General features: G+C 41.3%; 6 protein-coding genes across 7 annotated transcripts; 2 read left to right on the top strand and 4 right to left on the bottom strand.

Annotated features, from left to right (window-relative positions):
• Window positions 1–11,235: 11,235 nt before the first annotated feature.
• Window positions 11,236–12,540, bottom strand: LOC139339264 (gastrotropin-like). Its single transcript, XM_070974797.1, has 4 exons — window positions 12,427–12,540; window positions 12,123–12,298; window positions 11,901–11,990; window positions 11,236–11,286 (listed from the first exon to the last, which is right to left on the bottom strand). Exons 1-4 carry the CDS (start codon window positions 12,491–12,493, stop codon window positions 11,236–11,238), a joined length of 384 nt encoding a protein of 127 aa, XP_070830898.1. The 5' UTR covers window positions 12,494–12,540.
• Window positions 12,541–25,712: 13,172 nt separating this feature from the next.
• elovl8a (ELOVL fatty acid elongase 8a) lies at window positions 25,713–32,498 on the bottom strand. Its single transcript, XM_070973869.1, has 8 exons — window positions 32,423–32,498; window positions 29,982–30,048; window positions 29,674–29,861; window positions 28,744–28,824; window positions 28,414–28,470; window positions 28,116–28,230; window positions 27,906–28,033; window positions 25,713–25,897 (listed from the first exon to the last, which is right to left on the bottom strand). The coding sequence occupies exons 1-8, from the start codon at window positions 32,426–32,428 to the stop codon at window positions 25,727–25,729; spliced, it is 813 nt and encodes a 270-aa protein (XP_070829970.1). The 5' UTR covers window positions 32,429–32,498; the 3' UTR covers window positions 25,713–25,726.
• Window positions 32,499–33,453: 955 nt separating this feature from the next.
• Window positions 33,454–38,276, bottom strand: selenop2 (selenoprotein P2). The gene is made up of 5 exons (XM_070974461.1): window positions 38,163–38,276; window positions 36,986–37,236; window positions 35,869–36,081; window positions 35,366–35,474; window positions 33,454–34,641 (listed from the first exon to the last, which is right to left on the bottom strand). The coding sequence occupies exons 2-5, from the start codon at window positions 37,210–37,212 to the stop codon at window positions 34,240–34,242; spliced, it is 951 nt and encodes a 316-aa protein (XP_070830562.1). The 5' UTR covers window positions 37,213–37,236; window positions 38,163–38,276; the 3' UTR covers window positions 33,454–34,239.
• Window positions 38,277–40,286: 2,010 nt separating this feature from the next.
• LOC139339116 (THAP domain-containing protein 2) lies at window positions 40,287–44,072 on the bottom strand. 2 transcript variants are annotated; one of them, XM_070974589.1, is made up of 5 exons: window positions 43,943–44,072; window positions 43,678–43,834; window positions 43,229–43,388; window positions 41,707–41,864; window positions 40,287–41,498 (listed from the first exon to the last, which is right to left on the bottom strand). In XM_070974589.1, the coding sequence occupies exons 2-5, from the start codon at window positions 43,825–43,827 to the stop codon at window positions 41,115–41,117; spliced, it is 852 nt and encodes a 283-aa protein (XP_070830690.1). In that variant the 5' UTR covers window positions 43,828–43,834; window positions 43,943–44,072; the 3' UTR covers window positions 40,287–41,114. The 2 variants fall into 2 exon arrangements, with proteins under 2 accessions (XP_070830690.1, XP_070830689.1); XM_070974588.1 differs by having other exon boundaries at window positions 43,678–44,072.
• Window positions 44,073–44,331: 259 nt separating this feature from the next.
• On the top strand, window positions 44,332–49,608 carry toe1 (target of EGR1, exonuclease). The gene is made up of 8 exons (XM_070974335.1): window positions 44,332–44,748; window positions 44,966–45,006; window positions 45,197–45,293; window positions 45,525–45,683; window positions 46,127–46,240; window positions 46,865–47,013; window positions 47,498–47,660; window positions 47,957–49,608. Exons 1-8 carry the CDS (start codon window positions 44,635–44,637, stop codon window positions 48,695–48,697), a joined length of 1,578 nt encoding a protein of 525 aa, XP_070830436.1. The 5' UTR covers window positions 44,332–44,634; the 3' UTR covers window positions 48,698–49,608.
• Window positions 49,609–53,537: 3,929 nt separating this feature from the next.
• tmem53 (transmembrane protein 53) lies at window positions 53,538–55,755 on the top strand. The gene is made up of 3 exons (XM_070974292.1): window positions 53,538–53,747; window positions 53,924–54,027; window positions 54,195–55,755. The coding sequence occupies exons 1-3, from the start codon at window positions 53,693–53,695 to the stop codon at window positions 54,894–54,896; spliced, it is 861 nt and encodes a 286-aa protein (XP_070830393.1). The 5' UTR covers window positions 53,538–53,692; the 3' UTR covers window positions 54,897–55,755.
• Window positions 55,756–70,968: the final 15,213 nt, after the last annotated feature.

The following is a 70,968-nucleotide window of genomic DNA, read 5'->3' as shown; positions in this document are numbered from 1 at the left end:
GTTTGTGGTCTGATCATCTCAGAGACATGGCAGAGATCTGAAGAAGAAGAAGAAGAAGAAGAAGAAGAAGAAACGTACTTTTATTATCACATCACACAGGTTAGTTGCACACTACACGCCATGCTTCCAGTGAAATTATTTTCTTCACGTTTAACCCATCCTTGGTCCGTCCTTCCTCTGCGGCAGACCAGGAGCGGTGAGCTGCCTGCCGACAGCAGTGCTCGGTGACCCAACTCTCTTCGTCACCATTGGTCAGGTGGTGATCTTCTTGCATGTTTTTAGTGGGGGCATATTTTATGGAGGATACCCCAGGTGAACACGGGGAGAACATGCAAACTCCACACAGAAAGGCCCCTTTCTTCAAGCAGCAGGCACCGAAGGCAAGGTGGAGGACACGCCCCCTGTGCATAGAGCGGGAATCGAACCAGGACCTTCTAGCTGTGAGGCGACAGTGTTGCCACTGTTCCACCGTGTACTGACCTATGTTCACAATAATGTGGCTAAACTTGAAAATTATCAAGAAAAATCTTTTTCCACGTTGGCCCTGCATCTATACCAGCCAGACCTTTTCAAAAATTCTCTGTGATGTGTCTAGATGTGTTGAGGTGTTTATCAGAATAAAGGAGCCTTTCAAAAACAGACAGAAAACTTTATTAACTTGTAGAAGACTGCACGAACATTACTGACTCGCGTCTGCTTTCCTGTAATGTTATCAAATCAGTACTGGGTTGTACAAGAAAATAATGATTAAGGGTGTCAATTCACTAACCAAAGAATTAGTTTTAGCTTAAAGGCATCAATATGTTCCAACCAAAGTCCTTGTAGAACATTTTTGGGTTTGGGCTTTTCACCCTGTCTTCAAGTGTGGCCGTTTGGAACAGCTACAAACACTTCTTCTTTGGCGTGGTTGTCCAACATGTTGTAGAGAGCAGTTTGCTTTTGAGTCTTTACCTTGAAATAGCAAAATAGCCCTTCCAGCCTTTTAGGCTGGAACCCCTGAAAGTTCTACAGGAAAGCTCAAGGAGGCATCTGTGTGTTGCTCATTAACAGATGTGGGGCCAAACCAACCAGTTAGCCTCCATCCTTAATTTCTTTTCTGCTGTAAAACAAAACAATAAAGTTTCAGAACGTCCAATAAAGCATAAACTCACCTTTTTGTCACTTGTGGAAGTATTTTAATAAAAAGCATCCTTATTATTTCCCCTTCTGATTGTTGGTGGAAAAAATAACCACTACAAGTACGATTGTTACCAACTAGCAAGTATTAGTGGGTATTTTCAGCTTTAAGATTTATCTTCAATTGTGTGATTAATGAGCTGAATGACATGCAGCGCTTCCATGTTTGCTTTGCTCAAGTACAATCCATTTTGCAAACTGTGTACAAATGGGTAAGTTGCAAAAATATGTTTAAAAAATCGACATAATTATTCCTAAATGCAACAATGGAAGCATAGTAAGAGGAAAACAGGGGTCCTTTGTCACAGACCAGAACTATAGGCTGAAAATTCATGCAATTAATACTAAATTGAGCTTTGTGCAAACACAGCTCCTTGGTTTTCTTCTGTATCCAGTTGGACTGACCACCTTTCACCAAGACAGGAGAACTTAAAGCAAATTGCCAGTGTTACCATGGTTATTACAGGTAATTCCAGGTTATTAATGCCTAATGTGCCAATCACATCGTGGTATGTCACCCCTTCATTATCCTACCGGAGAATTTTCTCTCCCTTGCTGTTTCTAGTTTTCATTATTGTCTAAATCCCTCACTCATCCGCACTGAATCACCATCCCTTTTGTCTCTTTGTATGGTTGCGTTCTTCACTGTCATTTGCTGTTGTGATTGAAATTGGAGCTCGGGGAAGAAAGAGGTACTTCAATGCCAGCAAATAGAAAATCAAGTTTTCTTTTTTTAAGAAATTGGAAAAAACAAACAAACAAGCAGTTGTGGGTCCATTTCATAAAGTCTATTCAAGTTGACGAGTTGCACTCAGATACAGAGGAAACTGCTGCCAGTACAGGATGTGATTTCTGCAAGCCAGTGTCAAAACACACGGTGAAATGAACAGAAACTCTGTGTACAAATTGCATGTTGTTACAAGGTGAAAGTTGTCGCTATTTTGCCTGTATTGGATCCAGATGCAGTCAACTATTTTGGGAGAGTTACGTAATTTTCAGACACAAAAGCAAGAATGAAGTCAGACCAGCCAGTTTTATACCAAATATCCCTTTTCTCTAATATTATGCAAGCTAATGCTACCAAAGGCTTTTGGGCTCTATCACATACACAATTTGATAATCAGCAATGGTAGGAAAATTGTCCAATGCCCAGTAACTTGTTAAATGTAGTGCGGACAGTGAGCCTTTAGTATTGAAGAGAAATGTCTGTGCTCAGTGTCTGTGTGAAGCACCTAATATCACCGGAGAGACAGCCTTCTCCAAAAATAGATATTGCTTTTTGTTAAAGCAGCTTAAAGAGACCTATGTTTATATTCAGTGCCAAAACAGGAAGTGGTGTGATGCTGGTACAGAGTAGTGACAAGTCTTAAACAGGAAGCTGAGGTGGATGGCTATGCATACAGCTCTCACCAAGACCACAAGCTTTCTGTTGACTGAACGGAGGTACAACAAAATGCCATTCAGCGAGCTCAACGGATAAGAAGGTCAGTACAGAGAGCTCTGCTGTTGTTACTTTGTAATTTGTAATACAGTATGCAACATGCATGTATTATATTCATGACAATAAAAATTACATATGCATTCAACTGTTGTTATTTACATAGCTATGTCCTTGTTGCCATTGGTTATATTTATCATTATTAATTTCACTTCAACACTTCCTTTTCTTTCTTCTCTTTTCATGCAGAGATGCAGCTGCTGTCACCATGTTCTGTCTGCACGTGAAGCTTAATTCTGTTTTTAGTGTTACATATCTGTACTTGCCAATTCTGCTGTGTAACTGTTTATATTTTTCCAAAAACTTTATGATATGTGACAGTATATAATCAGATCATTGCATTCCTAAGACGTACTGTCTTTGTCTCTCAAACTGTAAATAAACCATGCATGAAATGAAGTGTAGCTGCTCTGGCACCTCCCTAACAGTGTTGGCAGGTTTGAGAATAGTTATGGAATATAAAACAGTTGTACCAATATAAAACAGGTAACAGACAGAATAAGATTTTACAGGAATTCAAATGAGGCTTTTGCATAACATGGAATCACTTTATTTCTCATGTTCATAGCATGTCCACTCTACAACATGCTGTCATTTGAACCTGAACACGCCCATGCTGCAGCTCTGTTTTGATAGGATGTCCATCCTCAGCCCTGACCTTTACCTGACAGGAGAGCCTGTAACAGAACATGCAGATGCCGTGACACATGAAGCTGATCATGGATTGCATTCCTATACTTTCATGCCCATGCAGTCTCTTACAGTTTAGTCTTTAAGGGTTTTGATATCCCCAAGAATAAGGTCCACAGGTCATCACATAAGGTTAAGGTCCTATGGTCCACATAAGGACATCAGTACTTGGGCTGCTGAAGAGGACTGTTCAGTAACCACAACCAGACCAGATCAAGGACATGGGTGCTGGCAATGCCTACATGACAGGCTCTCCAGCATTTTATGTGGCAGTCTGCATCATTGATGGCACAACATATAGATTAGCTGCAATCTTAATAGGAAGCTATTCACATCCAATTAGCCTCAGTGTGTGTCCAGTGGTTTCCCTGGGTCTGTCCATGATTCCCATCTGCTGAAAAACAGTCCTGTCTCTGCCCAGCAGTTCTACCCACCGGAGGGAAAATACATTCTAGGTGATGGTGGTGACCCCTGTTTGACTGCACGCATCTGTTTGGTGACGCCCCATTGTGCACCTGTCCTGAACGCTGTGCAGGCCAGGTACAACAACAAGCTGTCGAGGGCCAGGTACATCAAAAGCTACGTTTCCATCAAACACTTTTGGTATAGTACCCTTAAAACCCATACCTTACCTGTAAGCTACATGTATCTAAACTCTAGATCTGTTTTGCATTTCCACCACAGGCAGTGCTCTGCAGGCAGGGGGCTAATCCCTGTCTCTTTCTCAGCATTTGGGAAACAACAGGTAAGACTGGCATGGTCATGAGAAGCTGTAGCATTTATTAATTGACACACTGTAGCCCATCCTGTACATTTCCTGACAGGCTGACAACTTACTGTTAACCTTTTCCTCAACTCCACTCGCAGTCAGCGTCGCTTTTCATTTTCACATACATATTATGTACTGAGCTTTGCTAACATGAACACAATGGAGGACATCAAAGTTTCATGTTCTGTCTCCTAGCATCAGAAGGGGATGTCCAGACAAAGAGTTGAGAGATACACCTGGAGTTGAAAAGATGGCCAGACAAGGAAAAAGTATGAGTGCCTGAAAGACTATTTCAAGTCCAGCATGGACCAAGTTACCCGTGTTATCACTTATTCAACAATCAGTACATAGTATACAGTATTTTGACTGATTGAGCTATAATGTAGCATGTAATAAAAAGATAGTGAGTTGATTAGACAACTACTGAAGCAACATAACTGCTGTTAAATAAAACAACAAAAACAGACTTTACTTTTTAACTACAGCATCCAGAAATGCCAATATCCTTCATCCTGCCTTTCTTCTTGACCTAAATTCTTCCTCTCTCCTCCTGGCCTCCTTATACCATTGCTCCTCTTTTGCCTGCTTTTCAGCTTCTCTCCTTTTCCTTCTTTTCTTCATCTGTTCTAGATGGTCCTCCTCCCCCCTTCTCTTTCTTCATGGTGTCTAGCCATGCTGAATGAATGCAGTAGGAACAGTAAGAGTTGAGACTACAACAATCTCCAGGCTTGAAGAGATAAGCACTGGTGGGGTGGTAGATGGCTTTTTCTATATTGTGGTAGAAGTCTGTGAAGAGTCTCAGTCATCCAGGTCACGGTTAGCCAAGGAGGGTTGAATCAAGGGCAACTGGTCTTGGTTGTAAAAAATTGAAAACATTTTGCTTCTCATCCAACAGAATTCTTCACGTTTAAGTGGCTGGTGGCACGTCCCAGGTATTTAACCTTTGTGAAGTTGTTATCACGCTGAGTCTTTTGAGTTGTTGAGTAGTTGAGTCCCTCTTCTGCTGAGCCATGCGTTTGTTCAATGGTTGTTCAGTTTCAGAGATATAGAAGTCTGTGCATTCCTCACTACATTGGACTGCATACACAAGACTACTCCTCTTGTGTTTGGTTGTGCAGTCTTTTAGGTGGAACACTTATGGGGTCCTGGATTTTAAAAACAACGGAATGAGGTGTTTCTTGAAAATCCTCCTGAGTTTACCAGATACTCCATATATATAGGGAATGACAATGTTGTTGTGTTTCTTTCCTCTTTTCCTTACCACCTGCAGTGTTGGTGTTCTTCCTGGATCTTGTGGCTCTTTTCACCAGTTAGGGTATCCACAAGCTTTAAGTGTATCCCTCTGATGTCTGTGCTCCTTCTCTTGGGCCTGAGCACTCGTTGGCACACTCTCAGCTCTGTGTTGCCAAGTTCTGACAACTCCTAACTTATGCTTCAGTGGGTGGTGAGAGTCAAAGAGTAAGTATTGGTTTCTGTGTGAGGGTTTTCTGCATGCTCCAGTGTGGAGGCTCCTGCCCTCTTCAGCATGTACAACACAGTCCAAAAAATTGCTGTGCACTTGTTACTGTCCACTGAGTTGATGTGCTCTGTGAAGGCTTCCATGTGGATGCTGTCCACAATGGGAGGCACTGGTGAGCCCATGGCACAGGCTGCTTGCACTTTGCCCATCAGCCCATTATCCACTGCAAACTTCCTGGAGGGACAGGGAACCCAACAATTAGCTGACACACCCAACAATGACAAATGTTCCTCAAGTATCACTCATTCAAAACTTTTAGCAGCTGTGGAAATGTCTTGCTTCTCAATGTTTCACCTTATTAAGATGCCAGTATGTTCATCAGGCCCAAGCATTACAAATAATAATAGTCCCCAGGAAGTGTGCGAGAGATAATTTCAGTAAATTATACAGCTAGCTAGATACGGAGGTAAAGCTAAGATAGCTAGAATGCTTTCTAAGCTAGACTGATGTCATTTTCCTTCAAATATAGGTTGATTTTTACACTTAACATTTATCACTCTATCAATTTAGCTTCGTGCAGCAATAGTGCATTAACGTATTAATTATACACAAATCAATTATCTGTCAGTGAGCAGTCATCTGCGTGCTTTCTCTCAGGGTTCATACAGCTTCATGAGTAAAAATCACGCACTTTTCAATCACTTTCAAAGTACCTAAAACAAAAACTTCTAGACTCCAGAAACTTTTATCATCACATATAAATTGTTTATTATTATAAATGCAATCACGAAAAATAAAGTTTTCATATTTCCTTTACACCCACAGCAATCAATGTGTATTGTCACTTTATGTCACCAGCTGTTCATATTTACTTGAATTCTACGTTTTCATCATCATCATCATCATCATCATCATCATCATCATCATCATCAGAGAACTTATCTAGCTGAATGACAAGTGAACATGAGAGGAGACAACACACAAATATGACAATGGGATTGTTTGATTTCAAATATTCTAAATACTTTTGCTTTACATGAGTGATTGTGTAGACGAAACACCAGATTATGTTGAAAATCAAGCATTTTTCAGTCAGTATATTCAAATTCAGCCTTGACCTTGAAAACATCAACAGATAAAATGAAGCATTTTCCAAACTTTTAAGACTCTGTGTTGTATATGTTTTTCCACTGTGCAGTGGATCAGAATTGTTGACCTACAATAGAAGAACATAAATCAGAGGTGCCAGTTTAACCTTTGATTTATGCTCTTCTTCTGTGAAGAGAGTCATGGAAAGTTGTATAAAATCACAAATGGTAAATTAATTCCTACTGTTAGAAGAACTGCTCTTGGATACGTTTGATGAACAGCCTCAGTGTGAATGAGACTGTAGACCACTATATGGAACCAAGAGCCCGGTGATAGTAAGAGCGGATGTGTCAAGGTGGTGAGTGGCAGGCAGCAAGGGGATAACAAGGCTGGTAAGTGGCACAGGGCAGATAAGAAAAGTGGGAACAGGTGTGTCGTTGGGTGGAGCTGTCAGGTGACTGCAGGGCAGGAGGGAGTGGCTAGAAGAGGGAGTTGGAAAGAAAATGTGAAGGCAGATGTTATTAGCTGCGTTTCCATTACAGTTGTTCGCAAAATAAAAGCCATATTTCTGAAATTTCGACAAAGTTCAAGTGCTACTTGCAGGTGTTTCCATTGAACGGTGTTTTGCGAACTAACCGAAATTCTCGTAAATTCTCGGCCGTCCCGCGAGACTGGAAGATGGCCGAAAGTGTTATGCGTCTTGGTACACTGATCTCAGGAGCCGCTACGGCTGTTGCTGTACTTATTATGAACAGAAGTCGGAGGCAACGTATAACTGTTCAAAGGCGAAGCCCTTATGTGTGGCAGCGGCCACGAATAAGAGATTTCTGGGAGAAGATTGTAAATGAGGAATTCACAGACGAACTGTGGATACAACATTTTCGGATGACCCGGGCCACGTTCAACGACCTTTGCGATGTTCTTGAACCTCTTGTGGCACCAGATGCGACATGTAAATACGAAAAAAGTGTTTCCATTACACTTTTGCGATACACTTTTATATCGACACGTCTGAAAAACCACCTCATGAGAGCGTAAAAATGTTTTTGCGATATTTGAGAGGATTTTCGAAATATAGGTGTTTCCATTACCAGTATTTTATTGCGATATTTAGGTTTTGCGCATTTCCAGGGGTAATGGAAACACAGCTATTGACGTGGTTCTGCCATGGTAAAATTATAGTATTCCAAGATGGACAACCAGGTGAAAAATATCACTTCATTGCCAAAGGAGGAATATAAATTTAAAAAGTAATATACATATACACTAACTTAAAACACATTTCACTGGCTGCATTTGAAAGCAGTCCTGGGTTGAGCTGAGTTCATGGGAATGAAAGAGCCTTTCAAAAACATGGTTATTATTATCCAAGAAAAACTTTGCATGAATATGGCCAACTTCTGTCTGCCTTCCTGCAATGTCATGAAACCAGAACAGAAAAAGAACAGAACAGTGATTAAGGATGTTAATTCAGTGACCACAGATTCATTATTTGGCATTGATATATTCCAACTGAAGTTCTTGTAAATGATTAAACAATGTGCTAGCATTATTAATTAGATACATTTTGTTGATAAAATGTATGTAGTTTTACTTTACTAATAAGGAATACAGAGCTTTTACATATGATTAGCTGTTTTACACTGCTGTATTGTTATTTTTTCGTAAGTGAAGACTGAATATTTGTGCACACATGCTCATTTTCTTGTGTGCTGACAAAGCAGCAACACAACCTGAGGACAAAAGGAGGACACAACACCAACATCATTTTCCCATCATGTTGAGAATACAATGAATTTAACACAAGTCTGACAGTATTTTTTTAGACTTAGACAAGCATTATTGATTATGCAGGCAGCCTATTAAACTATTTTTTTGCAATTAACCAAGCAAAACATTAAGTCATCCATTATCTGCTTATCCAGCACATTTGACAAGAAGCTGTATTTTCCCTGATACATTGCCTGTCTATCACTGGGTTAACACATGCAGGCAGACAACCATTTACTTGTACAGTCGCACCTGTGGGCAATTTAGAATTTCCAGTTAACTTAACCTGCATGTCATGACTGTGGGAGGAAACTGAGCAGTGAGGAGGTTAGATGTGAGCTGACTGAGTGCTAAACTAAGCTTTTGTAAAGGTTTGTTTGCCAGTATTACTGAAGTGAAATTACCAACATACAAAAGTTGCCAAAATAGCTACACTACAGACACATACTGTGACTGAAAAAGCAGTTTCAGTTGAATGCAAACTCATATTGTAGATGGACTCCAACTGTGCTTGAAAGTACATTATCTCAAAAACAGAGAGAGAAACAACATGGAGACATTAACAAGCCATTTTCTCTCCACTTCTGGTTGCCTGGATGGAGACCAATCAGAAAGAGGCAGAATGGCCAATCAGAAACAGTAGCCTTGGAAATAGCCAATTAGGCCTGTTTGTCTGTCAGGACAAAGGAAGTGATATTGCAGAGTGATTGCACCAGCGCTGAGCTACACAAACATGCTCAAATGACACCTTGCTTGTTGCCTTCCAACCCTAATTTTCCAGGATTGCGAGATCTTGATTGCATCGGTGCCGGCAAGAGGGGACATCTCATTATTACACCAAAACAATCGCCACCTCAGAGGCAAAAAAACGAGATTTTGTTTTCATTAGGGAGCTATTGAGTCACCAGCTCTCAAGTCAAGGCCAGCACACATGCACAAACACACACACACATGCACTGCGGCTCTAGTCTGGCAATTTTATTCAAAAGATTTGTACCTTACTCCAGTCCACTTAATGAAGCTGTAAATTTAGAGACGTGAGAGCCTTTACAGTGCTCCTCTGAGAGCTGATACAATGATCCTGGGACTGAGCTGGTTAATTAACTGATTATTTGCTTGGCTGGAGGCCACAGAGAAATAGATGTGGAGAGAGACAAGAAGGGGAGGAAAAGAGAGGACATGCAGTGAGAGGACAGAAAAGAATGGGACTACAGAAGTTAAAAGGAAAAGAGACCACAGATGAGGAACAGCAGGCAGACGTGAAGTGTATAAGTGAGAAAGGGGAGAGGAAAAAAAAAAAAGAAACCAACTGTCAAAAAAGTAAAGAAAGATCAGGGATGAACACATCTCATATTCACAAGATAATATACCCACGTTTGAATTAATGGTATTAATGCAATATGTCTTCCACCCACCTCTGGCAGCACAATATGCTGCAGCAGAGCAGCAATCAAACTGAGGAAGATATCCTGCATGATGTTTGGTTTTACATTGTTTATATTCATTTGAATTGACTTTAGATAGATAGAAATAATAATAGAATAGGCCATTCTTGATCAGAATAAAACATCTACATGACAACACCCTCAAAGTTGTTAAGGAGAAGCAGTTTGTATTCTTAACATTCTTCCTGTCATGAAACCCACAGTAACTGAAGATCTTTGATGGACATTCAGCATAAACATGTATGTGAACGGGTGCTCAGACACAACCCCTAAAATCAGTCAGTATAAAGGCCATCAGTTAATAAAAAAGTTTAAACTTAATGTCTTTTACCCTTTTTTCATTGGGGTAAATGTGTGTAGCACAGCATCTTAACTTTGTTTTTTTATCTGTTGATTATCAACATGTATTAATCTGTTGTCTTCCATGCTTTTTAATGATGTGTTTCATGCACGTCCAACAGAATGGATCAGCAGCTACTTTAATCAATAGAAGAATAAACATAAAAAAAACATCAGCACCCGCAAGCATGACTTCCTCCCATCCTGGAACCTGACATATGGTATGACTATCCAGGATCAGGCTTGATTTAGACACATGCACCTGCAGCATCCACTATTCCAGCAGCTGATTTACGTGTTTTACTCTTTATTTTTTTGTGCTCTTTTTGTGCCATGCTGCCATTACTATGGCAATGAAGTCAAACTGAACACAGTTTTCCTTTCAGTGAAATAACAGATGGCTGGCTTGATAATGTACAGCAGTCACCCCTGCAGCAGGTGAGGTTAGTCTAAATGAATATGGAATTCATGCAGTCTCAAAATACTGATTGAATTGTGTCATCTTTAGATTCCATTCTTGAATTTCTCAATGGTCATTGCCATATCTAGTTTGTGATTAGAGACGCATACATTTTGGTGCTAATGAGGCCTATGGGAACCTTTGCAACCGTTGTTGCAGGACTCATAGGTTAAGTAGCTTGAGATAAGCATATTTCTGAGAGTTAAACACATTTCAATAGAAGTCTTATGCTGCTGGCTCTGCTGCCAAACCCTGCAAAGCTGGATCCGCTGACTCCCTTTAAGCTGTGGTATTAATCAAAAGCCATTGTCTGATTCTTGCATAAACTAATCTTATATTTCAGAAGAAGCAGTGGCTGACATTTTCTTATCCAAAGATCACACATTATCCTTAAAAGTATGGTGGGTACACACAAACACACACACACTAGAAAGAATAAATGGATACACGTTCATGTTAGTATCATTTTCTTTATTAGTTGAAGTTCTGTAGTTCTGAGGTCTCCATTGTAAGTGTGAGAGGTGGAAGGTCAGTCAGCACTCACAGCTTCTTGCTGGTCCTCTTCAGCACTACAGAGCCGGCTTTGGAGGTCTAGAGAAAGACAGACAAAATAATGAATTATTAAAGCAAGGACTTTGTTATTCCACTGCCTTGATGCTTCATTATCTCTACAGTGTAATGTAATCGGTGGCTATGATAGTTCCCAAAACAATTCCACTGGTAAATATGCATTCAGCTTGTGACTGATACCGATACAGTAAGACTCATTAAACATACTGAAATATCTTCTCAGCTTTTACTCCCAAAAGTCACTCATTCATGGTCAAAAGCCGTTTTTATCTGTTTTTAGTCTTAAAATCTAAAATTATACATACATAAATCCACATCAACATGTTTGACTTTTGAAAATTTCTCCAAAACAGGAGCAGGAATGGAAACACATGGAACTGTAGATAGGAAACATTTAGGGTATTATCTCACGCCGACACAGGTTTGAACGGGTAACTGTGAGTGGAGAATCGCCCGTTAAGATGCAATCATTTGCACCGCTCAGTGTTTGAGTGTTTTTCTTCTGAGTAAATGCCTATCCCTGCCTGCAGAAATATAACATTAATGACTCTAATAATCCTTGCGTGGTGTTCATTATAATAACTGCTGTCATCGTGCTAGGTTCCCACACTAAAAGCCTAAGTGAGTGTGTTCACCTCAATGAGCTTGCCTCCACTGATTTCAGTGACCTGGTGGTAGTTGGGGAAGGTCACGTTGAGCTTGCCTGCCTCCATGTGCACAGTGGCCTGAAAACACACAGGTTATCGTCAGTCAAGGAAACAGGGTACATTCATCCTTCCTTCCCTTCCTGCTGCTGTTTATTATCACCTTCATATTTCTGCCCCGCACAACTGGAAGCTTAAATTCTGGATTCCTACCTTGAATTTCTTTCCTCCGATGGTCTCCATGTCACACTCCTTGCCAACGGTGAACTTGTTGGTGACCCTGGCGTTTGTGGGGTAGACCTGGGTCCAGCTGAAGTCATTGCCATCCTGGGTGACCTCTGTAATCAACTTGTAATCACGACCCTTCTCAATGATGTCAGCAGGGATACCTATAGTGGGAAAAGAGTAGGAGTGTGAAGTTAGAATCGCACAAATTAGACCAGAGAATCAGAGGATGAAGCAGTAAAATGCATATGTTGTTTTGGCTGAGAAATGTTTTAGATTGAGTCTATCTCACCAACTATCTTGCAGAAGTCATCATATCCCTCCTGGCTTTCGGTTTCCCATCTTCCAGCGAAGGCCATGTTGGTGTTGTTGGTGGATGGAGGCGTAAGAGCAGAGATGCTGAGGCGAGCTGATGGAAAATCAGGGTACTGAGACTGAGACTGTTCCCTGCTTATATACTGTGCACCTCTCGCCACCGCTCCTTCATCTGCATATGATGACACAAGAGAGCGATTACAGCTGAAGATGATGACTACAATAGGCTACGAGGGAGAGGGCAATAACCTACCTAAATGGGCGTTTATGGACTTCCCAAGCAGTGAGTAAAATGCTGACTGCTGATCAGGGCACGCTGGTAGCTCACCTCCAGGTCAGTGAACTCTCCTGCAATGGCTTTATGGTCACACCCTCCACTTTTACTGCCCCAGAGCCTAAAATCAAATAAAAACCATTGTTTTAAAATGTATTTGAAGTTGTTTGTTATCTTACATTATGAATGGTCTTGATCTGTAAAAAGATCATCATAGACTCATTCAAGGTCTTTGCTCCGAGAATGGCACTGAAAAAACTGTAATGAGATCCGATATGAGTCATTTTAGTACTTTATAATCTTTATATTTATCTAAGGGAATACAAATAACCATGGTTTTATTATTACGAGTGGGGCGGCTGTACCAAGACTGCATTACAAAGCGGCAAAATAGTGTATGTTTCATTGTCATCAAATCCTATAAAAAAGACCAAAACCAAGAATGTTTCACACAACCTGTCTCTGGTCGTCTTTCCTAAACAGGTTCTTTCTGAAGACGTTAACCCTTAAAAACTGTTTGGGTCTATTTGCATGTGTGTATTTGGTACACTTGTAAGTAGTCAACATAAACTAGTGTTTGTGTTCATTGTTATAAAGGAACACGTCACCCAGTGCAACAGTGTGGCTTATTGAAGTGTATTTGTAATAGTTTTTGGACAACAATGGAGCTCTATGGCACAGAGGAATAGTATGATAGTATAAATATATGTCAGTTTTTGGATACACACACACACACACACAATACTTGCTGGGATTGATTCATTGTTGGTTTTGGGCTTTTCATTGGACAATTGTTGACCAAAAACTGATTGACAGAAAACCTGTGGCCAGGTCATGTCATTGCATTGAAGGTGTATTGATTGGTAAAATGGGCGAAATGTAATAAAACTGCCATTTGTAGTGTGCTCGGTGCAGTGTACTTGATGGGAATGTGGAGATGACAATGTACGCTCATGAATAAAGTTTTATTAAAATGGTTTGATAATAATTTCGTTTTGTGTTATTTGGTTTTCCATATTCAGCATTTACAGTCAAATCAGTGAGCAAACTGTGAGCAAAATGTGAAAAATGTTGAATATATGGAATGTTTGATTTCCAGCTGTCAGTGTGTCTGCTTTATTATGATAAAGCTAAAGTGTTTTATATAACTGACTTATAACTGATAGCACAAAATATATGAAGAAATATTATTCCCTGCAGATAATTGAGAGTGTTCTGACACCAGATCTGCTGCATCAAATTGAAGAAATACAGCAAACCAGTGACAAAAACTGGCGCTTCTTAAATCAACCTTTAAAAAAACACAGTACATGGCCACACTGGTAATAGAATTACAGTATAATGTTGCTTGTACATATTGGTGGCTCTAAAATTGTCCATTATTAAGGTGACTACATGACTGAAGCAGCTCAGGCTTTCAATTCTGATGAACTGTGAATAGGTAAAAGCTTTTGATGCTGCACTTAACTTCGATCTCGCACAATACAGCCATTTTCACAGACCACTGGCAGTGTTTCTAAAGCATGAAAAGTCAGCATGGCCTTGGAGCTCTTTATGGATACATAAAACATCATATTGGCCAACATCCTATAAAAGACACCCACTATCTCTGTCTCTCTTTTTACTGTCTTTCTCTTTCTCCCTCTCTCTCTCTCTCTCACACACACACATACACACGCACATACAAACACAAAGACACAGACACAAGCACAAGAGGTCAATGTGCAGAAGTGCACAGCATCTTTATATATTACACATCAGCTGGGTGGATGTGTTCTACACCATGACATGACATCAGGCTCAGGTTGACCTTTAATTCTTTTGCATTTGACCTTACGGAACACACCGATGCTGATTTATCTTCTTACTATTACTAAACAGTGTGTGAACATGCAGGTAATTAATGGAGCATAATGAACAGAAATGCCTCAGCTTTGGCATATTATTCACCTGTAATGAAAATTAATAAGATGATGACAATAACACACTCTTCTACGTATATATACATACACATTTACATGGATGAATGTCTCTCTCTCTCTCTACCTGTTTTACTGCTGGATACACCCACACCTTTATATCTTATTCATGCCACTGTTTGATGTCAAATAGTGCAGTAGCTTTTAAGTTTTGAAAAAAAAAAAAAAAAAAATGTTTGGCTTCACAACTACAGTATATAGAAGATATTGTTGAGATGTATCTTAAGTGCTCTGATTTAGAGGAAATTTGGCTTTCATCAGATACCCTGATCTCTTCCCTGTCTTTACGCATGTATCTGAATATTAATGCACTTATACTCAATTTATAGAACAGGCACTGCAGAAATACACCCTCATGACATATATTACACATTGTCCATTACTGCTTTTCCAAGAGTGCAGCTGACTTTTAATCAGCAGCGATTGCTGATCTGACAGTAAGATGACCACCGCTTCATCTCAACCATACTGTATCTGCCACATGCGTCGAGCAATGGTGCAATGGAGCAATGGAGTGTCATGTTTGGTCAGGGTTGAGAAATATATGGCAAGTAAGTACAAAGTTAAAGATGATCAGATTTAGCGAGTGGCTTTATTTTAGCGGTATCCACATGTTAACGTATGATGTAATTGTCTCTTGCAACCTGAATTTGATTTTATGCAGATTGTCCCTATCTGGAAAAACTAGCAGTCACTCTGTTGGTTTATTTTTGCTTTAACTGTCTCAGGGTCAAACCAAATCCACCCATTCACAGCAGTGAATAGTGAGCAAAGTGCAGTTGTTGAAGTTTATTGTCAAAGTTGTAACCTCGTGGTTACATTTTAATAGTAGGCTGTAATTTAAACTTTTGCTGAAACATTCCCTTTCTTTCTGATCTTAGTTCACGGAGTGGGAATCCTTCTGGACAATAAGTAACCAGGATTACTGGCCATTGCCTGTCCAGTCATATCTCGATGAAGTCATGCTTTACTTTTGCCTCGCCTCTTGTTTTATGATAGGCATCTTTCCATCCACGTGAAGAAGGAGAAAAATAAAGATGACTAAGCTGAGCTGATGATGACTACAGAACACAAGAAAACAAGAATATGAAGCAATGAACAAGGAGTTAACGAAGAACAAGAGAGGGGAAGGGGGGAGGAATAAAAGATTCTAAAGAAAGATACATATAGATAGATTCCTTTTATCTACAGCTATAAAGAGGGGATTTGCGATGGAGGAATTAAAGGAGGGGAGGCCTTGATATGCAAATGCAGCTGCTGCTAATCAAAGCAATAAGATTAGCCTTCCAAATTGAGATGAAGAAAGGCTCCATTATCTAGGCCGAGTGTCATGTTTAATAACGCGGAACGGCATGGTAATTCACTGGTGATGCAACTGTAGCCTATGTGTGTGTGTGTGTGTGTGTGTGTGAGAGAGAGAGAGAGAGAGAGAGAGAGAGAGAGAGAGAGAGAGAGGGAGAGATGTGTGGTATCTGTGTGAGTGAGTGTGAAAGAAAGAGCAACAGAGAAAAAATATATAGTGAGAGAATTAAATATGTGAAAGACAAATTGTGACCTTGTGTGTGTGCAGGGCATCATACAGTGTGTGTGTGTGTGTGTGTGTGTGTGTGTGTGTGTGTGTGTGTGTGTGTGTGTGTGTGTGTGTGTGTGTGTGTGTGTGTGCGCGTGCGTGCGTGTGTGCGTGCGTGCGTGCGTGTGTGTGTGTGCCCACATGTTTGCCTTTGATGCAAAAGTTTTGTGCTATGTCGCGTTGAGAGAAGAACACATGGGTCAGTCAATCAGTTACATTATAATTCTTCAAATGAATTCCTGAAAGAGGGAGATGGAGATGGACAGACTGAATCGGCTGCAGGTGACACCAAGAGGACATAAGCACATAAACAGGCTCTAACAAGCACACATTCCAGCACGAGAGTGACTTTGTGCCGGTCTGATATGAAAGAGTTTGTCCTTGTTCAACGAGCAGCGGAAGCCACAGCGGTTTTTCTCCTTTTGTAAAATATTTTCAGCGGCAATAGTGTCTAAAAAAGGCAGCGTAGCACAATCCTATGCTCTGCAAAATGTATTTGCAGCAGCACCAATCACCAATGTTTAATTTGACAGTACACATGGTAACAAACCCACATCACAGACTCTGCAGCTCCCATCAGGTTGACTCTCACCAATCTTATCAACCGTGCATCCAGCTGCAGGAGGCTTTTCTCAGTTACAACCTGCTGTATGCTTTTGCACCAAATGACAGACGAGCAGCACTAGCCACCAGCTGGTGAGCACAGTGGAGAGTGGAGTTGGTGGAGACAGCGTTAAAATACACCAGATATATGACTCTAAATGAATGCTAATGATCCTCCATGTCTGCTAGATGTTTCATAATAAAAAATGAAAACATTTTTTGCCACAAAAAGTCTTTAAGTAGCATTTTAATGTTGGAGTTAGTCAAGGTGAGTGTTTCATAAAAGCACATATGACTGAGGAGAGCAAAGAGAGGGGAAGGAACAAATAGAAACATCATTGCAGCAACGTGGTTAATGGCAAATATAACACATAGGGCTAGAAAAATCACTGGTGTGCAAGTGAGGCTTCCAATTGTTTATGGTAATTATAGCAGTCTATCACAACCAATTTGACCATGACTGTTGATGGCTGAAAAATGCTGTACATAGCACCTTTAACTTTGAAAAGCCTGACAGAGACAGCTGCCTCAGTAACTCGGGACACGAGCCAATTTAACCATTAAACCCTGAGACAGAAATAGGCCACGGTAGCCGCCAACAGTAAGCATTCTGTTATTGTTATCTTTACTGTTTCTCAATCCATCCTGACAGCTATACCATCATTTGGGGAAGGAAACGGCAGCCACTGGTGATTATAAAGCCCCCACCATCCCCACCTCCACCCGTCATCCAGGGAGCCAAATTATGCCTGCATTAATATTTCATATTACACAGGACTTGCAGAGAAACCACATGTGTACTCAGCCCTTTGTCTTCATGTCAAATGAAATGTGCTCAGCAATCATCAGAGGGTGAAACGAGGCGGCGAGAGGAGGGGTGACAGCAGGAGGGGAGGAGGAGAAAGGAAGGGGTGAAGGGAGATGAGAGGAAAGGATGGCAGGAAGGAGACACAGAAGGAGACAGAGGGTAAAGAAGTGAGGCCAGGCAAAGAGTTGAGAGTGTAGGAGAAAGGAGTGGAAAGACCTGTTGGGAAGAATGAAGGGACGTGGGACAGAGAGTGTAGGAGTGAGAGGAAAGATGAGGTGAGGCATGAAGAGGAGACGAGAGAGGAGATATGAAAGCTGAGGAAGAGATCTGCAGAACAGATGGAAGGCAAGCAGAGCAAAGAAAAAAGTAATGGGAAAGTGGAGAAGAAAGGGGGTGTGGAGAAATACCTTTGTGCTTTAAATAATGTAAGGAGGTGATAGGCGTGTGCTGGGCTGAGCAGAGCACAAAGAGGTTCATAATACGTTTGAGAGCAAGCTAGTGAACAGAGGTTGTAATATTTTTACTTAGCTTTTCATTATCAGCTGATCTACGTATTATATTTTCAAGAGACAATGAAGAATACTGCAATATAGAATCACAGTTTAAGTAGCTAAGTGTGTCAGCAGTTTCAGGTTTAGGCAAAAAAAACTACTTGTTTAGGTTTAGGACGAGATCATGGGTTAAAATAGGTATGTTAATTTTACGAACATGACGTAAGTTAAGAATGTTACGTAACTTTAAATTGGTCAGCATCTCACATGAGACAAAGAACACCAGTCTCCTGGGTGAAAGTCTTGGGGTTTACCCATACCTCCACCCCACCGTCCCCCAAATGCGGATTGTCTTGTTCTTTGTACTACGTCATCTGACTTCCTCCTTTGACCACTAGAGGTCACTGCCAACAATAAACGTAAATATTGGTTCTAATAATCTACTTGCAAAGTCAACCTATAAATCGTTTCCCTTGTGAGAACGGGCTCATTCTGCACATGTTTTGACACATTTATCTTAAATACTGGAAATACAGCAATCCAAGAATTATCAAGGTTTTTGAAGAGATATGCAAAAGTTTGAAACTTCACATTAAAGACAAGACTTCAGTGTTTCTGCATGCGGTCATCTGTTGATGGTCGGCAAACAGAGCTGAGGTGCCACAACAGAAAAAAGAAAGAAACCCATAAGCTACTGAGACAGAGGGGAGCAAGTGGGACTTTGGCTTTCTGTAGCTCCAGAGCAAAAACTAACAAATTCCAATATTTCCAGTTCTGCCATACCGCACTGATGCTAACAAATGCTACACCACCTGTTTCTCTCCCTTTGTCTGCACAGAAGTCTTTGTATTTTACACTCTTTGTCTTTCCCCTGTGGACTCCCTTAAGGGTCATGGTGAAATTTCTTTTGCATTTTTTGTGTTCCTTGCAATACTTTTGTTTTCATTTAGAATAAATTTTCTTGCTTGAGAGAGAACACAAGCATAGTTTCAAAAATCCCTACATTACCCTTTTGGGGCTCTATATTTCCCTGCCTCTCAGGTCTTTGACTAGTATGCTGTGTCTTCCAGTCTGCCCAGACAATGAACATATTTTGGATTTTGTCAGTGAGACCTACAAGTCTCACTGAAGACTGAGAACAAAGTCACCTGACAACACTTGTGCACACATGAAAAAGGGGTCATGTCATGAAGTTGTCATACTGACTTTAAAGTGGCCTTCAAAGCTCTGACTGCAAGAATACAGTGTGAAAGAGGCCAGGCTGTACTGTACTGTGGATAGACTGGTTCCTAATGGAAACGTAGCTGCAGTGGTCTTTTCCACAGTGTTCTATGTAAAGACAGACTATTCTTTTTGTGCGAAACAGCTTGATTTAAACTAAAAACGTCACTGCTGTGAACATGCAAATGGAAAAGTTGATTTGCCTTGGCTGTTCTGTAGCAGCTCATGGGTACATCCTTCATTTCTGAGCTGAATTTTGATGGAATGGATCAGTTTAAATTAAGTTCAGCTTAGCCTATCCCAGCTGTCAACGGACGAGAGGCGGGGTACACCCTGACCCGGTCGCCAGTCGATTGCAGGGCAACATATACAGACAGACAACCATTCACGCTCACATTCACACCTAAGAACAATTTAGAGTCACCAATTAACCTAATGAGCATGTTTTTGGTCTGTGGGAGGAAGCCGGAGTGCCCAGAGAGAACCCACGCATGCACGGGAAGAACATGCAAATTTTGCACAGAAAGGCCCTGCCCGACCCGGGGATCGAACTAGCGACCTTCTTGCTGTGAGGCATCTAATTTTTAGTGGTCGATAGGGTAACTGTATCAGCAACCACAATTGCCAGGAAGAGATTTGTGATGTCAAGTTCAAACAAATTTAAACAAACATGCAACTTATTCAAACTGATTTGACAACGCATGCAGCTTAAAGTACATTCTGTTCTGTTCTGCCTCTCTTGAGTGACAAGCTGTAGATTAGCAGCCTTAGCTTCATCCACTGCTCGGTGAAATCCAGAATGCTTCCTTACATTGCTTCTCAGTCATGTTTTGATTATCTGTTCAGCATGGCCTGCTGGTTCACTCCACTCTTTTGCGAAGAGAGCAACACCAGCCTACTTTACTGAGGGCGACAGTGTGCAATGAGTCATTTCAGGAACACTGCCGCTGGAGTTCAAGGCCGCTTGTGCTTCTAAATCATGAATTTTGCCTTTTAACAAATCATTACAGGTCAAAAAAAACAACAAGAATCTACAGCAATGTTGGTGCCCATGCTACTTTAACAGTGGTGCTTTAAGCTAAATGCTAACATCAGAATTCTAATACGGTCACAACAGTGGCAATGCTAGCATGTTGACGTTTAACGAGCATAATGCTTACCATGTTCACCATTTTACTTTAGCATGTGTGTGTACTACTGTTTGCTTCTTAGCACTACATACAAGTTATAGCTGAGGCTGATGGGAATGTTGTAGTTTTGTAGGTATTATACAACAATAAGATGATGATGATGATGATGGCACTAGTACAAAGTGAAAAAAAAGTGTCCACAAATCCACAAAGATCACTGAAAATCCATTCCATGGTTTTTGAGATATTTCACCCAAAACTAAAAATGGCCACCTCAGGATGGCACCACAAAATCCAGTAGGATTAACCTTCCTGGAAGCATGAATGTGTGGACAAATTTCATAGCAATCCATTCAGTTGTTTGAGATATTTCAGTTTGGACCAAAGTGGAAGACTGAGTGAGCCACAGGCCCATCCCTCAAGTCACGCTGCTAGCATGGCTAAAAAGTGACATCTGTACTAGGAATTAATTTGGGCTAACAGGGCAAATCAGAATCAGGTTCATGCAAATATGAATCAAATCAAATAATGCCCAGTGGGCCTGAGCCCCTTTGAAACAAATCTCTTTTCGCCCGATATTGTTGGTCCCACAACAAACAATAAGCACTATAAATCAAGCTATCTGCCTGCCAAGATAAATGGCACATCCCCATATAACTTTGATACCACAGATACAGGTGGCATTGGGTTCATCCCATTGTCCGCAAATGGGGACGATGTTACCGACAGATGGGGCGTCTCTTGTTGAAAACAAAGACACATGCAGACACGCATGCACGCACACGACTCGAGTAATGACAAAGTGACTGATAGATTTTTTAGCTGACGTGATTTATGCTCGAGGTTGGGAAAAAGAAGGAGACAAAAGGGAAAAAAGACCATCTCCTCTCTAAGAGTCTGTGTTGGCGACTACTTAGACTTTCATGCTTAATTACACACACATACACACACACACACACACACACACACACACACATACACTTGACAGGGAGCTACTAGCTGGTTGATTGGCTGATTAACACTAGCTTGTCTGTGGTTGAGTGTGCTCCCATCACGGTTTAGATTGCTGCAGCCTCTTGTTAACCCTAATTGTATGAAACAACCCAGTGGTTCACCTTTAAGCACACTTCAACAGCCTCTTATTCTCAGACCTCTCTCACTGTCAACTGTGTGTTTGTGTGTGTGTGTGTGTGTGTGTGTGTGTGTGTGTGTGTGTGTGTGTGTGTGTGTGTGTGTGTGTGTGGTGGTGTGTATCCCTGCCCCTCTCACTAGCTAGGAAGTTAGCAGCAGCAGCTTGTAGAGCGCTTCAGTATCCTCTCTCTCTAACCTGATTATTAATTACACTCTGCCTCTAGCTGACCGCAGCCCAAACACTGGCAAACACTGTTACCAAGGAGACCGACACAAGGTTATTCACAAACAAGATTCATGAAGCACAGGTTTAAGCACTTTCACAGCACAGCGGCTGCTCTTTTTTTTTTTTTTTTTTTTTTTTTTGTGTCTATTCATGTCTGTATCAGCCGTGGCATTCAAAGTGCTTTAATTAACACGGATGCCGATCAAAAGTTTTTCAATCATGTCAAACATGAATGAAACGTGTTAATGCTTCGGTGACGTCTGTAACTAGCTTGGCATTGTCTCAAAAGCACCGTAACTCACTAAACACTCAAGATGAAGCCCATCATCTGGTTGTAAAATTGAAAGTTGATCAAAGCGACTGTGAGCCAGAAAGTCAGTCATACCTGAGCTGCGCAGCACTCAGCAGTAATCAACCTGGAGCTGTGCCTGCAGTGAGGCCGAGGGACATCACTCTTTAAATTGGCTTCTGGCAATCAGCTACGTGTGTCTTTGTGGGTGTGCTTGTATCACACTTGTGTTGAGATGGAGAGCAGATTAAGTACTTGCCAGCAGCAAAATATAGCTTATAATGCTACACAAGTGTGCTCTATATTATTTTAGTACTGGCCATACAGTGCCGTATTACACACACACACACACACACACACACACACACACACACACACACACACACACACACACAGCCTACAAAATGCTTCCTGTGTGATGTCAGCCAAGTGTCAGACATCACACAGCCTTCAGAAGAGCTTTTCATCTACCAATAAAGAAATCAGGCAAAATCTGCAGTCGTTTTCTCATCAAAGTGCAGTGTGTGTATGCTTGAGGCCTTACTAGGACTGTAGTGGGGGGGGGGGGGGGGGGTAGACACACAGAAACGCTGTTCACATACCTTTTATTACAATGCAAGATAGCGTTTACTCACTTTTTTATGATGGTTTTCTCACCAGTGTTATCTGACACCCCCTCCTCTCCCCCTCCTCACCCCTCTCACCCTCTCCTCTGCGGTCTGCGTGGCCACCACATGTGGTGATTACAGACTGATGAAGTCAAAGTGCTGCGGCATGTGTGCGCACTCACCAGCATGGACATCCATCAGTTTTTCAGACGCAAACGGTGTGTAGCTGTTGCTTGTTTATTGGTTATCAGTAAAATGAACACATACATATTCCCAGCACTTGTTATTGTCATGGAGTGTGAAGCTTGATGACCTGAATCAGGCTATTCATTTGCAAGATACTGCTGGCTGGCTAAAGTTATTAGGCATTGATCTAGGTTACCTACCTGTCTGCTAACGTTCCCATTTGGAACTTCATTTCCACTGATGGCGGCTGAATATTAACTTGCCCATTTTCACAGTGAATGCACTTTGTGTACAGAGACAGAGGCAGGCAATGATCAACAGAGAAAAGGGTCTGTGAGCAGTTTGAATAGCTCTGTAAATTGTTTTGACAAGTGAAATCAAGCACAGATCTTTTTTTGATAACTTGTAGTCTTATTTTGAATGACAAGATCATGGAAAGAAGTCACACGTGTGTCTTGTGTCTGTGTCATGTGCATGTATTTAATTGGACAACACAGTGCCTTGCCAAATGAAATTACACTGCTTTGCAGAAAAGACTGAGTTAAGACTTTTCCTAACACAGTTCTGTGTTTTTATGCCATAACCCACTCATTCAAAGGAATAAGTCGGGGGTGTTTTTTCATGCATTGCTGTTGTCTGTCAGGACACAGCCTCAGACCGCTCGTAGTCTTGATTTAATTATTCATTGTTGAATGTTTTCACTGTCTTTTATAATGTATGTTCATTTTATTAGCTGATAGGAGCGTTAGCAGACAATCCATAATGATAACTAGATACTTACTTAACTCCTCTCCAGGATCCCAGGAAGACAACAAAAATACAACACAGAGTCAATACAACAGTTGGCCAATGAAAATAAACCCCAGTGACACCTCTTGCATCTCATAGACATCCATCATGTTCCCGTCCGCTAATCGGAGACTGGAAGAAGTGATTTACTTCATGCTGCTTCCCTAATGTTCATCTTGCGCTACAGGGGCTTGGGCTGCTTTCAAACAGTCTCATATACATCTAAGAAATCATTTTAATGACCCACACACCATCCATGTTAGAGTTAAGAGTTCTTTTTTCTTTCTCCAAACACAAGCTGATCTGAGTGTAGGAAAGACGATACATCAGACCATAATATCTGATTCAGTGGTCTACATTCTGTGCTCCTTATGCCAGTTTTCTGTGTTACTTTGAGGCAAATGGGTTTTTAATTGCACTCCTGTTACAGTATACCTATTTTAAGCGCACAATAGAGCCTTTTTCATGTCATGTTAAGTGTTCAGTAAGCCATTCTTTTGAGTAAGCATACAGATCCCTGGAACTGATGCACATTAATGGCATGCTGTCATCATTGATGTTATTAATTACACCTGTGCCTTTTCCTTCTCTAACATCTTGAAATGCTCAGTGTGAAAAAGGTCTACGAACCCTTTTCAAGTGTCAAAGCATTTGCAACTTAATTCTGCGGTCAGTTTCGAGTGCAGCTCCTCCTGCTTTGTTGCAGTGTTTTCCTTTTTACCCAGCGATAACCTTGCCGTGTTAAAATGTCCTCTTTTTGCAGACACTAGTTTGGCTTCTGTTTTCTTTCTAAGTGGTTTCACGTCGCTTTGAAAAACACACACAAAGTGGTGATTCTCTGAACTTTGTTGAGAGAGGCATGGCCACATTGTGCTGATGGGTATTAAAATGGCTGGCCTGAGTAGCTGCCTCTGGAACTTTGATTTAGTCACTTCAAAGTGCTTTTTCATGTGGTGTTCTGTTATTTTGTCGGCCCCCCTGCTGAGTTTGGAACAGAGGACAGTCAAAACCAATATGCTGCCGTGGATAAAAGCAGAGAAATAGATAGTGAACAGAATGGGAATAAGTGATGACGGCAGGGGAAATATAATGCAAGGGAAGCAGATATGGTTCATTCCCTCACTCGTCTCATAACTCTTTCATTTCTGTCCACAAGGGGGAGCGGGTGGGATCGTTGGACTCAGACGATTATACATCCTGACAGATGGAGCCCGGGGGTTTGTGGGGTGGGCTGGGGTTTCCCCGTTGGTAAGAGGGATTAAACTGGGGAGGGGACCCCTCATCTGAAAAAGGGGAGGAATAGATGGAGAACGCGGGATATAGAGCTAATGGCAACCAACAGCTTATTGGCTGTGACTGCCAGCCAATGGGTGGAGGAGAAGAATAAAGCAACAGGAATGGTGATTAGAGGGTCTCATCTATTAACAGCTGGGGGAAGGGAGTGATGAAACAAGGGTTAATGTGTGTTGAGTGTGTTGTGGCTTTATACTGGATGAATGAACAGAAGGGAGGAAGGAATGAATGCAGCAAATGAAAGACCCTCATAAATATACTAAACATTTCTCTGTGTGTGTGTGTGTGTGTGTGTGTGTGTGTGTGTGTGTGTGTGTGTGTGTGTGTGTGTGTGTGTGTGTGTGTTTAAGCCACAAATTCATCTTTCATAAAACATAAAAAGGATGAAAAATGTTTAATTTGATCACAAACATGAGTTTTATAGTTCTATACACAAGTCATTGTATAAATGTTCATGTGTATGCTAATGTATTTGTACATATAAGAAGTCCACAAGCAGATATGGCTTTTTAGATCCCTCTGTCATCTTTCCTTTGCTCTCTCTGTTCGATCTTCCAAAGCTTTTCGTCTCATTCTTTTCCCTCTTCATACCAATCACGGAGGCCTGATTTCTTTCTTTCTCTCTCTCTCTCTCTCTCTCTCTCTCTCTCTCTCTCTCTCTCTCTCTCTCTCTCTCTCTCTATGTCTTCTTGCTCTTCTTCTTGGCGAGGTAGCTGTGGTAGTAGAAGTTACTGAAGAGAGCGATGAGGCTGAGAGAGTAAGCCAACACCACCATGTTCATGGAGTCAGGGAAGTCACAGTCAGCGAACAGGTTGTAGGTGGTGTGGATGGTTACTATGAAGAACTGGAGCTGACAGACAGACAGACAGACAGACAGACAGACAGACAGACAGACAGACAGACAGACAGACAGACAGACAGACAGACAGACAGGAGATACAAGAGAGAGTGAGACAGCACCAAGTGGTAGATTATCGGGGCACTTTGAACAGCAGTGCAACGCTTCCTCCTCCACTGCAGCCTGTATAAAGCCATCACAACTAAATTCTCAATCTGAAATAAGAGAATTTTACACGACAAAACAAAAGTCAGCATTTACTTTGTGAAAAACTGATCTTGCCATGGAAGCATCAAATTATGCAGCGCATGTCACAGCAAAGGTGAAATCCAGCCAATCAACACATGAAACTGTACTGAGCTCCCCAAAACTCTGACTCTTCTACATGGTTTTTATCTCTTATCTCCTCATCATTACATTTAATAATTAAGCTACAGTGTATCTCATCATCATATTTTAATTCATATTATTCATTGTCTTGTATTCATATGCAGACATCTACAAGACAATGGTCATGTGACAGACAGAGGCAGCTGAAAGCATCAAGATATATGTAACATGCCCAGCAAAGGACTGGCTGTAGAAATACTTTATAATGAAAGAAGTACAGCTCCAACACAATTCTAATTTATTTAATGACATTATACATAGTCAAATAAACACCCAATGTAATTACAATAATCCAATAATAGTGTCCAGGGCCACTGGTGGACAGCTGGCAGTTAATATGCTGGACAATTAGCACACTGTTGCCACAAAGCTAACTTCCACGTGGCTGTCGTCTTGCAGGTTGTGTCAGCTCCTCTCCCAAAAAGAGAGAGAGGCATTTATGTCAGGAATTGTGTTAAATTGACACACAGAATTTGATCCTCTTCAGCACGAACTGAAAGAGTGATTCTGTTGCGAGCAGTCGCCACAGTTAAACAGGTGCAGACAAGAGCGGCAAGCTTATTCAGCTGAAAAAAGACAAGCATTAATACTGAATAGTCCAGCGTCACTGTGTTTCTGCACAGAATTGTCTGACTATGTACTGTTGACTGGTCTGTGTCCATACATTTCATAGAGTCACTAGTACTCGGGGCCCAGGATGAGGTTATGTGTATCAATGAGCATAAATGACGTTGAGCATCTATCCATCCCCCTCCACACGCTCCTCCCCTTTCAGTGTATGCAATAATTGCCTCTCAAAAATACAAAAGAAACCCCCCATACACACACAGACAATCTCCATCTCCCTAATCAGCTCAACTATCACAGCTTCAGTTCACCAAACTGAAAAGCTAACCATTAATCAAGGCCTGGGGGTCAGCTCTGAAGTCAGTACAGTTATTGTTATATAATGCCAGTCGGTCACCATACTGACCTATATATGTTAGAGTCATATAGAAGGACAAAAAACACCAGGATGCATTGTCTCCTCATCAAGCTAGAGGTAGAAAACAGATGGTCCAATAGTTGAGGAGCATCAATGCTGCTAATCCGTCTAGTTATACCAACAGCTGGTCAGAACAATGACAAACAAAGCAGGAGGCCTCATGTTAGGCTCGTCAGAGTTAAATACTCCAAGCTTATGCAACATTCAGGCTGTTGGACATATACCTGAACAGTCCTAGGAGGCAAAGACTTGCCAATATGCTTCAATGCTGGCAACAGCATCATTTCACAGGATGCTAAAAGTGATTCTATTCAAATGTGTTTAATCAGAGAGGGCTGACGTTATTCTACAGGTGGAGCTACAAACAGAGCAGCATCCAAAATGATCTGACTGAATTATGCTAAAACATAAAAGAGAACTGATCAGTGAAATTACCCAACGAGGAGATCCAACATGCATTTTGCCACATTTACATAGTAAAGTGGTTCATTTATCGAGACACCGATCAGAATGTGGTAGTGATAAAATCCTAAAATAAAAATAGAAAGGAGAAGGAAAGGAAAACACACGCAGAGTGAATGTCTCTCTCTCTCTCTCTCTCACACACACACACACACACACACACACACAGAGGCAAACACTGACCAGCTGCAGGGAGGTGAGGTAGCGTTTCCACCAGAGGTACTTGGACATGCTCGGCCCCAAAGCCGCCAGGCCGTAGTACAGATACATCACTACATGGACCAGGGAATTGATCAGACCAATCAGGAAAGCTATGGACAGATACACAGGGTGAGCATCACATACTGCGTCGACATGAGCATGTGTGTTCTGGGTGGGTCGGTGTGTACTCACATTGGCCGCCAGCCACATACTTAACCCCAGCCCACCAGTTAAAGATCATGGTGGCGTGGTGGTAGACATGGAGGAAGGTCAGCTGACTGTTCTTCTTCCTCAGGATGAAAAATATCTGAACCACACAAACACACACAAAGGCAGGCGTATGGTGAGGTGTTAGAGGAAGAGAGGCAGGTACAGAAACACATGCACTGATACGCATGTGTGAAAAGTGAATAAAGGTTCCTGGAGACACTGTGAATCTCAAATGGAACTAAGAAATGAGTATAACTCTTTTCACCCCTTTCATACTCACAGTGTCACTGAGCTCTATAACTTTGGAGAAGTAGAACCACCAGCACACTCGAGCCATCTGTCCAAAAGAAAAATATGTTATTATTCGTTTTTTTTTACATTATATAAGCTGGTTTCTACTCTGGATAATATGTTTGTATAACAAGCTATATTTAAACTGTAATTTTAGCATACATATGACATTTTGTGTGTTACTTTTGCAGAATATTTTGGTCATCAAGGTCTATGTAGTCCACCAAAACCTGTGTGTGAGGACGCACAAGACAAATTCCAGAGAGGAGCATTATCTAGAAATTGTTGCACAAAGTACAGTGTAGTAAAAAAGATTTACCCTCATGGCCAGTGGGCTGCTACTGTAGTCGACTGGCTGGCACAGCAGACTGTATCTGGCCAACCAGGAAGAGGCTGTGAACTGGAAAGACAAAAGCTGCCTTCATCTCTGCTTTGGTTTCTCTCAGTCATCACAGGGACCCTTCATCCCATTTTGTCAAACTCAAATTGGCTGTGAATGAGTGAAATCATTTCCTGTTTCACTGACGACTCCGACAATGCGGCGCATAAATACTGAGGTGTTATCTGAGAATATGGGGCATTTTTGTTCTTTCAAACCTGCAGTAATTTTTATTTATTTATTTATTTTTTTTTTGAACATGCATTTAGAGTGGTGTTTTTTCCTGGCAAAGTCCAAAATTGACTCTGTAGCTGTTCAGCTGCTAATTACTCGACTATGTTAACCAGCAATGCTGCCTTGTTTGCCTGCTGTTTGGTGCTTGGCAGGTAGTGTACAGCAGGTTTTTGGAGCATTTTCACTGAAAACAACTGCCTGCTGCAGCCAACAAAACTGGGCTATGAGAGCAGTGAGAGTAAACAGAAAAGTTGAGGGCAGCAAAGGAAACAATACACTGAAAGATGCTATAAAGCTCTGTAGAGCTGAAGTGCGCTGCAGTCATTGTATTATTCACAGTGGGTTTCACATTACACAAAGTCACTTTATCCATTGCTGTATAAAACAATGTTGATTAGAGCAGCTTCTATTTGCACCTGTTAATATCCCGAATATCACAGCTTCTTAAACTTCAAGCTTGGATGATTTAGGTTTTAAAAATCAACAGGTGTTCGGACGTTGCTGGCATGCAAACAGTAGAGAGCACTACCCTCGCACTATGTTATCCTACACTAACTCATTTTCAGATGCTACAACATCCAGCTTCCCATCTACATACATCCCTTACAAATGTAGCCACATGCAGCGCAGTAGTACCTCATAGAACATGTATGCAGACAGGCAGACCATGGCGAAGTTGTAAACTATCAGGACGGGTTTAAGGTTGACAGGCTGCCTATTTGCCATCAGCTTTGGTCCAACCCATATAATGACCAGGTAGCACAGAAAGATACAGCTGATTGGCACAGGAGAGTAGACCAGCGGCCAATTGTCAGTCCTCTTGTCTAGATAGAGAAAAAGGAAGCATAGATCAAGCAAAGATTGTGCTAATGTCTGGCATGAGTATCTGTATATAAGTGATGTATGTGAGTAATTGCATTAATAAGATGAAAACAATGACTCGCCTCCATTTTCCAGAATCCCTTGGTAGAATAACTGAAACTTCTGCCACATGGTGAGAGCCTGGAAACCCTGAGATGGACACACATGAGCAGGAGAAAGTTTCATTAGCTAGTCAGGAACACCACGATGCCTCTGACAAGAGAGAATATAAAGCTCTGGAGAGAATATCTACAAAAGGTCTTTCACTTCCAGTGCAATTTCAACCATGAAACTGTACTTTTACTGTTATTTTATTTATATTATCTTTGCTTGCTCCTATACTTTGATGAACTATTACTCCACAGCACCCAGTGATAACCTTTGTATGTTGCTCTACATAATACAGTTTCTACTTCTAATGTTCAGTGTCTTAATGTTGTATTCTGCAAAGGTGTAGTCAAAGACATATTTCCCGTACAATAAAGCTGCGTGCATCGTACAGTACTGTATCAAAACATGGCTTTGGTCTTCCAGCCTTCACTCATGGTCAGTAGGAGCAAAGAAGTTGTGGAGTGATACATAATGAAAATATCTTACAGACAGCTATTTGTAATGGGATGTAAAAAGTCTGTATTTAGTATAAGCAGAGAAAATGAATGATAATGATGATTAATAACTGCCTTTTTGCAGATTCATATATTTCAAACACTTTTACAACCATGATTCCAAAAAAAGTGGAGATGCTGTGTAAAACATAGATCAGACAGAATGTGATCATTTGCTAATCCTTTTTGACATATAGTCAACTGAAAACAGTACAAAGACAATATATTTAATGTTTGACCTCATCAGCTTCATTGATTTTTGTAAATATTTGCTTATTCTGAATTTGATGCAGCAACATGTTTCAAACATGTTGGACAGGAGCAACTAAAGACTGAGACAGATGTGGAATGCTCCAAAAACACCTGTTTGGAACATTCCACAGGTAAACAGGTTCATTGGTCACAGGTGATAGTATCATGATTGGGTGTGAAAGGGGCGTCCTGGAAAGGCTCAGTCATTCACAAGCAGGGATGGAGTGAGGTTCACCACTTTGTGAACTCATGACTGTAGAAAGGATATTACTGCATGGGCTCAGGAACACTTTGCAAAACCGTTGTTGGTAAACACAGTTTGTTTGCAAATGATTGCATTCTTCTTTTATCAGTATTTCAAACAGCGTTCCAACTTTTTTGGAATCAGGGTTGCGCATAAAAAAACACTCCACTGTAAATTTGATTAAGGCATCCAGAGATAATCTGGATTATAACTCAGGGATTATATTCACTAATCCAAAAATATCTCTTGATAATGGATAATAACTAATAATCCTCTTGATGAATGGCTGCCTTAATATGGATGAAAGGATGATGAGTTTCCATATATGATTAATATGTGACAGTGCTGCCATCTAGTGTTGACAGGTGGAAGCTCTGCACACGACAGGTCAGTTACTTCCTCTCCTTCCTATTGCTCCAGATAGAGCTGAGTTTGGATGTGCATGGGTGTCTTTTATCAGGACTTGAGCTCCTTCCTGTGGTGGTGGCCCATCAAACCCTCCATTAGTCAGATTTTTGGTCTTTGGTGTTGGTCTATGCAGAAATGGAGAAACTCCAGCAAAGCCTTATTATAATTATATAATATATAATTAAGGGATCTGGTCTTATAAATCCTGGCAGTGTGGAAGAGGCTTTGAAACAGCATTTAGAGACATACCATTTTCAAAAGATACAATATCTAGATATGATATAACTGAGCAGTTAAATCACTTAACAATAATAATAATAATAATAATAATAATAATAATAAAATGTAACAGGCTTTTCTGGTAGGGGTGAGCAGGTGAGGTCTGCAGAAGGTAGATCATCTCTGCCTCTTCATCCTCATCTCCTCCACAGTTTCCAGGTAATGGACAATACAGGCACAGATCCATAATTTGCAGCATAAATCTTTACCTTATACCCTCTATCCACATGTCCTTGTCACCATCCTTGTGAAAGGGGAAGCATTAATGAGCATTTTTCTATCCAAGCATTTGTTTAACATTCCACCTGTGAATGTAAGTGAAAGCACTAATTACAGAATTGGCAGAAGCAGCAGGCTGTGTGGACAGTGCTAAGTAGTTTAGCCTCCTTACTGGGATTTACAGAGAAAAATCCCCAGCAGGGCCAGGCTTCTACAACCTGCTGAGGTTTATTGAGCAGGTTTCAAATTTGCAGTGCAGCTAACTGGAAATCTAAAGAATCTGCAGCAATCTGCAACACTCTCCAAGAATCGCAGCATACAGTGCTGATATTATACTGTTCATTCAATCTAGTGTTTAGACAGAGGCTCTACATGCAGAGAATCATGGGAAATTATGACAACCCATGAACGTTCAGTTGTATTATGGTTGACTGCTCAAGAATCAACATGTTCTTAAATATTTCACGTTAAATTTTCTGTTTTTGAGGAGAGGACAGCTCAGAGGAAGTGATCTTACCGTCATTGTGATGGTGGCTGTTTATGGTTTTTCTCCTCAGCTCTCCTCGGTCAAAGCTTGCTGCATCTCAGCCATGTGTTAAGCAGCACTGAGGTAATCCTGCCTGTGCGTGTGTGTCTGTCTGTGTGTATGTCCAGCATGACATATGGCAGTGTCTTTTCTTCAAGTACCTGTCAGATAAATCCCACCAATCAGAGGCCCAGTGTTCAGAATACATGTGATTGTACTATAAAACAACTCATTTCAGTGGTTCTTCTGGTAAAGAACAGATGTTTGAAATAATTAATTATAGTATTTAGTTCAAGTTGGTGTTCTATGAATTTCTTAGCTAAACAGTAGTTCTAATCTTTCACCCTGGGACCCAAATCCAGGTGGATTGGTGGGTTTTTTGGTTAAACGAAAAGACAGATACTAAGATGTATGAAGCTATAGCCAACCGCAAGATATGTTTGCTCAGCATAAAAACTAGAAACAGGCAGACACAGCTAGCGCAGCTCGTCCAAAGGCAACGAAATTCCCAGAACCTCAATAACTCACAGTTTGATAAATCTTCACAAACACCCATGTTTGGGTTTGTGTGGGACTATGCAAAGGACTATTTCTTGACTGGTTGCAGTCAGTACCGCATGACTTGTCATCATCATGAGCATCCAGGCAAACAGCAGAGACTTCAGGAAGCTCCCACTAAAGAAATAGTTCCAGTGAATAAACTTCCATAAAACCACAATTTGTTGTTTTTACACTTTGATGAACAAATTATACCTCATGCGTTCAATTCATACAGTGATTATAGGCTGGTTTTGTTTCTTTTAGACAGAGCCAGGCTAGCTATTTTCCTTTGTTTCCAGTCTGTATGCTAAGCTAAGCTAACCAGCTATTGGCATAGCTCCTTGTTGACCTAATGGTCAGATTACTTTGTTGTAGGTGAAAGAGGATAAATCTCCCATCACCAGCTACATGAACTGGTACGACACGAGGCACAGACAGAATTACAAGTTCGATTATCGATTTTAAAGACACCTTGAAACAAACACTTTCAATATGTATTTTCTTTTTAATGGAGAACAGCAACCTCAAGGTTCATTCTACATTCAGGGAATTAATCAATAAGTAGTAAAGTAACAAAGATTCAAATCTACAGCAAATGTGCAAAATTGATTAAATGGACCAACATACAGTATGTTAATCCAGTAATACCATATATTATGCTTCACTAAAAGTACAAATGAAAACATGGTGTTTGCAGATTTAATAGGGTTAGTACACTAAAATCATTTGTGATACCACCTCCCAAAATGAATAAAGGACAGCACTCCATACTCTTTAAGCTCTTGTTATATGTGCCTAGTAATGTCGTAGCTCATTATATCACCTCCAGATCCTGCATGAAACAGGACAAACAGAAGCAGAAACTGAACAGGAAGGAAAATGTTTGCACAGTAATCTGACTGAGGTCTGCTCAGCAGCAGTGTACAGCGTCCTCTGACTCTGTCTGGATGACAATATCCATCAATCCATCCGGTCCCTCCGCACACATCCGTCCACAGCCTCCTGTAAGCAGGTTTTACACCATAGACTTCATTAATGGGAGCAGACAGGGAGGGAATGGTGACATTATCCACACAGAGGAGGGAAGTGTGGGGATGCTAGCAGAGCAACCACCATCTGATTACTGTTACAACAGATTCAACTGCTGTTTAACCTGTGTGTCCTTCCATCAACACAAAAATGTTTCACCAAAAGTAAAATACTCAGTAAACCCACCCTAAACAGATTAAGAAGAAAGAAAAAACACTATTAATTTAATTAATAATTACCTAATTACCCACGTCCACTCCACTAATATCACTATTATTGCCAGAGTGCTGCTGCTGCTGATGATGATGATGATGAGGGTGAGGGTGAGGGTGATGGTGCTGAGAGTGGTGGTGATGATCACTGAGAAGAGGAAAATTGTGAGTTTCATTCTGACTTCCATCATGCTGGTGTTGGAACTGATTCTGATGACTGGCATGATGGTGTGGGTGGTGATGGGACTGATGAGGATGATGATGGTGATGATGATGGCTGTGGTGATGAATCACCCCAGAAGTTGTGTCTCCCACATCTGGATCAGTGTCCAATTGAAGTGTGGGTATTGCAGATGTGTGGCTGACATCAAACTGCGTTGTCTCGTTCTTCATGGTGATGTTCCTGCCACTTGGGAAAGTAGAATTGGCCTGGAAAGGAAACAGCACATTAGAATTTTGTAGCTTCAAGCTGCATTAATTGCATTTAATTTGGCCACTTACAGGCAGCAGAACAAGCTAAAAACACAACACAGACATATTATAATCTAATCAAGTTGCTATTTACACATCCAGCAGACATGACATTATCATGAATTTAAAGTTGTGTTTCTGACCAATATTCTCTTAGCTCCATTATGATCTCCATGAACTCCTGAAGGGCATATCTGTTTCTTTAGCTGCTAAATGCTCTGCTATGTTCATCAGCTGGTTGCTAACTGTGTCTGATGGTGCTGGGCAGGTAGTGTACAATGTGTTTTTTTTTTTTACTGAGAACAGCTTCCTGCTACAGCTGGAAATAAGTTTGATGGCTGGGAAACCAAAACAATGAGATAAAAGATTAAGAAAACTTGGTAGAGATGAGGTGCAGTGCAGAGATGGATGGTAATTGTTTGTGGATTTGTTACTATGAGCGACCTCTTTCACATTACACATTGTCATTTTATCCACCATTGTTGGAAAAATACTGTTGAGTGCAGGTTTAACTTAGAGTTTATAGCACTGTCTTTTTCGATTGCATGAGTAATTCATTTAATAAACCCTGAAAATATGAAATGTGTGATACTATTCTGCGACTGGTGAATGTGTGCAAGCGCGCGCGCGTGTGTGTGTGTGTGTGTGTGTGTGTGTGTGTGTGTGTTTTGTGATTACTCACGGAGCAGTTGCAGATGTTTTTATGATAAGTCGCTCTGATTGCAGCCTCTATGTAGGGGTAATGCAGGAAACTGTAAGGTAGCACTATATGGAAGGTGAGCAGACCACACCTGCAGAGAGAATCAAAATAAGGATGGATCAGTGCAATTTTATTGGGTCCTGCCTTATTTCATTTCATTTCAAATCCTAAGCCAGGTCCTTTCAAAGCACTTGCTTTATTTGACTCTCCCACAGCATGTCAGAACTAATGTGCTCTCACTGTGAGATAAATCACAGTTGTGCTTTTAAAATCTTTCCTAAGATTGACCGCACTATCTTATAATCAAGAATATGGTGGCTAGAAATATGTATCAACATGGAGCAAAGTCAAAGTCATGACATGAGTCCCAAGAAAACTGGCAAGCCAAGGGTGCTGAGACTTAATTTTATGCATTTTTGTTTGCCCTCTCGTCTCATCAAAGAGCTAAATCCCACTGCATGTCTTGGAGAGGTGTCTTGCCTTACCTGTCATAGACCAGGAAGTCATCTTTGTCACCATCCAGAGCCTCCCACACGTCATGTTGAAAGGGAGACTGCTGGTACACAGGAACACCGGGGGGCGCTCTTCTCTTCAGCTCCCAGTACATGGCTCTGGACAGAGGCTCTCGCTCATTGACTATCATAAAAGACACCTCTGTCAGGTTGCTGCGGTTCAGCTTGGCACGCAGGCCTCCAATGCTACAGAGGGACAGATAGAGACACCAACTCTCAGCTGAAATCAGTGCACAAAGAGCCAGTTATGTTTTTTGGTTTTTTTTTTACAAACATGATGAATTGGTTTGCCCAGGCATGCTGTACGAGCTGTCATGTTGCTCACCATATACTACATGTGCTTATTTCTAATTATAGCAGCATATTAGCTTATCGTACCCTTTGTTTTGTATTAACAAAGAGATGAAATGATTAGGTAAATCTGAATGTGTTGCATATTCAGTTGCAACAAGGAAGAGCAGCATATACGTAAAAGTGGTGCAAACCGATGTCTTGTTGACTGGCATTATAGCTCACTATACAACATACATCATTTTTGCATTAAGAGACATTTAGGCAGTAATGCTGCATTCAGGTGCCTTCCGCAAATCTCAAAGGAATTAATTCAAAATTGTCATAATATTTTTTTGACAATTTTTGGTCTTTTCTCTGAAGAACTCACATGTCCAGAGTCATGTGTTAGCTAGAGAAGTATTGGAGACATGTAAATAATTATTGGTAGGAACTTCAGTCACCTCCAACAACAATCTTAGACTGGAAACAATACCAAAATAAAACTCATTAAAAACAAACCAGTTCAACTAAACACGCATGTTATAGTAGAAAAATCATAGTGTGTAATAGTGTTAACGATGACTGCATGACCCAATACAAGGACCCTGAAACTGAAGCAGCTAAATGGAATTCAGCACATTGTTAATTTCATTATGTACACCTGTGCTTTCCTGTTGTGACATGTAAAAAAACACAACTATTCGGATTAACTAATAATGATTTACTAATTTCACCTGTCCTCCAACATATTATACACTGTCATACTGATGTAAGCATATTAAACTACTAAATTGCTCAGTGACGTTTATTTTCTCACTTGGAGGCCTGAGTGAGACAGAACTGTCAGCTGGCCTTCAGCAGCGCCACCACAACCACATTTCCCAGCAGCTCTTGCATGGGTGCCTGCCCATTTATTTCCCAGTGGGGGGCAGGTTTGCAGATCTTGGAGGCGTCATTGTCCCCCTCCACTAGCAGAGTGACGTGTGAGGCCCACAACAGACCCGGCAAGGCTGTGTACAGCCACAGCGAGGAGAGAGAGTGCATTGTCCCTCCCTGGCTGGACTGAATCTGCTTGAGGAGAAGACAGCCAATTAGCCATGTTACTTTGACACTTTATACATCGTCATATAGGTGCTACATACAGCCTGAAACCAAATCCTGAGACGATTAAACAAAAATGTGAAAAGATATTAAGAAAAGAAAAGTAATGACATCAGTGAAGTTGAGTCATCAACCTTAGATTGAGACAAAACGTGTGCCAAAGCCTCTACACTGTATATAATGACAATCAATCGATGACATGAATGCAGTCTGCAGACAGCAGTGAGTCACGTGCACGCAGTCTGGGCTCAAAGCAGATCCAGTCTTTGGCAGGTTTCCCCTGCCCTGAACTAAATGGCCAGTCAGTCTGATCCCCAAATAATTAAAAGAGTAAACCCTCATTGTCTCTCTCTTCACATGTGGAGATAATCAGCAAAAAGACTTTATTATGGGGTAAACTGCCAACAGACAGAAGAATGTTTGGGGCAAATAGAGAGACAAAGAGAGGCTGGGGCAGAGATATTTACAGCCTGTCATCCAAAAACTGTTCTGTCTGTTCAAACAGATGAATGCGCCCGCTCAGGTAGTTCATTTAAAAAATAGTTAAGAGTTCAGTTATTAAATTACAAATCTTATCTCAACTGGTACATCAGTCTCCTGAAAACAAACTCATATCTCCAGTTTTATCAGCATGAAGGTGCATTAGTTTTTCCCATGAACAGTGGTTCCATACTGGATTCAGATGATATTAAATGTGCGTTAACAAATTTTCAAATGAATTATTTAAGAGTAGTATTAGGGGGGGGGGGGGGGGAATTTCTGATGCAACATTTTCTTATTATGACCAAACAAAAAAAATCAAATGCACATACAAATACAATCCTTCATCAAATATACATTTCAAAATGACTTTACAAAAATAAAAGCATTGTTAAATAAAAAGAAAGCCTTACCTCTGTCCTCTCTCTGTCCTGTGACCCACATAAACAGACAGCAAACCCCTGTCGCTTTTAAAGCCTGTGGGGTTGTCTAAGCACATCCCCCAAATCAAACAGAGAGAGAGAGAGAGAGAGAGAGAGAGAGAGAGAGAGAGAGAGAGAGAGAGAGAGAGAGAGAGAGAGAGGACTAAATAAGAGGAGAAAGAATTGTACAGCAAATGTCCCCAGTTGGGCTGAAAGTGGGGTGTCACGACTCATGGACAGTGTCGTCAACCCTTAGGCCACTGAGACACCCCATCTCTTCCAGTTACTTTGTGCATTGCATTGTGGGATAGAGTCCATCAACAGTACTTTTTATGGAAGCATGCTGATTTTTTTTATGTATGCATGTTGAATTTTTTGGAGTATTCTTCATTTCTGCACTACAGTGGTGGACAAGTATTCAGACCCGTCACTGAACTCAAAGCACGAAACCACATCAGGAAAAGTCCTGCATTCAAAACCTTACTTCAGTAGAAGTATATAGGTATTATCAGCAAAATGTATCTAAAGTAAAAGTACTCACTGTGCAGTAAAATGAGCCCTGGCAGTGTTTTGCTAGTAAATCTGATGTGTCTGGATTGATTTTACTTCTGTAGATGTTTATGGTTGAGCTCATTTTAACTACTGTAGTAAAGCACCATATTCTATAACATCATCATCATCACATGTGTGCAGCTGTCCTGTGAGAACCGCACATCTCTAAAAGGTCAACTTTTCATGACCTCAGAGAAACAGTCCTGTTTTTATGTGTAATATAAACTTTTGAAAACCAATCGGTGTATTTTCTCTGAAATCCAGATCACCTCGTAAACAAAGGCTGTTGGGGAGCAGCAGTGTTTCCACCAGGGTGTATACATACTGTAATAATCAATTTAGACTTTTAGTCCAGACATGCATGTTTGACTCAGGGTGAATTGTAATAACTTTGATGGTCCCTTAACTTTTGTCTCATGCCATTACCATATCACAATTTTAAGAAGCCCCATTATTTGGTTTATGAGAAATGACATTCCCATGTGCCTCACCCGTGCTCGTGTTCAGTGCTAATTAGCAAATGTTAGCATGTTAACACGCTAAACTAAGGTGGTGAACATTGTACCTGTGCATGTTAACACTGTAATGTTAGAGTGGAGCTCAAAGCATGTCCTCACAGATCCTGTACGCTTAGTTTTGTTTACCATCAGAAGAACTTCTTGTATGTGATATTGATCTCATTACTGAGTAATATTTACTTTACTATGTGTGAGTCAGTCCTCTGACTGTGTAGAGGTGAATGCCATCCTATGACAAACAAAACCACGGTTTCACTTTTGTAAGAGGCCAAAATCAATGACAGTCAACACGGGGTCAAAGGGACAGTTACTGCACAGAGCTGTGCTGTCAGTCAAATAAACAGATGTAAAGTGTACTGTATACACACGCTGTAACGCTGCAATGCTTGAAGGCATTGCTCCGTCTTCACAAACTCGTATGCAGCATTAAAAGTTGCCTTCAGCTCAATTGAGGCAACAATCTGACTGCAAAACAAATATCTAATCTCTCATGGGAGTGTTTTGCTCAAAGTCCATTCTGGTAAAGTAAAATGTCATTCTTTGTTTTACACAGGGGAAAGATAACTGAGATAGAAGATACACACATCACCTGATAGGCCAGTGTGAGTATCTACAGGGTACAGTGGTATTTAAGGACACTTGTGGTTAGGTTTTTTCCCACTGGTGGAGCTTTCATTTCTGTTCTAACGTACCCAGTGTAGTGATAGCAACAGTGCTGTTTGCTTCTGGCTGTGAGCTGCCTGATATGCAGTCCACTATATGCCTTTTAATGGAGAGAAATGTCACACACACACACACACACACACACACACACACACACACACACACATACACACACAATAAGAAATAAAGGTGATTCTTTAAATTACTTTATTTTCTGACAGCGCCAGTGTTTTGGATATTGAACGTCACGTGACTTAATGTGACTCGCCTGAGCTTTTTTTGTGATACCTTTTGTGCTGACTACAACTTCGCTGCAAATGTGAACACTTCAGTCAAATATCCAGCTACATTTACTATCTATATAGTGCAGAATTACATGAAACCTTGTGGACTACACACAGCTCCCTAATATATTCTATGATTTTGTAACCTTCTGGAAAAACAGCAAAGGTTTTGAAAATGTGATCAGAATTCATGATCTATAAATTAAGGAATCAAGCCTCAATTTTGGTGACAGCATTTGAATGATTTGCTGTTGATTAGGTAAATTCAAAACCCACTGATTATGTTTCAACGCAAACATCTTCCTAGATGCTCTCTTTTATCCCAATTTTGTGCCACTGCTTTACTCAAACCATCAAATGGTAAATATTTTGGGTGAACTGTAACAAAAATAAAGCTTGCAGAATATCCTCAGAATATCAGAATGCTCAAGCTACCTCAGCCAGGATATGAGCTTGTCTGCTCTCAGTACATTGGATATCCTGAATACTACCAGGGTTTAATTGTTCATGTAAACACTGTCAGTGGAACACTTTTACATCAGCTGTAAACAAAAGCAGCAAATTCACCAGGCTTTGTGCAAATTACGCCCACGCTTTTCACACAATCCCACATTCTTAGTGGAGTCCACTTTGTCACAGACCACACCCTTCACCTCCTCACATGAAGAAACACCAGAAGCATAAAGCTCGGCTAACTGCCAGCCTCAGCATCTCACCTGGGGCAGATCACAAGCACAACCAGGTGACAATCCAAATAAGTCAACTCAGCACACGTGTATATTGAGGCTTAAGTCATTCATAGATGAGATAGAAGCATGATATGGCCATCTTAAGTTACTTAAAGTCACACCTGCAGATGTTTTACACAGCAAATTCTGCACATTCCTCCCTTGAATAGAATCAGCACGTCATGCAAACTGCCACAATCAGGACAAAACACCTATCAGTCCCTCCTCATCATTGTCCCCAACACCTTCTGTGGGACTGTGACAGGGGGCCATGAGCCCCAGGCCCAGCTCCGCCAGCATCTCACAGCTCATGTCAGTTGTCACCATGATCTTAGTCTCAAGGCGGTTACACAGAGTCCGGTAGGAGGGCAATGGGTATCCTAGCTCTCTCAGGTACTCGTAGCCTTTTGTGCCAACTGCAGAGCGGATCTTTTGGGCCTTCAGGATGGTCTCTGGAGACCAGACAGCGCGGCGGGAGCGTTTGGTGAGGGACAAGGTGCGAATCTGGTCCTCAGACAGAAAGTTCTGGAGACCTTTTTCAATCCGGTCGAGCCGATACAGACGCTTCTTCATCTCCTCCGCCTGAAAGAGAGAGAAGAAGAGCTTTTATTGGAGCTATGTATTGAACGCTCACACTTATGATTCCCTAAATAACATTTTTTTATTTCTTTTCTCACAACAAACATCTGACCCAATGTTTTACTGGCATTAAAATGTAGCGCATAAGAAGAAAAAAAAATCAAGAAAGAAGAGGGTAATTTGTTGAAAGAGACACCAGCAGTGATCCCACCTCCTTCTGCAGCCTCGCAGTGTGCTGCATCTCCTGCTCCAGCTGTTTCTTGAGGAGCTGACACTGTTTGCAGGGCTGTTGGTCCTCCTCCTCCTCCAAGCCAGGCAGAGGGGTGCGTCTGGCATAGCCATGGTCCCCGAAGTTCAGCTCCTTCTCCACTACAAACATAAAGCAATATTTAGAACTAGTACTGTACTTCTTGGCTGGAATCTGGTGCACTTGACATGTACCTGAACTTAAAGGCATTAAGTGCTTTACACACTGTCAATATTGCAAATGTATTCATTTAAGAAGACATCCTTTATTAGTCACAAACACACAACATGCAGAGTTAGGGGGGAAACTGCACATGCCATACATCATTATGTGAAATTCTCCGCTTTTGACCCATCCTTGGTCAGTCCTCCACGACAGACCAGGAGCGGTGGGCTGCCAGCTGACTGGCGCTCAGGGACCAGTTCCCTTATCGTCACCATTGGTCAGGTGGTGATTTTCTTGCATGTTTTAGTGTTTGTTTTTTTTAAGGAGGATACCCCAGGTGAACGCGGGGAGAACATGCAAACTCCACACAGAAAGGCCCCTTTTCTTGAGCAGCAGGCACCGAAGGCATGGTGGAGGACACACCCCCAGCGCCCCAGGTGGAAATCGAACCTGGGACCTTCTAGCTGTGAGACGACAGTGTTACCCCAAACCACAATACAGAAAGACACTGTATCACGTGAACAAATATGCCTTACCTGTCCAGTAAATGCAATATGCTTCTGGTTTATTAGTCTTACACAGTGTCATGAGCAATCTGACGAACCTATTAATACGTTTCACCTTAAGGAGGACGCAGAGCAAACTACTGTAGATGCAATTTTTTTTTTGTTTGTTTGGTTATTATCCACAATGACAATCACCAAATATAGCTGTGGCAACTGATTTTTGGCCGAGGGGAAGAGAAAACCACAAATGTAAACAGATACACAACCACAGCTTGTTATAACAATGTAATTGTTAGAAAAACAGTTGCTGAACTACTTTATATCCAGCAGACAATGAACAACATACACGTTCATTTCAGGTCATGTGTCTCGATCTCCACAATTTATTGAGAAAATATGTCTATCTTCCTCCTGCTGAATTCTTGTAATGTTCATGAGCCACTGGGTAAGTTTGCGTGCTGTTTGATGTTGAGCAATTCGGATTTCAAAGAGTTTAATAGAATCTTTCTGGAGGAAATGGAAGCGGAGACTCAACCCTACAGTAAATATGACCATAAGACAGTGAGTTCAAAGTGATGCTGTATACTCGCTGTTGCAGTCCTAAAGCTCAGGTTTGAACAGCTGACAGGGAACACTATCAGTGTCTACTCCAACAGCGTGAGGCTGACTGGAAAGAACCACCTCTGGAGCAGGGACTTTTTCAGGTTACAGGAACTACAGGCAACACACCACCTGAACATAAGTTCCTCTCAAACATGCCACTTCTAATATAACACAAAATATTCAATAAAAACCCCCGCTGCACTTTCAGTTACCTGGTTCGGGTTTCATGGGCAGCAAGATGTATGGAGCAGTGACTGCAGGGTTAGGACGGACTCCAATGTTGAACAGAGTGGGGATGGCATTGGGCTTCAGCTTCTTTCCCCCAGCAGGAGACCTTGCAATCTCCTCAAACTGGCTCTGCTCAAAATGGTCCTGGGGGAGACAGGACAGAAATACACATATTTTATCCAACTAATGAGCCATCCAAACACAAGAAACAAGAGCAAACATACAGTGAGTGCAGAGTTCAGATATAGCAGAAAGAAAGGAACGATTCACAGCGATAAATCAACTGAATCTAGATGGTACAAAATAACAAAACTCGTCACTTTATTTTTTAGATGCATTGTCCTGTCCACTTAAACTAATGCGCCGTCTATGTGTGAGTGCTTTAATAAACTAGACTTGAGTCACAAACATGCCAGTCTGTGTGCAAACTGACCTGACAGAGTCTGGAGTGGGGAGTTGGTTCAAAGTTACGTCGACAGTTCACCACCCATTTCTTCTTACGGACAGGGTCTTGAGGGAATCTGAACAGCTGTTTGCCGATGCTGGTTGAGTTAGAGCAGTTTGGAGCGGAGCAGCCACCCATTGCAGCACTTAAAACGAACAGCAGAGCTAAATTTAGCAAATGTCAAGTTAGCTCGGCTGACTGGCAATGAAGCTCAGCTGGGGATTATTAATGATTATTTCAGCTAACTACTTACGCGGTCTTAAAACAAGAAAAAGTTGCATTAGGATCAAACGTTAAGTCGTGGAAACCGGAGTTTTGACATGCAGACTTTTAAATCGTATTTGATGGATACAATTCAAAAATCTTTATCAAGATAAAATGTTTCTGACTTTGTTTGAGCCAAAATGGCGCACGTCACCTCGATCGTTAAGCATAGTGACGTATTGTTTATATGTGTCTATCGTAGACGCCTGCTTGAAATGTTCATTGAAAAGAAAAAAGTCAAAAAGAGATTGCAAATCCAAATGAAAAGACGGAAAGGTTCCCAACAAAGGGCTACATTCATAAAATGCTAAAAATGTGTGCATGTATTTAGAGGCAAACGTTTTTTATTTGCGTTCAGGCAACAGTCCGACTACTATGTATATTTGTCAGAGGACCCCTAAGGAGCACGTTGAAATGTTTACGGTGGAGGCGTTGAAAGCTGTCGACCTGAATTAAGTGCCCAAAATTAAAAAAAAAGATGTTAAAACAAATGTCAATTGTACGAAGAAAATAGCACAAGTAAGCATTGAGCAAGGGCTCCGCACAGAACAGCTGAAAATGAAAACCTTTAAAACATAGTTAGCCAAGCTGTAAGTACTCCGGGTAGTCGACTGCAACGGTGCGGAAAACGTTTCCGGCGCGAGAAAGAGCTGTTTTCTTTCCACACAAGTTGAGACAAACATGGAATCTTCAATGGTAGTTCCAGTTGTTGATGTCCAAAATGATAATTTCAAAGACCTTTGGCCAGCTATGGTAGTGGCCATTAAATCGTCTTCTTTCGTTGCACTGGACACGGTAAGTGCAAGCGTGTGCGTGTGTATTGACCTGTGGATGTTAGCAGCCCATGGTCTGTGTTCTCTCATTACCAGATCCACATGCATCATCGCTACTCCCTTGTCTTCCTGTCTATATGTCTGTTTTGCCTGTTTCAGTTAGCTTCCATGTCACTCTTTGATTTGTAAACGATTTCAGCAATCTTAAAAAGTCGTAAGTGGCCCCTTTGTTGTTTTAGGAGCTGAGTGGTCTTGGAAACAGGAAGTCCTTGCTGGCTGAGTGAGTAAAAACATCGGTGTGAGTTTCAAAAACACACTCACCTGAGATGTTATCAACTGGTTGTTGTGGAGGAAGCCAAGGGAGCAAAATGGGTGCTTTATGAGTCAGTGTGGGTGCTTTGCCGTCTCGTACTGCTTCTCAATGTTTGTGTCTGTGCAAGTTGACCCTGACCCTTGCCATCATGTTTCAGATCTATAGAGGACAGATATAAAGCCATATGCCATGCAGCTCGCTCCCGCTCCGTTCTCTCACTGGGAATTGCCTGTTACAAGAAACAGGACTGCAAGGTACAATCACATGAAACATTCTTTCTGATGAGTATACGTACATGTATGCACGCTCTGGTCGAAGGATGCTAATGAGATAGTTCTCACACATTCTTGTATGATTTGTGAGTATGTATAATATGTCTCCCACAGCAGGATCAGATTTAATGCATCTTATACATGTCAAATAAGCAGGTTTTCCCCTGCAGACTGTTTATCCTTTGCATCCACCTTGTTTTATCTCCTCCCCAGCCTGCAGACACATACCTGGTCCAGGTGTATAACCTCACCCTGCTGTGTTCAGAGGAGTACATCATCGAGCCCCAGTCAGTCCAGTTCCTGGTACAACATGGATTTGACTTTAACAAGCAGTACGCTCATGGGATCCCTTACTGCAAGGGCAATAATAAGGTGATGATATGTGATCGTCTGTGTTGTGCTGTGTGTCCTGATCCCACCGTGTTCTCTATCATGCCAGTTTGTAGTCTGTTATGAACCTTCTGTCCTTTCTTAGAAGTTTGTTTGATCTCATCTTGTCCTGGGTCACCAGTAGAGCGATAAGTGCGCCATCTCGACATGTATCTTGTGACAGCTGATCTGATACCCCATAATATATAAATAAGACGAGAATCAAACCCACATGGCATTTCCACGCTCTTATCACTAGACCATATTTCATTAGACCCATGACTATATACAGTAGATAATTATGTTACTCTCCAGCACCAAGATTGAATTGAATTGAAAATTGAATTGTGGTATGCTAATTGCGCTGCATACTGCACTATGTTTCCATCCTTAGATGTTATCGTTTGAGTTCCAGCTGTCTTATCTCTCTCCTCCTTTGTTTTAAGGGAGGATCAGACGACCGAGGAGTCCACATCCGGGCCTTATTCACTGAACTGCTGCGTGCCAGGAAACCCCTGGTGCTCCACAACGGCCTCATCGACATGGCCTTCCTTTACCAGGTACCACCAAGCTGTTAGGTTTGCTGTTCTATTTCATTCTTTTTCTCTTTTTGATGTCACACTAATTGTGTTTCAAGTATTTTACATAAAGCAAAACATTTTGCGCCTGTTATATTGTCTTACCGAGTCGTTGTTGGTATTTGAGCCGCAACCATCAGTCGATCACGATTAGTTGATTGCCAGAAAAAATAATGATGAACTATTCTGATGATGAATTTATTGTATTATTTCAAGTGGCTTTTTTTGTGTGTTTTTTTAAGCAAAAATGCCAAAAGTTCTTTGGTTCCAGCTTCTCTAATTTGTATTCATTTTTTTTTAATATAACACAATTTCAGTACTTTAATCAATTATTATGATTTATTGACTTACATAGCCTTTTAGCTAAGTTTTCTACAGATTTAAGGGATGTGAAGCATTTGAAAATACTCCAAGAAATTCCATCACAGTAAGCAAAAATACTAACATCGGCACTAATGAACCATTTCCGTCGTGTTTACCATCAGCTGTGATTAAAAATAAGGTCATGACTTATATTGGCTTTGAGCATCATGTCTACCTCACAGCATGCTGCATTTTTTAATAACTGCATTTTTTATAATTGCAATTGATTTTGTCTTTTTCAAGAGTTTTTATGCTCATCTGCCCGAGCGCTTGGCCACCTTCACAGCCGACCTGTCTGAAATGTTTCCTGCTGGCATCTATGACACCAAGTATGTGACTGAATTTGAGCTCCGGCTCACTGCCTCCTATCTGGAGTATGCCTATAAGAAGTGGTGAGTGATGCTTTACAGTACAGTATAGACACACACAGCAGAAACACTTCCTGTTATGTGTTGACATCGTCCAGACGGACAATACTTAGTGTTTGGTGCCACATTGAAATGTAGTGAAAATGCAGACTTCTTTGTAAAAAAGGCTCAGCAACATCGACTGTTTGCAAACACTAAGCCGTATCAGAGAACTTTTTGAATTTTTGTGTAAGAAAATGAATTGTTTGTGTGTTAGCTTTCCCCTGGAGGTCTGCTCTATAATGCACAAGATGTGACAATGTAAGAAAATGATGCATGTGGCTTAAGTGAAGAGCAGAGCAGAGCAGAGCAGAGCAGCATGATGTTTCCACTGCTGTGTCTGTTGTTTTCTACATCAGGACACCTTGGAGTGCATTGTTGTGCTTGTGTCGTTGTGTCGGTGTTTTGAAGTGTATGTTTTAATCATAATGTCTCTCCGATCACTCATATTACCTCCTCCTCGTTCCAGTAAGCTGGATAACACTCGCAGTGTGACCTCTGGAGGAACGGGACCTCACGTTCATGTAGAGTTCTGTCAGTATGTCAGTCACATGTCTACTTATGTGGACTACAGAGTGTGTCCAGCTGTGGGATCTTCTGAGGGACGGACTGACATCTGCCAGCGCTTCTCTGTGAGTTTCTACTTTTTCTTTTCAAGAAAGAACAAAGTAGATTTGCTGGTTCCATTCTTGTGAGCCCACTACCTCTGGAAGGCCTTCAGGGGATTTCATTACAAATGACAAAAATGTCCACTTGGACTCAAGGATGAACCCATTAGATTTCCACCACATGTTCATTGGTTCTGCTGAGATTGAGCTTCAGGTGATTGTTGTTGCACCGTGTGATGAAGCTCTCTATCAGATGCTGCTGTATGTCAGTATCTTTATTAACTACCCCGTCTGTCTGTTTCAATGTGTTTGTCGGACAGGCGTTTGGCTGGTGTCCAAGTGGTACCCAGTGTCCATTATCCCATGACACTGACCTGATCGTCCTCCAGGACGAGAAAGGAATGGGGGATAAGAGAAAAAAAAGGAAGAGACACAGAGAGAAGAAGAGAGGTGGAGGCATGGCAGCGGATAGCTCCTCCATCTTTGATGGGGCCCCCGAAAACAAAGTACCCCATATGGAGGTGGATCAGGAAGAATCGGCAGATGACCAGCAAAGGACTGAACCATGCCAAGACAGCGAGCCTCTAACGGACAGAGACAGAAACACACAACAGAGTGAAGGCGAGGACATGAGAACAGACAGCGAGGGAAACGGAATGTGTGAAGACAACAGCACAAAGACAACCACCACAACTCAGAATGACACAATCACTTCAAGCAACACAAACGATGGTGGAGAAAGAACGGAAAAGTGTGTTGGCTGCCCGTCTGAGACTGACGATCAGAAGAAGAAGGCAGACGCAGGGACACATCGGGCAGGCTTCGATGCCTTCATGACGGGATACATCTTTGCCTACTCATGTACCCTCATCAAGAAGGACAGAGAGGGTGGAGCAGCGGAGCAGAAGAAGGAGGAGGAGCGGGCTTGGCTTCCTACGTGTCTCAATAAGGTCTACCTCAGTGGCAAGGCAGCTCCTCTCAACGTGGTTAAAAGCACCTTCTCCAAATCATCCAAGGCCCATGTGCAGAAGATGGAGATGGTGTGGGGAGGGAGGATGTAGGTTGCACACTTCGGACAGTCACAATGTATACATGTGCAGTTTACTTTTTGTTTCCATGCTAACAGCATAGCACTATGGATAGCGATGACAGCCCACGGCTTTGGTCTGGACTGAAACATCTCATCAAAGAGAGGATGAATATTTCTGTTTTGTTCCTCTGCACCACCACCACGTGGTTGATATTTTTGTTTTTTAGTAAAATATCTTAATTATTGGGTAGATTGCCATGGTAATTGACATGTTGAGACGTTCATGACCCCCTCACTTTTCTTCAAGCGCCATCATCACGTCTTTGATTTATTCCAATCAGCTTCAGCTGCATTTTGTGTTTAGTGCTTATTAGCAATATTAGCACGCCATCACACTAAATTAAGAGGGTGAACATGCTAACCATTAGCATGATAGCATTGTCACTGTGAGATGAAAGCATGCTGACATTAGCAGTTAGCTCAAAGCACGGCCATGCATTAGCACAGTCTCACAGAGCTGTTAGCTGTTAGCATGGCTGCAGACTTGTTTCTGTTGTGTACTGACCGCTACATTCTCACAGAGCCACCAGCATGGCAGTGATTTCCGTGGACTGTTTAAGAACAGGCTAGAGAGTCGGGGTAATGGTCAGTTCATGTTCATGGCAACCATATTTGACGATTTAGGGAGATAAATAGTGTAACAGTTTTTTTCTCCCATTTTAGTTTCTGATAAACTGGAAAAAAGACGCTATTGTAAAACCAGAAGTAAGTTGCAATGTAGAGGCACCTGCTTTAATTTAGTTAACTAGTATTTCTAAGTTTTTCAGGAGGCAGCCAAAATTAGATGTTGTTTGATATGCATTTATCCCACAATTCAAATTTTGTGATATTATCTGTTTCTGACGGTACCTTTGGGAAATAAACTAATGCTCTTGAACACTGATTCTTCCGTCTTTATTTCATCTTGTGGTCTTATCTAGAAGAATGATACAGAACTGGAATCACTTGATATAACCAGGACAATAAATGTGTTGTTCATATATGGGAGGTGGTTGGGTGGGGGTGGGCCAATCTGTCAGAATTTTCCCGGTGGCCTTTGGTGCCCAACTCTGCCCCTGTCAGTGATAATGGCAAAAGGTAAATGGACTGTATTTGCATAGCGCTTCTGACAATTACTCGAAGCGCTTTTACAACAAGTCTGCATTCACCCATTCACACACGCTCATTATGAATGTATCCATTCACATACACACACACCGACGGCGCAGCATCAGGGGCACTTTGGGGTTCAGTATCTGGCACAACATCTATTTATATTTACAGTACATTTACATTTAGTTTTATCTTGTATTCACTGCTGCTTTTTCTGTATATTTTTTCAGTCACTTTATTGTTTACTTTTTTAAATTCTTGTATCTATTCTGTGGTCGTCTGTATGTTTTTTGTTCATTGCTGCCACAACAAAACAATTTCCCAGATTGGGATCAATAAAGAAGCAGCCTGAAGTCTAAAGTCAAGGATACTTCGACACCTGAGCTGTACAAAGAAAAGTAGCAAATCATCTCATTAAGATGCTCCAATCAGAGAGTGTTTCTCATTTTTCAAGGATTTTTGCTTAACTGAAATGTAATCAATTATCAATATAGATGCCAATTATTTTTCTGTCAATTGACTCATCGTTTTAGCTCTAACTAAAACTGATGTCAACACCGAATCAAACTATGTGTCATGCAATGTGAGTGTAAAAGGTGATGCTACCTTTGCAAGCCTTTTCCATCAGCCCTCGTAACACACTGAAGCAGCAGTAATGGATTATGTAACCAGGACAATTGAGCCATTACTTCAAACCAGTCTCTCCTTGTGTCTTGTAGGGTCACTTGCTAACTGGGGCACGTGTTTGAGCTTGTGGTTAGTTTCATCTGATATCACGATGGTACCAACACCAGTGTCAATCTTGAAGGTCACGGGAGTGTCTCTGATGGTTAGTTTTACAGTCCATGGTGGCAATATATCGAAAATGATCAATTTACAATACTTTAGTTCAAAAAGGGAAGTATACAATGCCCACCTAATAACACAGGTAATAACACAGGTAATTAGATAGATAGATAGATAGATAGATAGATAGATAGATAGATAGATAGATAGATAGATAGATAGATAGATAGATAGATAGATAGATAGATAGATAGATAGATACTTTATTCATCCCCAAGGGAAATGCACAAGTTCCAGCATATTCCACAAATTTAAAGTAGAATGCATGCAATAAATAATCTAAAAGCACAACAAGTAAAGAATTAAAAGTTAAATGTAAAAAATGTTAAAATGTCCACATGTCCAGTGCAAATAGGACTAAAAGTACAGATGTCCAGTGCAACAGAATTAAAAGTAAAGAGTAAAGATGTCCTGTTCAACCAGAATTAAAAGTATAGTTGTCCAGTGTAAGTAAAAGTAAAAATTTCCAAACAGAAGTAAAAGGAAAAAATGTCCAGTGCATCAGAAAGCAAGTTTAAATGTCAAGTGTTTACATGAGTTTAAATGAGATGTCCAGAGTAACATGCATGTTGAACAGAGTGTCCATTCAGGACATTAATGTGTGTGTGTGTGTGTGTGTGTGTGTGTGTGTGTGTGTGTGTGTGTGTGTGTGTGTGTGTGTGTGTGTGTGTGTGTGTGTGTGTGTGTGTGTGTGTGTGTGTGTGTCTGTGTCTGGTCTGTGTCTGTGCGTCTGTGTGTCCCGCTACCACAGTCTGGTAGAACATCTGCAGCATCTTTTTGCAGCTGTTGAAGGAGGCCAGCCCTCTGAGGAAGTCAGCTCTGTCCTCTCTTGCACAGAGAAATTTGTGAACTTTGAACTAGTTTATGTAGAAAGTGAACTTTCCCAACACTATCGGGTTTATTTCACTCAAGCACTGACAATAGGTCAGTTTTTAAAATGACATACCTGTACAGTTTGTGCAGGAATATGTTAAATTTTGACCAGGGAAGATACAAAAGTTAACAGTAGCACCTGAGGGGCGGGGGGAGTCTGTGTCAGATTTCTAGGCCTTGGTTAGGCCAGCTGCAGTCAGCAAGAAACTGCATGGTTTGTAGTATTTTTGTAGGAAATGAAGCATTATATACTGACTCTATGTTCATGTTTGTACTACCCCATTTCCAAAAAAGGTGGCACACTGTGTAAAACACTGATATAAGCAGAATGTGATGAATTGCAAAACATTGAAATTCCATATTTAATTGAAAAAAGCACAAAGACAAAATATCAAATGTTGAATCTGAGAAATTTCATTGTTTTTGAAAATTATATCCTCATTTAGAAACTGATGGCAGCAACATGATTCCAAAAAGTTTGGATAATGGCAACAAAAGACTGGAAAAATTGTGAAATGCTAAAAGAAAACAGCTGATGGAACATCTCACAGTTAATCAGGTTACCTGCCAACAGGTGAGTAATTGAGTAGGTATAAAAGGAGCATCTCAGAGAGGTGCACTCTTTCCGAGACCCTGTTTACGCTTAAGGAAAATGCATATTTATTATTTTTGAAAACGGAGGGGCCAAAATATCTGTTTTCCAAAATACCCTGCTATGTGTAAATGTAGGGTAAAGTAAAGTTGGGGAGGGGTTCACCTCTCTGTGACAGACTGCTGGCAAATAGTGACACAATTTAAGAATAATGTTTCTCAACATAAAACTGCAAAGAATTTGGGGGTTTCATTGTCTGCAGTTCATAAAGTCAATAAAAGATTGAGGGAATCTGAAGAAATCTGGACACAAGGGACAAATCTGAAAACCAGTGTTGGCTGGCCGTGATGCTCAGGCCCTCAGACGCCACTGCACTGGAAACAGACACGATTCTGTAGTGGACATCACTGCATGGGCTCAGGAAGGGGCCATGCTGGCCTCAGGGAAGGCCGTGCTTATTTCACCAAGACAATGCCAAACCACACTCTGCATGTATTCCAACAGCAGTGAAAGAGCTAAACTGGCTGCCTGCAGTCCAGACGCGCTGAAAGTGTTTGGTGCATTATGAAACTTAAAATAGGACAAAGGAGACAACGAACTGTGGAGCAGCTGAACTCGCACATCCAGCAGGAAAAAACACTCCACTGTCTAAATGACAGCAGTTTGTCTCCTCAGCTCCCAAACACTTTAACACAGAGTGTTGTTAAAGAAGAGGTGATGCAGCTGAGTGGTAAACACGACCCCGTCCAAACTTTTTAGAAACGTGTTGCTGCCATGTCGGCCTTGTGGCAAATAATGCAGATATACACAAAAGTCAAAAGTATATTATGAATTCATAAAAATTATAGGTCATACATAAAAAGTGTTAATTAATATACTTTTGATCCGCAAATTAATTTAAGGGCACTATATGCTAAAAGTGTTTTTAACACACTGAAAATATACTACAAATTATTTGACAGCAATTATCTGAACAGTGCATTTTGAAAAACTTACATTTTACTAAAAAACAAATTTCACTGTAGCATATTTATCAAACTATGCCCTGAATCTATTTAAAGTAAGTACACATATAAATGTACTGGAAAAATACTTTGCGATATTTAGATATACTTTAAGTATACCTCATTCGCTTAGGAAGAATCTCTGATCGTCTAGTATGTGGCTACTTAATACAATGACATACATTAATTCCTCTCTTTTCAATATCAGAACACATCCATGACTAAATGTATGTTCATTTATATTGGGATATAATTGACCTGATTTGTAATCTTGAATAAGTAAGGTTTCAATTTCTACTCAGCACGGTTCTTTTAAACTGAAGATAAGGGATAGATACGGAGGGGGGCGGTATTGCGACATTGGCTCGATGCATTCCGCTGTTTGACAAACCAAAGAAGAAGACATTCTTCTGTGAGGCAGAGCGGCAGCACAGTGACAGTCCGACTACCTGTCTGTTCTGCATTGTAGCTCGTCTGTCATTCATCCTTTATTTAGCAATAGCCAAATGAACCAAAATTTAACATCGAGGAACCACAGCTGATACTCTGGAATACAGAAATGGCAGACGATGAAATAGACTACAACATCGTGTTTCCAGATGCAGGGACGTCGGGTGAGCATCGTTTCATTGTGCTGTGTGTCCATGTCTCAGTTAGCTTAGCGTACAGGGTAACATTATCTTGACAGGGAAGCCGTGAAAATGGCACTCTGCTGACCCGTAGCCTAGCATGCTAGCTCGGATGTGACAGCTTCGCTAACGTGCTGTTTCATCGTCTGGTTTGTTTTCAGAGAGACACTGGCAGGGGACAAAGGAGCCAGTTGTGATACTGCTGGGCTGGGCTGGTTGCAAAGACAAACACCTCTCCAAGTACTGCTCCATCTACAATGAACAGGTTCAAATAAAACTGAAATTCAATAAATAAAAACACTCTCACAAGACATTCAGTTTGCTGTTTGGTCCATTTGGCAGCAGCGTGTCGTTAAAGTGGTACGCACCTGTTAGCAACTTTTATATATGTTCTTCTCTCATGCTTTCTGTCTTTGTTTTCTCCACCTTTAGGGATGTGTCACCATCCGTTACACAGCTCCCTTGAAGACAGTCTTCATCTCAGAGTCATTTGGCTACAAGGAGCTGAGCAGTATGGCCCTTAAGCTGCTGGAGATCCTCTATGACTATGAGGTGGAGAACAGTCCTATTTTCTTCCACATATTCAGTAATGGTGGCTTCATGCTGTACCGTTACATTGTAGAGTTGTTGCACAGTGATAAGCAGTTCAGCTCTCTGAATGTGATTGGGGCCGTAGTAGACAGTGCTCCAGATAGTGGGAATGTTTGTGGGGCCCTGCGAGCACTGACGGCCACCCTGGGGCCCAAAATAACTCCTGTTTTAAAATACGTCCTCTTAGCCCTTTTTGCAGTGGGTGTTTTCCTGTTGCGAATCGTGCTGTACCCCCTGACCAAGTACATCCACAAGAACCACTATGACGCAGTCCAGGAGAGGCCACCCACCTGGCCTCATTTCTTCCTGTACTCCAGGGCTGACCAGGTGATCAGGCACCGGGATATCGAGGTCTTTATGGGGACCCTGAAGCAGAAAGGTGTCCCGGTGGACAGTTTTGATTTTGTTTCCAGTCCTCATGTGGGTCATTTCCGGGATTTTCCTGAGCAGTATACTCTTAAGTGCCGCAGTTTCCTGATTGCTTGCATGAAGGATTTGGAAAGGACTGAGGTAAAGAAGAGACAGAGGGTTCAGAATCAGTGAAATCTGGAAGATCTTCCCTCCTTTAAGCAGTTATCCACAGATTTTGAGGAGAGGTGAAGAACATCAAACTCAGTTCTTCTCACTGAAAAATCGGTTAGAAAATAAAGCTGGCATTTTTTGCAAGGCAGCTGGAATTTGAGCCCAACTAGTATGAGATCTTGCTGATTTTTTTCCGTCCCGAGGCACAGAGTGGGAAGGTTCCACACATGTGATCAAGGTGCACTGTGCTTAATCCATGTCTGGAGAACCAGCCATATGAAACACTGTAGTTCACACACCCTGACAGTATGTGGCACAGAGGGCAGACCCTGCCTACTCAAATGTTTTTGAAACAGTCGTAAACCACTTGTAAAGATAAGAACACAAACTATCGCTATACACTGGAAAATAAATCCTTTAGGGTAATTTAAATGGTATTTAATATTGCTGTGAAATGTCATGCATTGTAGATTAGTATTAGTGAATCTAAACCTGAGGCTGTGTATTGGAAAATCTGTATCTTCTATTTATATAAATTTACAGTATTTATGGTTTTAATCTCACAATTTGTCATTAAATTAAGAGCACACAGGTGCCTACAATGAAGGCAACTGTCAAAAATGAAAAACTCACGTTTTTGTTTTGTTTTTTTTTTTGTTTTTTTAATATAAAGATCTCAAAATTGTTGCCTTAAACAATAAATGCCTTTTCAATTTTAAGTTTTTTTGGGTCCATAAATTGTAGAATACCCCACCCTAATATGTGATATACAGTTGATTTAGTTCAAGGAACAAGGTGATTGACAATGAATGTATTTGTTCAGCACAACTATTGTGTTCTTTCTAACTGATGTGCCTTCAATAAATAAGAATGCTCATAGAAAAGTATGTCAGCGTGTTTGTTTTGGATTTCAAACAGGTGTGGCTGTCTAATCTCACATGGTGACGAAACCATTCCTTGATTTGGGAATCTCTAAAGTCTATGGGTGAAATTCAGTTCAAATCGCAATAAATGCTTGCTAATTGCAAAATTGTGCATTTATTGTCTGATATTTAGATTCTGTGTAACTACCTGTTTAAAATGCCTAATGTTCAAAGACTACCAGTCTGCCTGAATCATTTGCTATTAATTTAGAGTTTTTATTTGTAAAATCCTTTTGCAAAGCCATTTTTGCCATATCAACCTATCAACACAAGGTGTCCATGTGATCTCTTTCCCAGAGGCAGAGAAAATCAAGCCATTTCCCCTCTCGTCGTGAGATATCAGGGACTGTTTGAAGAGCGTGGCTCTGAATTGGTCCAGCAGGAATGGTTATTGAATGTCTGCGACATGTCAGATTTGACATTTGGAAGAGCGAGTGGTTGGCATTTGTCTCTGCGCCAGGCCTGGCCCTGGCACTTCATGTATCATGTAGAGCTGCTTGGAGGAAAGGGAGAAAGAGGAAAGTTTACATATCAGCACAGACAGATGAACATCGCTTACTGGAGTGTATATGAGATCCTGCAGGTGGTCTCCTGCATTGTTTCAGTGATGTAGGAAGTCCTCAGTGGTTGCCCTCTTTACTCTGATTCAAAGTGCTACACAAATGCTGTTATCATTGATTTGGCTTTGCGTCTCCCATTAGCTTCTACAAAGTGGCCACTTGCCTTCCTGCGGTCAAGGAAAATAACAATAAAAAATGTCGGCAGTCTAAAATCACAGCATCAGTAAGACCAGAATATTTACTAAAAACCAAATATAATCAAATACAGTAACAGAAAAGTGAAATGATACAACATATGGAACAATAAATATGGCTAACCTACAATGAAAACCAAAACAAAATTGTCACAATCACAAAAATAAATGAAGAAAAAAGCTTCCAGAATGACAATATCAAAATACTGTAACATCAATGTTAAATTTGTCAATATGTATTTTAGTAGACAATCTGTTTGGTGGACTTGCTATTACTAGATGACCAGTGCTCGACTTTTCATATATATATGTAAGTGTGTTTTTTCCAATTAACGGTTTGCCTGAATAACAGAAGACTAGATTTCAATTCAGCCTCCACAGTTAGCAAAGATTTAGGCATGTCACTCACATTACTATGGAAAAGCTATCTTATCTAATTTAATACTCAAGGATTTGGTTTTGGTGATTTTATTTGGTGACATTCCTGCTAACAAATACAAGACATTTAGTTTTGGCAATGCTCAGTTCATTTTCCCCTGTTTAGTAATGATATGCAGCTCGACATGTACCTTCTCTCTCAGCTCCACTAATGCTGGTGACACACAAAACAAAACTGAGTCATCAGCATACATGACTATAGTTTTTTTGTTCATTTGTTTGTTGTACTACATATGGTAAGTCATTTATAAAGATTAAAAATACAAGTGGCCCCAAGTAACTCCCTTGTGGAACACCACAAGATATTTTTAAAAATTCCATCCAGGTTATCTATACCAGATGTGTCATCTGAAAGAGGTTGCAACATCTCCTCATTTTTGTCCTGGCCAAACTCTGAGTCAAACTATCGACTTTGTTGATTTAAAAAAAAGTCGTTAAAGAAGAAGACATACTTTATTAATCACTCAACACATCAGAACATGCACATGCCATGCCTTGGTGAACACAACAACACGACATGCACGTGCCATGCTTCTGTGAAATTGCTTCCTCCGCATTTAACCCATCCGGGTCAGTCCTTCCTCCGCGGCAGACCAGGAGCGGTGGGCTGCCAGCCGACAGCGGCGCCTGGGGGCACAATTCCTTCCTCTCACCATTGGTCAGTTGGTGATCTTCTTGCATGTTTTTAGTGGGGGTTTTTTATGGAGGATACCCCAGAAAGGCCCCTTTCCTTGAGCAGCAGACACCAAAGGCATGGTGGAGGACACGCCCCTGACGCCCACAGCGCCCCAGGCAGGAATCGAACCTGGGACCTTCGAGCTGTGAGGCAACAGTGTTACCACCGTGCCACCAAATAATTAGCTATATCATTGTCTGGTTATAAACTTGCCTGCGCACATATTTTTGATAATTGCATGACCTCTCAGACATTATTTCATTCAGTTTTATTATTATTATCATTATTAGCATTTACAGAGCTGCAGTTTTTCTTTTTTTTTTTCTTTAAATTATTTGTTCTTCTTGGTGTAATTTGCATAAGTTCACTTAAGTTGACCTTGTTTCACAACCTGAACCTGGCTTTATCACCTGTCTCTCGGGCATCTTTCAGTTTGGGCATTTCCTCCCCTGTTGAATAACCTCTGAGAAGTCTTCATTTATCTAGATGTGTGTGCCCTTTGATGTCTTTGTTAGTTCCATCCACGATCAGCTAAATAAAGCAGTTGAGGTTATCCTGCTGCTGAAGGAACATCTCTTTGTATGCTCATTGTAACCACTGAATCATCCTCACAGAGACATGTTCTGTTTTACTAAGACGTACTGAGAGTTGATAGATGTTGGAGATATTGATGTCTATGTATGTCAGGGGGCTAGTAATCCCAGAAGTGTGTAACGAGTTGACCTGAGAATGAATGTTATTGTACAGTTTGTGAAGTGGATGCTAGTGGGTTTTTGTCCAGTTTTAAAGAGGCGTTAGAGCAGGAAAAGCACAAAATAAACCGACGGAACACTTGAATGGAACACAGTTACCATTAAGCCTATAATACCAGTTTGTTTGTTTGTTTGTTTGTTTGTTTGTTTTGTTTTGTTTTGTTTTGTTTTTGCCATTTGGTGGCAGTGGGAACAAGTTGTGAACACAGTATTGACATATTACCACATTTTAAGTTGATATGGAGATGGTGTTAGCATTACACATCCAGCAGTGATGAAGCCACATTGTCACTCACTCAGATTTGTGTTTGTGGCCACCTGATGAAGTCCAATACTGAATCTATTTTAACTCCATTTTTGGTCTCCACCAACTCCCAGGGGAAATATTCATCTCTTCACATTGTCTATTGATACTTTGTTATTATGGAAATATTATAGCTGCTTTAAAGACAGAATGTTAAGATTGATTCTGGGATCAAGACTTTTAAGCAACTAAGAAAAGAAACTGCTGTGAATCCTCATTGCAAGAACAATGATTTACAATCAACAACTTTGAAAAAACACCACCACAGCATAACAAGCATCATTACACATGCACAGTGGTCTATTAAACCAATAAGCACACCTGACACTGAACCTCATACATAGAAATACACAGAAATACTGAGTGACAGTAATATTCCTGAAGAGGGCAGCATTGACTAATAGTTCCCATCATGCAACCTCTCACAAAGGCCTCAACTGAGCATCAAGCACACTGCGATCAGGTTCGGCAGTGGATATTTTATTCTGGGCTCCTGAGGGATAAAGGCTGGGAAATTCTACCTTCAGAAGCTATTTATGTGCATGTTTGTACCAATTTGAAATGGGGAAAAGTAAAAGGTTGTGGTTGTTTATTTGCGCACCAAGAAATAACTTTGTCATTTTCAAAATGTTGAGGTTATTCAGGTGAACAGCAACATTACTTTCCTAAAATCTTACTTTCCCTTTTCTTATAATTTTGTCTGACATTCCAGACAACAGAATGAAAACATTATTTCAAATGAAAGAAAGGGAGTCTTTCCAGTTGAGGATGGGAGATAAAGGCGAGAGAATAGCTGGGAATACAGGGGTGGGAAGAAAACGTCATAACACCCTCCTCTCAGAAACGCACTGAAAGAAGAAATTACCCCATGGAAGTTAATGAAGTCTCACAAGTTGATGAGGGGAAAATTGCGGCGAAGAGGGGTCAGCGCTTTCTCTTTAGCCTTTCCCTCTTCCGCGGAAAATGGCTGCGGTCAAGATCCATACTTTTAGAGGACGCTGAGCACAGAGATGGAGTGAGAGAGATGGGGGGGGCGCACCAAGATTAATGGTATTAAGTGGTAGCACTTGGCAATGCGGTAACATATCGTCTATGTTCTCTATTCCACACTGATAGTTTCATAGACCTTGGCTTTACACATTGACTTTTAGCTGTGATTTACAGGATTCAAATAATCCGGGTGGCTTTTCATCATTCCAAGACCCGCGAGAATCTTCAGTGCCAGTTTTGTCGGAAAATACAGTCAAATCCTTGAAACATGCCAGTGTTTCCCTTCTGCACTTTGGGTTGCTGGTTATCGTGCAAAGCCAAAAAATGAACTTTCTTTCAGGGATCCATTTAGTCTCAGTTCTCCTTTGGTTTAATGCCACTCTGGAACCAGAAGAGATGTTTGTATTTATGTACATGCTGACATTTCGGATGCTACCCTGCAAACCCCCTTTCTAGATCACTGGATGGGGGAGTGCAGTATTTTATCTGACAGGCACACACACACACACACACACACACACACACACACACACACACACACACACAGTAGCAGATAGGATCTAATGGCAAATCTCTGTGCCTCTTTCTCTGGTGATTTGAAGTGATTTTGTATAATGTTTGACATTTTGATTTTGAGGCTGACATACTGTGATTTTATGGCCAATGATCAGGATGATTTCCTGTTTCAGAATTTCTATTTACATGCTGGTCTGCAATAACAATAAGAATTAGTGTATCTGCAATAATGGCAGCTAATTTATGTTTCTTAACTACAGTTGAGGGATTTATATTTAGGATTTATATTCATTTGTTTCAATAGATTCACAGACAGATAGATAATCCACCTTTTTTTCATTACTGCATCTCTCCTCGTAATCTTTATGGTCTTCCCATTCTTATCTCCTCTAACACACACACATACGCCCAAGTGTGTCATGCTGTATTTTCCAGGCGACACACACAGCGTTGAAACCTTGCCTTTCTCTCTCGCTCCACGGGACCAGCCTTGTGATCAAGTTGAGCGGGGAGCCAAACGAGAAGTCACTCAAGTCACCCTCTCTTCCCTCTAATGAGCAAAGTGTCTCGTGGAAACCGAGTCTGAGACAGCATGGGAGCTCCCACACATGCAAGCACACTCACACAAAGAGGAATAAATGCGTCACGAGTGCACACAAGCACACACCTTCAATGGGATGAAATCCAGAGGATCAGGACCAAAGTCCCCTCTGCCTTTGAGTAACTTTAAAAGGTCTCCTGGTGTTCTGGGTTGAAGAATGAAGAGAAAATTGATGTGTGTCTCTGGATGTGTGTGTGTGTGCGTGTGTGCGTGTGTGCAGTTCTAGAAGGGAATCGGCTTGTTGGACCAAACAGGGAGCCGTAATCAAAATCTCCCCTGGTCTATCTCAGGCCCTCAGCCCTCTACTTAAGACCAAAAGAGGCAAGAAAAGCGATGGAATGTTAGATAAAGGGGAAAAAAGACAGAGAGACATAGAGGGAGAGGAAGATGGAGAGTGAGAGGAACAGCAGTGTAGAAACCCCTCAGCGTGTGTGCAGCCTCTCTCCCATCGTGTGGTACAGCAGGCTGCCTCTCTCAGCCTATTCAAAGCAAGTGTGCGTGCGTGCGCATGCGTGTGCGTGCATGCGTGTTTCTTCACAGATGTCCTTGAACAGAACCCCCTCGGCTCTGCGGATCCCTGCTGCCACTGGAGAACATTTGACAAGCAGCAGGCTCTTGTTAGAGCGCTGTCAAATTAAAGGTGTGTGTGTATAGGTCTGAGAAAGTGTGTGTGCCTGTGTGTGTTTCAGAGGCTCTATACAGAGCCCTGTCAAATTAAAACTACCAAACAAACTGTGCGTGTCACACAGGCAGGCCAAGTCGCGTGTGTGATGGCAGTGGTAGGCCTTAGGCTGCTTTGTCTGTGTTTGTTTGTGGGTGAATATCTGTGTGTGTGTGTGTGTGTGTGTGTGTGTGTGTGTGTGTGTGTGTGTGTGTGTGTGTGTGTGTGTGTGTGTGAGTGTTCCTTGTGTATCTGTGTGTGTGAGGGAGAGACACTTGGATTTCATGGCATGCATCTTTTTTTAACATGCGTCTTTCACTCGTTTGCAGTAAACAAATGCACACACATTGGTGTGAAGGAAGAATCTAATGAGGTGTGTCTAAAAGTAAAACACACAGTAAGTGCTACACACACACACACACATTCAACCTCAGCACACTGCAGACTTATATCTCCATTCAGATGATTTTATGTGATTATTCAGGAGTATGAAGGTCTAAAATCTCTTGAAAGTCAAGCAAATGTTCATTTCCAATCAGTGTTTACTGTCTTTTCATTTCAGTCTTCACACAAATAAATCATGTTATTATATAATCTATTTAGCAGTGTTGCTCAGGATGGTCAATCACATTAATTTGTACTTGTATTCCCAAAAATGTATCAAAGTAACAAAATGATAAATCATTTCCTGATTAAACTCTGACGTGGATGAAATAATGTAATGAACATCAGGTGATGAATGATGATGAAAGCAAAAAGGAAAGCTGTAGGTCTCCTGCAGGTATGTGGACAGATATACTGCAGATGTAAATACAGGCAACCTTTATGGCAGGACTCTGTATCATTTAGAGGATATCCCACTGTGTGTGTGAGTGTGTTTGGGGGGGTTGAGGAGAGGCTGCACATACTGCTTGTACCCTTACAAATGCTAAATATGCTCACAATACTTCAAACAAAGGGGAAAAACAATTTGCAGGTCATTGTTATTTAATATCCAGGTTTTCTATTGACTGCAGAAAACTGTACAAACTGTATCGGTGTATGGACAAACACAAGAAATTCTCCATGACAACTTGTCATTTTTACATTTCAGCTCATGCACAGAGACACCGAAATACTTTTTGCTAATTGTTCAGCTTGCACACACATTTTTCTATTTTTGATCGAAGTCTTTCCAGCTGTCTCCCAGTGTGCAGTCTTTGCTAAGCTAAGGTAAATCTCTGTTAGCTCTAGCTTCATATTTAGCATGCACTTGGTATCTTCTTATCTAACGTGTGGCAAGGAAGTAAATAACAATATTTCCCAAATTGTGAATTTATTCATTTAAGGGCTTATGTGGAAACCACATAAGGATGAAGGTTTGAACTGCATGTTTGCTTAGCTAAGCGTGTGTGTATAGTAGTCCATACACTATGGAGGCTGTGAGTGTTTTAACTTTGCCTCCATTAGCAAAATGTTATGATTTATGCAGTTGCTGGCAGACTAATATCTTTAGTAGTTTTTTTTTCTTTCCTTTATCTTGTAGCCGGGAAACCGATTTATCTTAAAGAGTGATGAGGGGAGGTTGCTCTCTATGCAAAACGCATTAAAACTAAATGAGGAGTCTATTACTCAAATCCGTCTGATAATCCGTTAGCTAAAGACCCCTGGCCGCTAACTAAGCAGATTAAGATATGTCACTGCCACCACGACCAGGATGACAATAGTACACTACTTATGATCTCACACACACACACACACACACACACACACACACACGCACACACACACAGTCTCTCATATGAACATAATGTTAGTCAGTTAATCCCATACTCTCTCATACGCATACAACACACACACCGTCCACACCCCTGCCACTTATCTACATACAGTGTCTCCTTGCCAACTCACTTCATAGAATTAATTCTCTCCTCTCCGCCCACTCTGTTGTGCTGTTTGTGCACGTGTGTGTGTGTGTGTGTGTGTGTGTGTGTGTGTGTGTGAAAGGAATGCACAGGGGACCCATGAAGAGGCCGTGTTTGTATGAACATGGACAATTCATCATGGCTTGATTAACATACAAGATTTTATCTCCCTTTCCCCGTCTCTTTCTCTCTCGCTCTCTTTCTCCTTGTGTTTTGGTCCTGTGTTGATAATTAGAAATAATTTATTCCTCCTGGTTAATTATTTGATATCCTTTACGCAGAGAGAAAAAAGGAAATGTTTTCAGTAGCCTGCATCAGAGTGAAGCCAAGTCAGTTGATGTTTCTGTAATTACTCGAAATAAAACTGTTAATCATGGCATGTGACCTGATCGTGATATTGGCATTTTTTTACCTTCTTAAATTCTGATACAAACACAAATGTTAACAGCGAAAATAATCCTGAGTACTTCAAACAAGGCCTGACATGTCATTTAAAGTTTGAGCCCTCAAGAGTCAATTTGGTGACACCCCTGGTTGCCATGGTAACAGCAAGTGTGGTTTAATACTACAGCAAATGCTCCTTCGGTAGTAACTTTGTCAGAAATACAACGGAGGAGTGACTGTTTGCTGCTAAAGCAAATCCTACCACAGCTCTGATATGGCTTTAAGAGAGCAACCAGTTAACAGTGAGGCTGATATCAATGAGATACAACTGTGCCGGATCACATGCATGATTCTGTGCTCATTTAGACAACCTGAATCCAGTGCGGAGATGGCGGACCCTGCCACTACCAGTAAAAAGTGCCATAGAGGTTATACTGAGTGTACACACATTGAACGGCAACTTCATAAACATGCAGACCTTAGTATCGAAAATAAGGTTTGATTTACTGAAAATCGTAACCATTCTAACTTAAATGTTCACTATGGCAAAGACATAGACTTGGAAAAGGAAACATTTGCAGTTACACAAGCTGCCACACTGAAGCGGGAAAACCCTGATATGCAAGGTGTGTCCTGGTGGCCAAGGGATTTAAGATGCTGACCAAACTCAGTGTTCTATAAAAATGATATTATTTTAACATAATGTTCGAAAACCTCATTTGTCTATAATGAACTGTTGCATGCACGCACAAACAGCTACCAGTATTGGCATCCCAAGTAAGTAATTCAGGGCAGAATGTGCCCAGTGTTGTACCCATTGTGACTGAGTTAAGAGGCAGTGTGAAGCCCAACTGCAGACTGAAGATGGCCCGGGGCAGACATCACTGTCCACATCATTCCAGACCTTGGAACTGGTTGACCTGTGCTGGGCCTGTCTTGCTTCCAACGAGCATTTGTTACTAATTAATGGACTGGAGCCCATTCTCCAGCGCTGAGTGCAACACAAACCACATGCATTAAACATGACCATGCCTCCCTCTGCTGCCAGAGCTGGGGAGACAGAAAGATGGAGAGAGAGAGGGGACAGCAAGCACCTGTAACATTTCAGAAGACTACACAAAGAAGTACAAAGTTGCCATCAATTTCATTGCAAAGTGCAAAATATGCTCCTGCTGGTCCACACTTTGCAAGAAAGCTAGTTATTTCAGACACCCCTCATTCGAGAGGTCCTCCTCATTTTCTGTATGGACAGTGACAGGTGACTGGTAGATGGATCACTTCCAGCAAGGTATAGATGGAAATAAAGCTCTGCTGGTTGAATCAGCAGTACAAAAGATGAACAACTGCATCAGAAAACATGTGATTCTTTAAAGAAAGGTTCAAGAATATGTACATAAACCCTAAAAAGAAGAAAAGGTCTGCTCCCTCTGACATCCAATCACAGAACTTAAAGTTCTGTTGTCTCGAACTAATATCAAAAACATTATGTAGGCCTCAGTTTCAATGAAGATGTCTTCTCACCTTTATAGCAGCTATAATATTTAGATTAGCTGGCGTGAAAACATTTCAGGTGTCTGAGAAAGGCCTTTCAAAAGACTGGACTTGCCCTTTAAGACTGAAAGCGTCCTTGGTGGCCTTCATTACACATGCATATCCACACAAACTAAAACACACACACTGTAACACACGTTAATGCATAAATTGCCATTATCTGAGCTGCCGCCGGTGGCAGAAGCGCCCCCACCAAGATCACCTCAGCTGACAAAAGTTAATTTGCACTAATGATGTTTTACTCCTCTCATTACCTTAAATCATCTCCTTCCCTTCCCCTCCCTCCCTGCAGTGCAAAGGAAGGGGGGGGGGGGGGGTGCAAACAGAAAGGTGCAGAAAGAGAAGCACAGAGCCCGAGTGGAAGAAGTGAGACACAGTGAGAATCACAGTGGCCCAGACAGCAGTAAGCAGTTTGTAATTGTTATTGTTCTGGATGAAGTTGATGTTCCTTCGAGCTGCTCTAAACAGCTCTCTCTCCAGTCGCTGTTAAATATTTTACACCATCGTATAATTATCAAAGCTACTCAAGTTAATTTTTGATGGAAGGCATGTGCACCCTCAAGTGTTTTTACTGTACAGCCTGCCGCAGCATTGTATTTATGTTGTGGGCTTAAGTGGTGGACTTTGTAATGATAACAGAGTCTCGGCTTAACAAGTGTCGAGTGTTTACCGTGTAAATGAGTTTTTTATAATACAAGTTTGAGTATTATAGTTTTATGAGTGGAATCAAGTAATGAGCTTTTTGTTGTGTTTTGCCAAACTTCTTGAGCCTCACAGCTATTGTGCTCCTGCTCAAGCCTGGAATCACATATTTGTTTTGGGGGTTTTTTAGTGTCAATGGTTGACATTTTTACAGGAAAATCCACAGTATCGAATGCAGCACACTTTAAAGGCCTTACATTAGCATCGATTACAGTGCGACTTACACCATTATCACCATTACACCATCTCAGTTCTTGGAGTTTGCATGATAATTCCCAGCATTGCTCTGTCCACCTCTTACCTGAGAAGAGATCTAATGAGTCAGAATAATTGAAAACACCTGGACAGGCCTTTAAAAATGTCTATGGAAGAGCCTTATTTGTTATTCCTGTGAAGTCCAAATGATTTTTCCCATTGGTGTAGCCTCACTCTCACTCACTGTGAATGATCATACAGAAATATTCTTGTATACCTTCATCACAACAGATAGTTTGGCAAATACCATTAGTGATGATTGCATTCCCTTAAGTGTTGCAGTAAACCAGTTTGCACAATAGCCCTTCAACTGGCTAATCAAAATGGAATGCAGTCATTATTACTTAATACTATTAATTCAGAGGCAAATTTCTGATTTGTGACATTACATTATATAAATAAAATTGCCCTGACTAACACCTGTTTTCCCTACAATGACGAGTCAAAATGTCTGCTGTGAAAAAGGCCTGTGACGGAAGGTGTTGCAACGCCTCCAGCTCTGTGAGGTTTTCTAAGGTAAATGGTGGCTTCATCAAATTTCAGTTTGACTCGCACTATGCACTATGGAGCTTGTAATTGTAGCATGTAGAAGCACGACACACACTTTTCAAGAGTACAAATGAGCTAACTAACAAACCTGAGCCGTGAATAAGCAAGCAGTAGAAACTTGTATGCAGGGACATCCTTTTTACCCATTTTTATTGTTGTAAGGTCAACAGACTGACTAAGCTTTTGTGGCTAGCTACATGATAGCATAGCTAATTTACCTAATGCCCCGACAGTGTGTATGCTATACCATCACTGTGGAAGGAATGAATGCTGATATGGCCGCTCAGAATGATGGAGCATTACAACAAATCAGATATGTTATAGCTTTAGTAGAGTTGGTTCCATTCAAAATAGAAATTTTCTTTCTTTTTTTTAAACATGGTCACTAAAAACTCTCACATTAACTTTTATATTCTGTGAAGGGAAAAATATCTAAATACATGCTCACTGCTCGTAGGTGGTCATTTTTGAGCAGATTCATACAATTTTTGCATGAAAGTTGCTAAAACAGTCTGGAAGTTCACAAAGTCCACTACAATTTACTATACACGTGTCCACCCCTCGATCACACCACAAATTCATATCTTGGCTCTCTGTTCACAAGCTCAGATAGAAAGTCAGTTGATATTGATTAAAGAGTCATGGATCATGGGTACCACATATGTAAACTCGGTGGATTTCACCTTTACTGTAAAGCATCACTCCCCAGAGTTAGCAGACAGCGCTCTCCAGACAAAGTTATGTGCCTCCGACCCTTCCCTCACATCAACTCTGAAACCTCGCAGTCATTAGCAGCCGATTGATGAGGGAAATGGTATTAGTCTGAAAACATTTGCAGCTCATCCAGAGAAGGGGCCATTTTTACAATTGGTTTAGGGGGTTATGAATGTGCGCATGTTCTGTTTGAAATAGGCAACGTTCATTTTTTATCTGTAATCGTTTCTGCAGGAGGCTTTTAGTGAGAGATGAGTTAAGATTCTATTAGAATCCACAGCTCTCGTCTTTCTTTCTTCCTTTCTTTCAATGATACAGAATCAGTTTTTTTTTTATCTTTGCTGACGTTATGAAAACTACAGTGGATGCTGGGGGGACTTTTAAATGACATACAAGATGAAGATGTGTAAAGTCTTGCCACAGTGTATAAAACAGCAAATCTGTACTTAAATATGAGAGAATGTTGCTTTTACAGCCACAATTAAATGAGCGATTGAACATGAGGGTAATGATTTTCATGATGGCTGTCGTCTGTGGTAATGTTGGTTGCCATCTGCCCTCTTTGATGATACTCACAGTGCGGAAGAGGCCTTGAAGAAGTTTTCCTTTTGTTGTCTGCACATATCAGTTTCGTCTCCATCATCATTCTGTTCGTAGCCAGGAGCACAACTGATGTCAGCCTGAATACAGCAGCACTACTGTCTGTTAGTGACACAAACATGGATTCAGTACCACGCACGCACGCACACACACACACACACACACACACACGAACACACACACACACACACACACACACACACACCACAAACACACATATGTCCGGTGTGATGTGGGGCGTGTGTCATGTGAGTGATGATCAGTAGTTATGAAGGGGTTAGGGATCGAGAACTGGCTTGCGTGATGGATCAAAGGGTTACATGACAACCAGGCGTGGACTTCCTGGTTGACAGAAAGATTTCTCAAATGGACAGCACGCCGTATCAAAGATGATGGTGTGTGTGTGTGTGTGTGTGTGTGTGTGTGTGTGTGTGTGTGTGTGTGTGTGTGTGTGTGTGTGTGTGTGTGTGAAAGAGACAGAGATCAGCCCCTGAAATGGACAGCGTCCAGTATCCAGGATGATGTGTTTTCTTCATCTCAGGTCATTCTGTCTGTCTGTGTCTTTGTCTTCATCACTTGTCTCTGATCTCTGCCTTTGTCTCTTACTGACGTACACAAGTAAAAATGTACACGCATATATCAAAGTGACTGTGAAGCTGTCTCCTCTGCATAAATGTGATATTTTTGTGGTTTAGAGAGAATATGATGCCATAAGTCATATTCGATAGTTACTGTGAGTATCAGATGCAAAGATGCAGCTGTGATTAAAAACAAAACAAAACATATATTAACGGTCAGATTGTTTTTGTGAGTTTAGGCTTTTGGGACAAACAAAATCTGATGAGGCATACCTTATAAATGGTGTAAAGTTAAAACTTGTAACTTTTGTCATAGTTAATAATTGACTTATTAATACCTTTCTGCTTTCTATTTCACTAATAAGACATTATTAAAGACAAGTTCTAGACAGTTTTACTCATTATTCATCACAGACTTGTTTTTCACATTAAAAACAAGCCTGTACGCTGCACAGGGTTTTGTAATATTATGACAATTATCAATCGTGCATCCTCCATGTAGAATCTGCATGGTTGCAAATGAGAGAATGGCGGGGCATGCAACACAAAGCGAGAGGTAAAATTAGGTTGTAATCACAAGGTTGTAATTGCACTGTTAGTGTAACACATGCAACATCCCACTTCTGATTCACAGTGTTCCTCTTCTGCAGTAAAGCCTTTCTTTGAGGAAAACAGCAGCCTTGTAGCCCATCTCCATGTATCACCATGTCCAGAACCCCACGGCCTCTGGGTGGGTATAGAATCACACGGACCAAACATAATAAAGGTAATTTACTGCCAAGGCAAATTCCATAGCTCTGGGCCTCCACCCCATGTTAAACAGCCTGCTGACCTTTAGCGTCTGATTTCATAAAGAGGGACACAATCCGATTAGGCCTGGACAGGAAAGGTCAAATGCACTGGCAGTTGTGGCGGGAATGTCGCCGCTAGCTGGCTGCAGACCTACGGAATGACCGCGGCTGTGTGGACTGCAGCCTGCATGCCTGAGTGTGTGAGGGTGTGTGAGTGTGCATGTGAGAGGAGGATAATGGCTGTCTGTGCGGTGGGTGGGTGGCAGAGGTGGGAGCAGCGACGGCAGTTAGCCCCTGTGGCCTCTGGAGCCGTTAGCAGAAAGGGCAGCATATCTGACATGGGTGCAGTGCTCCCTTTTATGTCCCAGTGACCACACACACATACACACACACACACACACACACACACACACACACACACACACACACACACACACACACACACACACACACACACACACACACACACAAACACACCCAGTGGCTCTGCACCAGCTTTAGCCTGATAGCATTTTCAACACCACCAAGCCATGAAGTGCTTCGCTGTTTTGGGGCGTGTCCGTGTTGATTTTCTGTCCTTTTCTTTCTTTGGACAGCCGGTTGATGTGAATGTCAGAGCACATAAAGGCGCCGTCTTCACTGACTGCTTGAGTCTCTGTTTGAAAAGCTTTGTTGCCTGTCCTTAAAGCTAATAAGGCCTTGTTGTTGTCTTGACTTCATTTTGAATTGAAAATGAAAATAAACATCAAACTGTCTGCAATTAAAGGGTAATAGTCATTGACTAGAACTAACACTTTTACTTTTGTATTTTTGGCCGTCATTTCTGATAATACTTTCCACACGAAAGCAGCTGCTGAGAGCTGGGAGCACAGCGGCATTGCTACGACAGAGTCAGATGGGGAAGGAAATGACCGGCCAAACTATCCAAACTAAATATGTGTTGTAAACAAGCCAGTTTTATTCAGAGTTGGATGCTGTTTGAACCCCACTGTCTGGGTAATAATTCTGGTGCGCATCACTGTGGCTAACCATAAGCTCGCCCTTGCCGTTTGTCATGAGATTTTTCAGGTAGCTTATTACACTTATTTTTACGGTTAGGAATGATGGACAAAACTACAAAAATACGTTTTAAAGCTGCGATATGCAGTTTGAACATACACAGTGCAAAACCTTCCACCTCTCTCTCTGCTGCCTCATGTCACTCTGCTCAGCCCTGCCCACCAAACCTACAGTTTTGAATGGCAGCAGAAGGCGTCGGTTGTCCTACGAGACCTCAGCCTCGTAGGACTGGCTCTCCAATGAGGGGCAAGAATCAGTGGAGGACCAAATTTTTGTGGGAGAGGTGCGCCGTAATGTTGGACTGTCACACTGACCTCTAATTACACGGAAATTCAAATGCACCAAAACTTGAGTCTGAGGTTTTATCACAAGTTTTCTGCAGGATTTTTGC

This window comes from Chaetodon trifascialis, chromosome 11, assembly GCF_039877785.1.
Source record: "Chaetodon trifascialis isolate fChaTrf1 chromosome 11, fChaTrf1.hap1, whole genome shotgun sequence".
In the NCBI taxonomy this organism is placed as follows: domain Eukaryota; kingdom Metazoa; phylum Chordata; class Actinopteri; order Chaetodontiformes; family Chaetodontidae; genus Chaetodon; species Chaetodon trifascialis.
Note: the sequence above shows the minus strand (reverse complement) of the source record. Positions and strands in the feature narration are given on the sequence as shown.

Coding starts and splice junctions, on each gene's coding strand:
- LOC139339264 (XM_070974797.1), bottom strand. CDS start 12,493: ATGGCCTTCGCTGGAAGATGGGAAACCGAAAGCCAGGAGGGATATGAT. Junction 12,299..12,426: donor TGACTTCTGCAAGATAGTTG/GTGAGATAGACT, acceptor TTCCCACTATAG/GTATCCCTGCTGACATCATT. Junction 11,991..12,122: donor TCGGAGGAAAGAAATTCAAG/GTAGGAATCCAG, acceptor GTGTGTTTTCAG/GCCACTGTGCACATGGAGGC.
- elovl8a (XM_070973869.1), bottom strand. Junction 28,825..29,673: donor CTGCATACATGTTCTATGAG/GTACTACTGCGC, acceptor TTGTCTTTCCAG/TTCACAGCCTCTTCCTGGTT. Junction 25,898..27,905: donor ACCTCACCTCCCTGCAGCTG/GTCAGTGTTTGC, acceptor TCTGTCTGTCAG/CTCCAGTTCTTCATAGTAAC.
- toe1 (XM_070974335.1), top strand. CDS start 44,635: ATGGAATCTTCAATGGTAGTTCCAGTTGTTGATGTCCAAAATGATAAT. Junction 45,684..46,126: donor ACTGCAAGGGCAATAATAAG/GTGATGATATGT, acceptor CTTTGTTTTAAG/GGAGGATCAGACGACCGAGG. Junction 46,241..46,864: donor ACATGGCCTTCCTTTACCAG/GTACCACCAAGC, acceptor GTCTTTTTCAAG/AGTTTTTATGCTCATCTGCC.
- LOC139339116 (XM_070974588.1), bottom strand. CDS start 43,827: ATGGGTGGCTGCTCCGCTCCAAACTGCTCTAACTCAACCAGCATCGGC. Junction 43,389..43,677: donor CCCACTCCAGACTCTGTCAG/GTCAGTTTGCAC, acceptor TGTCTCCCCCAG/GACCATTTTGAGCAGAGCCA. Junction 41,499..41,706: donor CTGCGAGGCTGCAGAAGGAG/GTGGGATCACTG, acceptor TCTCTCTTTCAG/GCGGAGGAGATGAAGAAGCG.
- tmem53 (XM_070974292.1), top strand. CDS start 53,693: ATGGCAGACGATGAAATAGACTACAACATCGTGTTTCCAGATGCAGGG. Junction 53,748..53,923: donor TCCAGATGCAGGGACGTCGG/GTGAGCATCGTT, acceptor GTTTGTTTTCAG/AGAGACACTGGCAGGGGACA. Junction 54,028..54,194: donor GCTCCATCTACAATGAACAG/GTTCAAATAAAA, acceptor CTCCACCTTTAG/GGATGTGTCACCATCCGTTA.